The sequence below is a fragment of the Triticum urartu genome, chromosome 5 (assembly GCF_003073215.2).
Source record: "Triticum urartu cultivar G1812 chromosome 5, Tu2.1, whole genome shotgun sequence".
Taxonomy (NCBI): domain Eukaryota; kingdom Viridiplantae; phylum Streptophyta; class Magnoliopsida; order Poales; family Poaceae; genus Triticum; species Triticum urartu.
Genome location: NC_053026.1, coordinates 426,832,032 through 426,904,120, shown reverse-complemented (window position 1 = coordinate 426,904,120; position 72,089 = coordinate 426,832,032). Strand labels below are relative to the sequence as shown.

The following is a 72,089-nucleotide window of genomic DNA, read 5'->3' as shown; positions in this document are numbered from 1 at the left end:
CTGCCGACTTAACCATCTTAAACGTCTGCCGACTTAACCATCTTAAACATCTGGCTTAAACATCTGCCGACTTAACCATCTTAAACATCTGGCTTAAACATCTTCCGACTTAACCATCTTAAACATCTGGCTTAAACATCTTCCGACTTAACCAATGAAATACCAAGTCCCAGCCGGGTCATATCTCCGGCTGGGTCATACCGCGGGGTATATCCCCGACATTAGCCCCCAGTTTAATTTGGATTTATCCATGTTAAACTGATCCTATAAACAAAACACAAGAACAATTTTAACAGGTTATCCTCTGGGTTAAATATTCTTGTAAGGCGGCACCTAAACATCCTTAAGTCCCTGTCATTTCGTTCTTCTAGGAAATCCGGGTCAATAAGCCAACTTCATAATCAATTTGCTGACATTGGTTTCTTCTACAGAAAAATTGTGAAGAATAATTCATTTGACTCAGCTGGCAGTGACATGGGACTTCCATATTTGATGTAATCATGATTTGAGTAATGTAGCCCCCAAGTGTGGGGTCGTAAGCTTGCAGCGACTCGGGACTATTCCTTTCATTGTAGAATAAATCATATCCATTGATAAAATAATAGCCATTGCTCTAAAACGACTTTGAAAACCTCAATTATAATACTGGTTATTAATAACCATAATAAAAATCCAACCATGTTGGCTATTGAAGATTTGAATAATATAACCCAGTATGAAAACCTCAATCATTCAATATCATCATGAAAATCCAGCCAAGTTGGGCTATTATCATATACTGACGACTTAAAGTCTGCCATCCGGCGGGTTGTAGAAACCCAAAAGATGCTTCAAATATGAGCCAGAAGTAGGGCAGCTGGGCCCGATTTGTAAAAAACCAGAAGTCAAAGGAGAAATCTTCGAATATAAATGAAAAATCAAAAGAAATTCGAGGCTTTTGTGGGCTGCCAAGCCAAAGTGTCTTCTTCAATGAAACTAGCCTGAGCCACTGGATTGTTCGTGCGTTCCGTGAGCCTGACTCACAGTGTTCCCTGATACGTCTCCATCGTATCTACTTTTCCAAACACTTTTGCCCTTGTTTTAGACTCTAACTTGCATGATTTGAATGGAACTAACCCGGACTGACGCTGTTTTCAGCAGAATTGCCATGGTGTTATTTATGTGCAGAAACAAAAGTTCTCGGAATGACCTAAAACTCCACGGAGCTTATTTTTGGAAATAATAAAAAATATTGGCAAAAGATCAAGACCAGGGGCCCACACCCTAGCCACGAGGGTGGGGGCGTGCCCCCCTACCTCGTGGGCCCCCTGGAGCTCCTTCGACCTCAACTCCAACTCTATATATTTTCTTTCGGGGAGAAAAAATCAGAGAGAAGGATTCATCGCGTTTTACGATACGGAGCCGCCGCCAAGCCCTAAAACCTCTCGGGAGGGCTGATCTGGAGTCTGTTCGGGGCTCCGGAGAGGGGAATCCGTCGCCATCGTCATCATCAACCATCCTCCATCACCAATTTCATGATGCTCACCGCCGTGCGTGAGTAATTCCATCGTAGGCTTGCTGGACGGTGATGGGTTGGATGAGATTTATCATGTAATCGAGTTAGTTTTGTTAGGGTTTGATCCCTAGTATCCACTATGTTCTGAGATTGATGTTGCTATGACTTTGATATGCTTAATGCTTGTCACCAGGGCCCGAGTGCCATGATTTCAGATCTGAACTATTATGTTTTCATGAATATATGTGAGTTCTTGATCCTATCTTGCAAGTCTACAGTCACCTACTATTTGTTATGATCCGGCAACCCCGAAGTGACAATAATCGGGACCACTCCCGGTGATGGCCGTAGTTTGAGGAGTTCATGTATTCACTATGTGTTAATGCTTTGGTCCGGTACTCTATTAAAAGATGTCATGCAAGTTATTTTCCATAAGCACGTATGACTATATTTGGAATACATGCCTACATTACATTGATGAATGGGAGCTAGTTCTGTGTCACCCTAGGTTATGACTGTTACATGATGAACCACATCCGGCATAATTCTCTATCACCAATCCATTGCCTACGAGCTTTCCATATATTGTTCTCCGCTTATTTACTTTTCCATTGCTATTGTTACAATCACTACAAAATACCGAACAAATTACTTTTGCTATCATTACCTTTTGCTACTGTTACCACTACTATCATATTACTTTGCTACTAAATACTTTGCTGCAGATATTAAGTTTCCAGGTGTGGTTGAATTGACAACTCAGCTGCTAATACTTGAGAATATTCTTTGGCTCCCCTTGTGTCGAATCAATAAATTTGGGTTGAATACTCTACCCTCGAAAACTGTTGTGATCCCCTATACTTGTGGGTTATCAAGACTATTTTCTGGCGCTGTTGCCGGGGAGCATAGCTCTATTCTTTGAGTCACTTGGGATTTATATTTGCTTATCATTATGAAGAACTTGAGAGATCCAAAAACCAAGATTTATCCCTCAACTATGAGGGGAGGTAAGGAACTGCCATCTAGCTCTGCACTTGATTCACCTTCTGTTTTGAGTAATTTTGCGACACCTAAACCTGCTTCTGCTATTGATTCTGATATGTCACATATTATTGATGATGCCACTTCTGCTATGCATGATACTTATGATGAAACTACTTCTATGCTTGATACTACTATGCCACTTGGTGAATTTCTTGATGAACAACTTGCTAGGGCTAGAGAGAATGAAATTATTGAAACTAATAATATTGATGAAAGTGATGATGAAGACTCTCCCCCTAATAAATATGAATTGCATGTTGTTCGTGAGGGTTATGTTATGGATGAAGAAGCTACTAGAGCTATTTTAGCTTGCAATGATAGATATGATCTAAAGAGGTTATTAGCTAAATGCAAGCAGCAATCCCTTAATGCTAGAATGAAACCCGATCCTGCTTTTGCTACTTCACCTATTTGTGTTACTGATAAGGATTATGAATTCTATGTTGATCCTGATATAATTACTTTGGTTGAATCTAATCCTTTTTATGACTATGAATCTGAAACTGTTGTGGCACATCTTACTAAATTAAATGATATAGCCACCATGTTCACTAATGATGAGAGAACTCGCTACTTTTATATCCTTAAAATATTTCCGTTCTCATTAAGAAGGTGATGCTAAGATATGGTTTAATTCCCTTGATCCTGGTTGTGTGCGTAGTCCCTAGGATATGATTTATTACTTCTCTGCTAAATATTTCCCTCTCATAAGAAACAAGCTGCCTTAAGGGATATATATAATTTTGTGCAAATTGAAGAAGAGAGTCTCCCACAAGCTTGCGGGAGGCTTCTCCAATTACTTAATGCTTTGCCTGATCATCCTCTTAAGAAAAATGAAATATTTGATATCTTCTATAATAGACTAACCGATGCTTTCAGAGATTACCTGGATAGTTGTGCTGGTTGTGTTTTCAGGGAAAGAACACCGGATGAAGCTGAAATTCTATTAAACAATATGTTGACTAATGAAAATAATTGGACACTTCCTGAGCCTATTCCTAAACCAACTCCGAAGAAGAGAGGTGTTCTATTTCTGAGTCCTGAAGATATGCAAGAGGCAAAGAAATCCATGAAAGAAAAGGATATTAAAGCTGAAAATGTTAAGAATTTACCTCCTATTGAAGAAATACATGGTATTAATTTACCTCCTATTGAAGAAATATATGGTTTTAATCCATCACCTATTGAAGAAACACATAGTCTTGATAACCTGACACGGGTAGTAAAGGTAAATTCTCTCTATAGATATGATAAAGCTGAAATCCCATTTACTAAGTTTGCTAGCCCATGCTTAGATGAGTTTGATAAATTTATGGTTAAGCAAGAAGACTTCGATGCTTATTTTGGTAGAGAATTAAAACGCAGTGCTGATATGCTTGAACACTTGGGTGATTATATGGCTAATGTCAAAGGTGAACTTAAACTTATTATTAAACATGCTTCTATGGTTACCACTCAAGTAGAACAAGTACTTAAAGCTCAAAATGATTTTCTCAATGAATTGAATAGTAAGGATAATGATTATGCTGTTAGAGTGGCTACTAGAACTGGTAAAATGACTCAGGAACCTTTGTATCCTGAAGGCCACCCTAAGAGAATTGAGCAAGATTCTCAGAGAAATAATATAGTTGCACCTAGTCCTTCTAAAAGGAAGAAAAATAAAAATGATAGGACTCTGCATGCTTCTAGTGAACATATTGCTGAAACACCCGAGAATCCAAATGATATTTCTATTTCTGATGCCAAAACACAATCTGGTAATGAACCTGAAACTAGTGATAATGTTAATGATAATGTTCATGTTAATGCTCAACCTAGTAATGATAATGATATAGAAATTGAACCTGTTGTTGATCTTGATAAACCACAACCAAAGAGTCAATGTTATGATAAGAAAGACTTTGTTGCTAGGAAGCACGGCAAAGAAAGAGAACCATGTGTTCAGAAACCCATGCCTTTTCCTCCCAAACCATCCAAGAAAAAGGATGATGAGGATTTTGTGCGCTTTGCTGAAATGATTAGACCTATCTTTTTGCGTATGCGATTAACTGATATGCTTAAAATGAATCCTTATGCTAAGTGCATGAAAGAAATTGTTACTAATAAAAGAAAGATACCAGAAGCTGAAATTTCCACCATGCTTGCTAATTATACTTTTAAGGGTGGAATACCAAAGAAACTTGGAGATCCAGGAGTGCCCACTATACCATGCTCCATTAAAAGAAACTATGTTAAAATTGCTTTATGTGATCTTGGAGCCGGTGTTAGTGTTATGCCTCTCTCTTTATATCGTAGACTTGATTTGAATAAGTTGACACCTACTGAAATATCTTTGCAAATGGTTGATAAATCAACTGCTATACCTGTCGGTATTTGTGAGGATGTGCCTGTTGTGGTTGCAAACATTACTATTTTAACGGACTTTGTTATTCTTGATATTCCCGAGGACGATAGTATGTCTATTATTCTTGGAAGACCCTTTTTGAATACTGCAGGGGCTATTATTGATTGCAACAAAGGCAATGTCACCTTTCATGTTAATGGTAATGAGCATACGGTACACTTTCCGGGGAAACAACCTCAAGTCCACAGTATCAATTCTATTGGAAAAATTCCATCGATTATTTTTGGAAGTTTTGAATTTCCTCTTCCTACTGTTAAGAAGAAATGTGATATTCTTATTGTTGGAGATGTGCATATACCCGTTCAGGTAACCTAGTGTTATTCGAAAATTCTCCGGTTCCATGTTATTCGGAATGAGTTTGTTAACAAGACTTGATCAACCTTGTTAATGGATTCCTTTTGATGATCATGAGATGGATGAAGTTAGAAAACACAACTCTCTGTACCCTTATTTTACTTTCTGTTATTTATATTAAATAAAATAAAATAGTATTTCCTGTCTGTTATCTGAATTATTCATGCAATATAAAAATACCCCGAAAATAAAAGTTCTCCAAATTCCCCGAAATTTAAATATGATTTTTTCTGGAATATTTGAGAATATTTGGCACTGAAAACACAACAGAGGGGGCATCCACCTGGCCACGAGGGTGGAGGGCGCGCCCCCTGCCTCGTGGTCCCACGGTGGCCCTCCTCCACTTATTCCTGCACCCACACACTCCTTCTTCCTCCCACAAACACCATTATCCAGATCGAGCACGAGTTCTAGCTCATTTTGCTGCGATTTTCGATCTCCTTGCTCAAAGCACCTCTCACAAAACTGCTTGGGGGGGATTGTTCCTTGGTATGTGACTCCTTCATTGGTCCAATTAGTTTTTGTTCTAGTGCTTTATTCATTACAATTTTGTGTTGCCTAGTGACCATGTTCTTGAGCTTGCATGTCAAATTTATGTGGTTCCAAGTAGTTTTGATGCATGATATAGGCTCTAGGCACTTGTAGGAGTAGTTGCTATCAATTTTGTTGAGTTGGGCTCACTTTTATTTGAAGTTACTAAAAATTTGAGATCTTTTAGAAAATAATGAAGAGATTTTTTAGGGGCTCATCGAGCCGAAGCTCGAAGGAAAAGCAAAATGAAGAAGCAAAGAAGCCCAAATATAATTTGCCTCGCATCGCGGAGGTTCGGCCGTGTGAATGGCCTTGTGATGATTTCTTGAGAGCAGCCAGGATTTATGATGATTTCTATGAATTGGCTGAGAATGCAGGCCTCACCGCCTTCCTCCACGACCAACGCGAACAGTATCTCTTACTCACCAATATCTTTGTGCAAAACTTTCATTTCCATGCTAGGAGCACACCACCTACGATGGAGTTTTATTTATATGATGAGCATAAGGAGATGTCACTTCGTGATTTTTGTCTGGTTTGTTTGATCCCTTTCGAGGGCATCATAGAGGAACCACATCGTGACGATGTGGATGGGTTTATTGATACCATCACTGTAGGGGAAAGGAGGAAGGTTTCTGATGCACGAACTACTAGCATACACTTTTCTGTTCTGCGTTACTTTGCTATATTTGCTAGTAGATGCTTAACTGGGCACGGAAACTGTGGAAACCTGAGTGCCCCTGATATTGTTATTTTGTGCCACGCCTTATTTTGTGATGATACATTCAGCATGGGTGCTATTATTGCAAAGCGGTTAAATCTTAACCGTACTAAGGCCCCGTCTTTGGAGGCAACTTCGCCTCGCGCCTAGCTGCACATTTTAACATACCTATTAGGCATTACGAGAAGGAAGAAAAATTGTTGCCTCCTATTTATTTAGATTATAAGAGTATGGTAGCACACGATTTTATTGTTAAGAATAGGGGAAATGAGCTCAAATACAAATTGTTCTTTGATAAACATCATCCTGAGACTATTATCCTGCCTGCTCCTTCGTTGTTTGATTTATCTGCAGGCAAGTACCTTGTTCCGTTGGAGGCTATTCACGCCTACCGGAACCCTACATCAGCCACAGAGCCAGAGTCGGAACCACAAGTTGATCCTCCACGCCAGTATAATTACCAGTGGGATCCCAAGATGATTGCCAACCAGTGGCAATCAGAGTCTTCTTCTTCGCAGTACGACCCCAACTATTTCTATGGATATTCGCCAGGCCAACTGTGGCCATAGACCAACTTAGGCCAAAAGCCTAAGCTTGGGGGAGTACGTATTTCCCACCGACAATACATTCATGTCCACACACTCATTGCTAGATGTCGGTGCTCATACTTTTTCATTGTATCATCCATACTAGTTTATTTCCTTTTTATGCTTTCTTCTTGTGTGTTTGATAAACCTTAAGAAAAAAATTAGTTGTAGTTTTTAGCTAGTCTACTTTCCTTGTAGTAGTAATTAAAAAGAAAACCCAAAAAGATTTCATGTTCTTATTTTGCTTGTTGGGAGTTTTCCCGTGTATATAGTTTTATTTATTTTCTGTTCTTTAGGGGTCGATAGGAGAAGACCATGATTAAATTGTTAAAGTGGCTCTTATATGCATTATTGTTGATCTGAGAAAAGAGCCCATATTGCCTTGTCTTCTCCTATTTATTGAATGCTTGCAGATTCCAGCTTAGTCCAATGCACGTCCACTATTATTATTATCCACATCATTCGTTCGTGCAAGTGAAAGGCAATTATGATGATATATGATGGACTGATTAAGATGAGAAAAGCTGGTATGAACTCGACCTCTCTTGTTTTTGTAAATATGATTAGTTCATCGTTCCTGATTCAGCCTATTATGAATAAACATGTTTGCAATGATAATTAGAGATTATAGTTGCTTATGCCATGCTTAATTAGCTAGGAGCTTATAATGGTTTACCTTGCCTGCCAACATGCTATTAAAATGGTTGTGATGTGATAGGGTGCTATCCTCTTTTGAACGATTCGAGTGGCTTGACTTGGCACATGTTCACGCATGTAGTTGAAACAAAATCAACATAGCCTATACGATATTTATGTTCATGGTGCATTATATCCTACTCATGCTTGCATTCGGTGTTGATTAATTTTAATGCATGTTCATGACTGTTGTAGCTCTCTAGATGGTCGCTTCCCAGTCTTTTGCTAGCCTTCACTTGTACTAAGCGGGAATACTGCTTGTGCATCCAATTCCATAAACCCCAAAGTTATTCCATATGAGTCCACCATACCTACCTATATACAGTATCTACCTGCCGTTCCAAGTAAATTTGTATGTGCCAAACTCTAAACCGTCGAATAAACATTATGTTTTGTATGCTCGAATAGCTCATGCATCAACTAGGGCTGTCCGTATATTCCATGTTAGGCGGGTTATTCTCAAGAGGAGTGGACTTCGCTCCTCACTCACGAGAAAATGGCTGGTCACCGGGATGACCAGTCCCATGCTTTATGCAAATCAAATCAAAATAATTGCAAACAAAACTCCCCCGGGACTGTTGTTAGTTGGAGGCACTCGTTGTTTCGAGCAAGCCATGGATTAATGCTTGTTGGTGGAGGGGGAGTATAAAATTTACCATTCTGTTTGGGAACCGCCTATAATGTGTGTAGCATGGAAGATATCGCAATCTCTTGGTTTTTATGTTGACAATGAAAGTATACCGCTCAAAATATTATTCATCTCTATTTCAAAACCGAGCTCTGGCACCTCTACAAATCCCTGCTTCCCTCTGCAAAGGGCCTATCTATTTACTTTCATGTTGAGTCATCATCCTCTTATTAAAAAGCACCAGTTGGAGAGCACCTCTGTCATTTGCATTCATTACTGTTAGTTTACATTGAGTATGACTTGACTGGATCTCTTTTACCATGAATTACAATGTCTAGTTAGTCCTTGATCTTTAAAGGTGCTCTGCATTTATGTTTTGTGGTCTTAGAAAGGGCTAGCGAGATACCATCTTGTTATATCATATTATGATTGTTTTGAGAAAGTGTTGTCACCCGAGATTTATTATTATTGCTCGCTAGTTGATTATGCCATTGATATGAGTAAACATGAGACCTAAGAGTTATTGTGAATATGGTTAGTTTATAATCTTTGCTGAAAACTTGAATGCTGGCTTTACATATTTACAACAACAAGAGCAAACAGAGTTTGTAAAAGTTTTTCTTTACCACTTTCAGTTTGTCAACTGAATTGCTTGAGGACAAGCAAAGGTTTAAGCTTGGGGGAGTTGATACGTCTCCGTCGTATCTAATTTTCCAAACACTTTTGCCCTTGTTTTGGACTCTAACTTGCATGATTTGAATGGAACTAACCCGGACTGACGTTGTTTTCAGCAGAATTGCCATGGTGTTATTTATGTGTAGAAACAAAAGTTCTCGGAATGACCTGAAACTCCACGGAGCGTATTTTTGTAAATAAAAAAAATACTGGCAAAAGATCAAGACCAGGGGGCCCACACCCTAGCCACGAGGGTGGGGGAGCGCGCCTGCCCCCCTAGGCACGCCCCCTACCTTATGGCCCCCCTGGAGCTCCTCCGACCTCAACTCCGACTCTATATATTTGCTTTTGGGGAGAAAAAAATCAGAGAGAAGGATTCATCACGTTTTACGATACGGAGCCGCTGCCAAGCCCTAAAACCTCTTGGGAGGGCTGATCTGGAGTCCGTTTGGGGCTCCGGAGAGGGGAATCCGTCGCCATCGTCGTCATCAACCATCCTCCATCACCAATTTCATGATGCTCACTGCCGTGCGTGAGTAATTCCATCGTAGGCTTGCTGGACAGTGATGGGTTGGATGAGATTTATCATGTAATAAAGTTAGTTTTGTTAGGGTTTGATTCCTAGTATCCACTATGTTCTGAGATTGATGTTGCTATGACTTTGCTATGCTTAATGCTTGTCACTAGGGCTCGAGTGCCATGATTTCAGATCTGAACCGATTATGTTTCCATGAATATATGTGAGTTCTTGATCCTATCTTGCAAGTCTACAGTCACCTACTATGTGTTATGATCCGGCAACCCCGAAGTGACAATAATCGGGACCACTCCCGGTGATGACCGTAGTTTGAGGAGTTCATGTATTCACTATGTGTTAATGCTTTGGTCCGGTACTCTATTAAAAGGAGGCCTTAATATCCCTTAGTTTCCGCTAGGACCCCACTGCCACGGGAGGGTAGGACGAAAGATGTCATGCAAGTTCTTTTCCATAAGCATGTATGACTATATTCGGAATACATGCCTACATTACATTGATGAATTGGAGCTAGTTCTGTGTCACCCTAGGTTATGACTGTTACATGATGAACCACATCCGGCATAATTCTCTATCACCGATCCATTGCCTACGAGCTTTCCATATATTGTTCTCCGCTTATTTACTTTTCTGTTGCTATTGTTACAATCACTAAAAATACCAAAAACATTACTTTTGCTACCGTTACCACTACTATCATATTACTTTGCTACTAAATACTTTGCTGCAGATATTAAGTTTCCAGGTGTGGTTGAATTGACAACTCAGCTGCTAATACTTGAGAATATTCTTTGGCTCCCCTTGTGTCGAATCAATAAATTTGGGTTGAATACTCTACCCTCGAAAACGGTTGCGATCCCCTATACTTGTGGGTTATCATGCCCAATCGACATTTGAACCCTAGATAAAGTCTGGTCTTGCTCAAAGACTTATCAGGAGTACGCGGGGCTAGAGTAATAGCATACATCACGGGCTTATTTATCCAAGTTCCAAGGAAGGCGGCTTATGAAGCATAGATTCATCCGAACTATCTATAAACCGTGCTCTCGCACGACAAGCCGCCGTTTGAACCTTAATCGAGCTCAGATCTTGGTCGAATACGCCGTAAAGACTGGTCATTAAGAGTTCGGTGGGTCAATCAGGATGACCTGATGGAGTTGAAGCAGCTAGTGTACAAGTACGATGACCCGGTCAGAGTTTGTTCCCTTTGGTCAAATACGCCTATGTTTGAACAAACCTAGTCAAGAGGATAGTAATGCTATGTTCTCTTTGGTCGAAAACGCCTATGTTTGAACAGGAAGCCCCTAAGTGACATGCTTACAAGTGTGGTGTTGAGCCGATCAAGAGGTACCGACAGCTATGATTCGAATACGACCAGGAAGCTCCCAAGTGACCATAAGTTTTGGCATTGTGCCGATCAAGAGAGTACCGACAACTATGTTCTCTTTGGTGAATACACCTATGTTTGAACAGGAATCCCCCAAGTGACATATTCAGTCAAGAGGGTAGTAACGCTATGCTTCGAATACGAGCAGGAAGGCCCCAAGTGACCATAATATAAGCCAATAAGGTAGAATACCCATGTTTGAACCACACATCATGGCAGCAAGCTCTCTTTGGCAACCTTTAATTTTTCCTGAGAACTCAACTTTGCAAGAGATAATTCTTCTTGAGCCGGAATTTTAAACTGGATTTGAGAGTTTCAGAGCTTTGTGGGAGACAGATTTCCCTTGAACCGGAATCCTTCTTTTTAATCCGGAAATTTTCTGACGGCCTTTTAACTTTTCATTAATAGGGCAGTAGCCTCTGGGCCGGGATATTTTTCCCTCCAATGACCTGGGCTTCTTGAATTCACTGAGACCAGCAAGATTTGCTGAGTCATACCATTGTAGCCCTTGAGTCTTAAGACGACTCAAGGAGTTGGCTTGAGATTCTCCATATTTGACCATAGCATAGGGTGTATATCATTGGTGTTGATAGCGCAATGTGAATTCACAGAAGGTTGAGGTGACTGCGGCAGGTTATAAATGATCCCGTATGAGCCGTGTCAGCAACTCGGCCAATGGTTCCTTCCAACTGGTTGTTTGAAGTTAACCAAACTGTAGTGGCGGCGACTTGTGCGCCTGCCCATTGAGCCATCTAGTGTAGACGGCGGCTGATAATACCTGATACTTTGCCTCCAATTTGTTGGAAGAAAACCGGGCTACCCAAGCAGTGATTCGCTCATACTCAATAAACAGCTCATGCAGACAGGTGCAGACGGCGGCTGATAATATAGATCGGATCACATGGTGGTGGTTTGCACATGTCCATTGAACAACTTGCATGGGCGGGTGTAACCCTGTGTTGGGGAACGTAGTAATTTCAAAAAATTTCCTACGCACACGCAAGATCATGGTGATGCATAGCAACGAGAAGGGGAGAGTGTGATCTACGTACCCTTGTAGATCGACAACGGAAGCGTTAACTTTGGTTGATTTAGTCGTACGTCTCCACGGCCCGACCGATCAAGCACCGAAACTACGGCACCTCCGAGTTTTAGCACACGTTCAGCTTGATGACGATCCCCGGACTCCGATCCAGCAAAGTGTCAGGGAAGAGTTCCGTCAGCACGACGGCGTGGTGACGATCTTGATGTACTACCGTCACAGGGCTTCGCCTAAGCACCGCTACAATATTATCGAGGACTATGGTGGAAGGGGGCGCCGCACACGGCTAAGAATATGATCACGTGGCTCAACTCGTGTGTCAAGGGGTGCCCCCTGCCCCCGTATATAAAGGATCAAGGGGAGGAGGCTGGCCGGCCCTCTATGGCGTGCCAAGGAGGAGTCCTCCTCCTAGTAGGAGTAGGACTCCTACTAGGAGGGGGAAAGAAGTGGGGAGGGAGAGGGAAAGGGGGGCGCCGCTCCCCTCTCCTAGTCCAATTCGGACCAGGGGGGAGGAGGCGCGCGGCCCACCTTTGGCTGCCCCTCTCTCTCTCCACTAAGGCCCATATGGCCCATTATTTCTCCCGGGGGGGTTCCGGTAACCCTCCGGCTCTCCGGTTTTCTCCGAAATCACCCGGAACACTTCCGGTGTCCGAATATAGCCGTCCAATATATCAATCTTTATGTCTCGACAATTTCGAGACTCCTCGTCATGTCCGTGATCACATCCGGGACTCCGAACTAACTTCGGTACATCAAAACTCATAAACTCATAATATAACTGTCATCGAAACCTTAAGCGTGCGGACCCTACGGGTTCGAGAACAATGTAGACATGACCGAGACACATCTCCGGTCAATAACCAATAGCGGAACCTAGATGCTCATATTGGCTCCCACGTATTCTACGAAGATCTTTATCGGTCAGACCGCATAACAACATACGTTGTTCCCTTTGTCATCGGTATGTTACTTGCCCGAGATTCGATCGTCGGTATCTTAATACCTAGTTCAATCTCGTTATCGGCAAGTCTCTTTACTCGTTCCGTAATACATCATCTCACAACTAACTCATTAGTTGCAATGCTTGCAAGGCTTATGTGATGTGCATTACCGAGAGGGCCCAGAGATACCTCTCCGACAATCGGAGTGACAAATCCTAATCTCGAAATACGCCAACCCAACATGTACCTTTGGAGACACCTGTAGAGCTCCTTTATAATCACCCAGTTACGTTGTGACGTTTGGTAGCACACAAAGTGTTCCTCCGGCAAACGGGAGTTGCATAATCTCATAGTCATAGGAACATGTATAAGTCATGAAGAAAGCAATAGCAACATACTAAACGATCGGGTGCTAAGCTAATGGAATGGGTCATGTCAATCACATCATTCTCCTAATGATGTGATCCCGTTAATCAAATAACAACTCTTTTGTTTATGGTTAGGAAACATAACCATCTTTCGATTAACGAGCTAGTCAAGTAGAGGCATACTAGTGACACTTTGTTTGTCTATGTATTCACACAGTATTATGTTTCCGGTTAATACAATTCTAGCATGAATAATAAACATTTATCATGATATAAGGAAATAAATAATAACTTTATTATTGCCTCTAGGGCATATTTCCTTCAGTCTCCCACTTGCACTAGAGTCAATAATCTAGTTCACATCGCCATGTGATTTAACAGCAATAGTTCACATCACCATGTGATTAACACCCATAGTTCACATCGATATGTGATCCAACACCCAAAGGGTTTACTAGAGTCAGTAATCTAGTTCACATCGCTATGTGATTAACACCCAAAGAGTACTAAGGTGTGATCATGTTTTGCTTGTGAGATAATTTTAGTCAACGGGTCTGTCACATTCAGATCCGTAAGTATTTTGCGAATTTCTATGTCAACAATGCTCTGCACGGAGCTACTCTAGCTTATTGCTCCCACTTTCAATATGTATCTAGATCGAGACTTAGAGTCATCCAGATCTGTGTCAAAACTTGCATCGACGTAACTTTTTACGACGAACCTTTTTGTCACCTCCATAATTGAGAAATATTTCCTTATTCCACTAAGGATAATTTTGACCGCTGTCCAGTGATCTACTCTTAGATCACTATTGTACTCCCTTGCTTAACACAGTGTAGGGTATACAATAGATCTGGTACACAGCATGGCATACTTTATAGAACCTATGGCTGAGGCATAGGGAATGACTGTCATTCTATTTCTATCTTCTGCCGTGGTCGGGCTTTGAGTCTTACTCAATTTCACACCTTGCAACACAGGCAAGAACTCTTTCTTTGACTGTTCCATTTTGAACTACTTCAAAATCTTGTCAAGGTATGTACTCATTGAAAAAACTTATCAAGCGTCTTGATCTATCTCTATAGATCTTGATGCTCAATATGTAAGCAGCTTTACCGAGGTCTTTCTTTGAAAAACTCCTTTCAAATATTCCTTTATGCTTTCCAGAAAATTATACATTATTTCTGATCAACAATATGTTGTTCACATATACTTATCAGAAATGTTGTAGTGCTCCCACTCACTTTCTTGTAAATACAGGCTTCACCGTAAGTCTGTATAAAACTATATGCTTTGATCAACTTATCAAAGCGTATATTCCAACTCCGAGATGCTTGCACCAGTCCATAGATGGATCGTTGGAGCTTGCATATTTTGTTAACACCTTTAGGATTGACAAAACCTTCTGGTTGCATCATATACAACTCTTCTTTAAGAAATCCATTAAGGAATGCAGTTTTGTTTATCCATTTGCCAAATTTCATAATCATAAAATGCGGCAATTGCTAACATGATTCGGACAGACTTAAGCATCGCTACGGGTGAGAAGGTCTCATCGTAGTCAATCCCTTGAACTTGTCGAAAACCTTTTTGCGACAATTCTAGCTTTGTAGATAGTAACACTACTATCAGCATCCGTCTTCCTCTTGAAGATCCATTTATTTTCTATGACTTGCCGATCATCGGGCAAATCCATCAAAGTCCATACTTTGTTCTCATACATGGATCATATCTCAGATTTTATGGCCTCAAACCATTTTGCGGAATCTGGGCTCATCATCGCTTCCTCATAGTTCGCAAGTTCGTCATGGTCTAGTAACATGACTTCCAGAATAGGATTACTGTACCACTCTGGTGCGGATCTCACTCTGGTTTACCTACGAGATTCGGTAGTAACTTGATCTGAAGTTACATGATCATCATCATTAGCTTCCTCACTAATTGGTGTAGTAGTCACAGGAACAGATTTCTGTGATGAACTACTTTCCAATAAGGGAGCAGGTACAGTTACCTCATCAAGTTCTACTTTCCTCCCACTCACTTCTTTCGAGAGAAACTCCTTCTCTAGAAAAACTCCGAATTTAGCAACAAAAGTCTTGCCTTCGGATTTGTGATAGAAGGTGTACCCAACAGTCTCCTTTGGGTATCCTATGAAGACATATTTCTCCGATTTGGGTTTGAGCTTATCAGGATGAAACTTTTTCATATAAGCATCATAATCCCAAACTTTTAAGAAACGACAACTTTGGTTTCTTGCCAAACCACAGTTCAGATTGTGTCGTCTCAACGGACTTTAGATGGTGCCCTTTTAAACATGAATGCAGCTGTCTTTAATGCATAACCCCAAAACGATAGTGGTAGATCGATAAGAGACATCATAGATCGCACCATATCTAATAAAGTACGGTTATAATGTTCGGACACACCATTATGCTGTGGTGTTCCAGGTGGCGTGAGTAGTAAAACTATTTCACATCGTTTTAACTGAAGGCCAAACTCGTAACTCAAATATTTTACCTCTGCGATCATATCGCAGAAACTTTTATTTTCTTGTTACGATGATTCTCTACTTCCCTCTAAAATTCTTTGAACTTTTCAAATATTTCATACTTGTGTTTCATTAAATAGATATACCCATATCTGCTCAAATCATCTGTGAAGGTCAGAAAATAATGATACCCGCCGCGAGCCTTAACACTCATCGGATCTCATACATCAGTATGTATTATTTCCAATAAGTCAGTTGCTCGCTCCATAGTTCCGGAGAACGGCGTTTTAGTCATCTTGCCCATGAGGCATGGTTCACAAGCATCAACTGATTCATAATCAAGTGATTCCAAAAACCCATTAGCATGGAGTTTCTTCATGCGCTTTACACCAATATGACCTAAACGGCAGTGCCACAAATAAGTTGCACTATCATTATTAACTTTGCATCTTTTGGTTTCAATATTATGATTATGTGTATCACTACGATCGAGATCCAACGAACTATTTTCATTGGGTGTGTAACCATATAAGGTTTTATTCATGTAAACAGAACAACAATTTATTCTCTTACTTAAATGAATAACCGTATTACAATAAACATGATCAAATCATATTCATGCTCAACGCAAACACCAAATAACACTTATTCAGGTTCAACACTAATCCCGAAAGTATAGGGAGTGTGCGATGATGATCATATCAATCTTGGAACCACTTGCAACACACATCGTCACTTCACCCTTAACTAGTCTCTGTTTATTCTGCAACTCCCGTTTCGAGTTACTAATATTAGCAAGTGAACTAGTATCAAATACTGAGGGGTTGCTATAAACACTAGTAAAGTACACATCAATAACATGTATATCAAATATACTTATGTTCACTTTGCCATCCTTCTTATCTGCCAATCACTTGGGGTAGTTCCGCTTCCAGTGACCAGTCCCTTTGCAGTAGAAACACTTAGTCTCAGGCTTAGGACCAGACTTGGGCTTCTTCACTTGAGCAGCAACTTGCTTGCTGTTCTTCTTGAAGTTCCCCTTCTTCCCTCTGCCCTTTTCTTGAAACTAGTGGTCTTGTCTACCATCAACACTTGATGTTTTTCTCGATTTCTACCTTCGTCAATTTCCGCATTACGAAGAGCTTGGGAATCGTTTCCGTTATCCCTTGCATATCATAGTTCATCACGAAGTTCTACTAACTTGGTGATGATGACTAGAGAATTCTGTCAATCACTATCTTATCTGGAAGATTAACTCCCACTTGATTCAAGCGATTGTAGTACTCAGACAATCTGAGCACATGCTCACTAGTTGAGCGATTCTCCTCCATCTTTTAGCTATAGAACTTGTTGGAGACTTCATATCTCTCAACTCGGGTATTTGCTTGAAATATTAACTTCAACTCCTAGAACATCTCATATGCTCCATGACGTTCAAAACGTCTTTGAAGTCCCGATTCTAAGACATTAAGCATGGTGCACTAAACTATCAAGTAGTCATCATATTGAGCTAGCCAAACGTTCATAACGTCTGCATCTGCTCCTGCAATAGGTCCGTCACCTAGCGGTGCATCAAGGACATAATTCTTCTGTGCAGCAATGAGGATAAACCTCAGATCACGGATCCAATCCGCATCATTGCTACTAACATCTTTCAACACAATTTTCTCTAGGAACATATCAAAATAAACACAGGGAAGCAACAACGCGAGCTATTGATCTACAACATAATTTGCAAAATACTACCAGGACTAAGTTCATGATAAATTTAAGTTCAATTAATCATATTACTTAAGAACTCCTACTTAGATAGACATCCCTCTAATCCTCTAAGTGATTACGTGATCCAAATCAACTAAACCATGTCCGATCATCACGTGAGATGGAGTAGTTTCATTGGTGAACATCGCTATGTTGATCATATCTGCTATATGATTCACGCTCGACCTTTCGGTCTCCGTGTTCCGAGGCCATATCTGTATATGCTTGGCTCGTCAAGTATAACCTGAGTATTCTGCGTGTGCAACTATTTTGCACCCGTTGTATTTGAACGTAGAGCCTATCACACCCGATCATCACGTGGTGTCTCGGCACGAAGAACTTTCGCAACGGTGCATACTCAGGGAGAACACTTCTTGATAATTAGTGAGAGATCATCTTATAATGCTACCGTCAATCAAAGCAAGATAAGATGCATAAAAGATAAACATCACATGCAATCAATATAAGTGATATGATATGGCCATCATCATCTTGTGCTTGTGATCTCCATCTTCGAAGCACCGTCGTGATCACCATCGTCACCGGCGCGACACCTTGATCTCCATCGTAGCATCGTTGTCGTCTCGCCAATCTTATGCTTCCACGACTATCGCTACCGCTTAGTGATAAAGTAAAGCATTACAGCGCAATTGCATTGCATACAATAAAGCGACAACCATATGGCTCCTGCCAGTTGCCGATAACTCGGTTACAAAACATGATCATCTCATACAATAAAATTTAGCATCATGTATTGACCATATCACATCACAACATGCCCTGCAAAAACAAGTTAGACGTCCTCTACTTTGTTGTTGCAAGTTTTACGTGGCTGCTACGGGCTTAAGCAAGAACCAATCTTACCTACGCATCAAAACCACAACGATAGTTTGTCAAGTTGGTGCTGTTTTAACCTTCGCAAGGACCGGGCGTAGCCACACTCGGTTCAACTAAAGTTGGAGAAGCTGTCACCCGCAAGCCACCTATGTGCAAAGCACGTCGGGAGAATCGGTCTAGCGTAAGCGTACGCGTAATGTCGGTCCGGGCCGCTTCGTCCAACAATACCGCCGAACCAAAGTATGACATGCTGGTAAGCAGTATGACTTATATCGTCCACAACTCACTTGTGTTCTACTCGTGCAAATAACATCAACATATAAAACCTAGGCTCTGGTGCCACTGTTGGGGAACGTAGTAATTTCAAAAAAATTCCTACGCTCACGCAAGATCATGGTGATGCATAGCAACGAGAGGGGGAGAGTGTGATCTACGTACCCTTGTAGATCGACAACGGAAGCGTTAACTTTGGTTGATGTAGTCGTACGTCTCCACGGCCCGACCGATCAAGCACCGAAACTACGGCACCTCCGAGTTTTAGCACTCGTTCAGCTCGATGACGATCCCCGGACTCCGATCCAGCAAAGTGTCAGGGAAGAGTTCCGTCAGCACGACGGCGTGGTAACGGTCTTGATGTACTACCATCGCAGGGCTTCGCCTAAGCACCGCTACAATATTATCGAGGACTATGGTGGAAGGGGGCTGAAAGTGCGTTATATCAACTAGAGGGGGGAGTGAATAGGCGATTTTTATGAAAGTCTTCAGAACATAGAAGTTTTGAAGACAACCGATAAAATTAAACCTATTACCATGCAGCGGAAGGTAGACTACACTAGGCAAACCATAGTCAAGTATTCAATGAAGTGAAAGCACAAAGACTAATAGCAGCTAGGAAGTAAGGATCAGGTAGGAAGATATTGTGAAGCCAAACAGAACACGCAGTCACTCAGTGAAGACAAATGATAGTGCAAACATACAATGACTTCATAAGGAGTAACAGTAAGTAAAGGGAAGTGAAGATGAAACTAGTGACTCGTTGAAGACAATGATTTGTTGGACCAGTTCCAGTTGCTGTGACAACTGTACGTCTGGTTGGAGTGGCTAGGTATTTAAACCTTAGGACACACAGTCCCGGACACCCAGTCCTGAACACGCAGCTCAGGACACCCAGTCCTCACCGTATTCTCCTTGAGCTAAGGTCACATAGACCTCGCCCAATCACTCTGGTAAGTCTTCAAGGTAGACTCCCAAACCTTCACAGACTTCGTTCACCGGTAATCCACAATGTCTCTTGGATGCTCAGAACGCGACGCCTAACCGGCTGGAGGATGCACAGTCCTCAAGTGAAAAAGTCTTCAGATCACACAGACAAGAAGACTTAAGTGATGCCCAATTCTCTCTGGCTCTGGTGGTTAGGGCTTTATCCTCGCAAGGAATTCTCTCTCAAAGGCTTCGAGGTGGGTTGCTCTTAAACGACAAAAGCCGTACTTTCAATCTAAGCAGCCAACCGTTTATGGTTGTAGGGGGTGGGCTATTTATAGCCACTTGGCAACCCGACCTGATTTGTCCGAAATGACCCTGGGTCACTAAGGAACTGACACGTGTTCCAACGGTCAGATTTCAAACTCACACGGCAACTTTACTTGGGCTACAAGCAAAGCTGACTTGTCCGACTCTGGACAAGATTCGCTCTCATAGTCTTCACTCAAAGACATAGGTTTTTGGTTTAGGCATCACTTCAGTCATTCTGACTGGTTCTCTTGGACCCCACTTAACAGTACGGTGGTTCCTATGACTCAACACAAAAGAAAAAGAACTACGAAAGATCTAAGTCTTCGAGCTCCATAGGCTTCATATCGTGTCTTCTCTTGTCATAGTCTTCAATGTGAATATCTTCATATACCACCTTTGACTTCAATGTCTTCATACATTTTTAGGGGTCATCTCTGGTAGTAAAACCGAATCAATGAGGGACTTCTACCTGTGTTATCCTGCAATTCTCACAAACACATTAGTCCCTCAACTAGGTTTGTCGTCAATACTCCAAAACCAACTAGGGTTGGCACTAGATGCACTTACAATCTCCCCCTTTTTGGTGATTGATGACAAACTAGTTGAAGTTTTCAACGGGGAATATAATCTGTGAAATTGTAAAGAATAAGGAATTGTCTTCATAAGTTGCAAGGGCTCCCCCTGAAGATGTGCATATGAGTTAATTTGCTTTTGGAATGCAAATGCACATGGCAGGTTGTACTTGTGGAGATCCACTTCAACTTATGATGACAATCCACTATGCATGTGAAAGTATATGAAGATAATGACATGCATAATGGAAAATGGACGTCTGCAGAATGAGCTAAGTGTGGAATTTATCGTCGCACATGCGGAATTTATCTTCGCAAAACAAGGTGGCAAATAAGTAGCAGACGACCATCTAGTTTAAGTGTTACAACTCATAAGAACCAAATGTAGCAAAAATGAGAGTTGTAAGCACGAAGCAAAATATAGAGCACCCGTCCATATGGACCCTCTTGAAGACTATCAATCTCATATGCTTCTCCCCCTTTTGTCAGTAATGAACAAAAAGGTTTGAAGACATAGAGCCTCTACTCGTTCCCATGAGGAGTAGGTGAAGTAGCAGGGTTGTTGGTGTTGTTTGGCAGTGCAGAAGAGCTTGGAGGTGCTGAAGGAGGTGGCGATGAAGTAGCATCGTCTTCTTCCTCAATAATTCTGGCAGTCACTATGGCAGCAGAGGAAGAGAACTCAGAGTCTTCAAGGGATGGAGTTCCTAGCAGCACAGCCCTTCGAGGAGGTGTGGAGTCAAACTTGAATCTCTCAGTGAAGCCATCCTCTTGAAGATCAGCTTCAGAACACATCATCGTGAGCCCTTTCCATGTGTGGCGACAGGTTTCATGGGCAACGAAAGCATTCTTGGTGGCAAGATTTCGAGTGCGATTAACATCCACCAAGAGGCTTTTCATCTGACGCTTCAGCCAGTCATGATGCCTATCCTGTTTCTGATGTAGAGCCACAAGAAGCTCTTGGTTGTTGAGAACACGAGTGCGCTTCTTGGGTCTTGGAGCAGTGGCACTGTCAGTGGCTTCAGTGGAAGCAGGGTGTGGTGCACGTGTAGTGCCAGCCAAAGGATACACCCGAGAAACTGCTTCAACTCCTTCAACGTTCTGAGTAAAACTCTGATGTTCTGCATTCTGAAGACTTAGAGGTTGCTTGGCAGGCTCAGAATATATGGCTTCAGTAGACATGTCCACGTCAGGCAAGAAGATTCGATGGTTGTGGGCTGAGGGCTGATATGAGATGGCGGAGTGTAGCTTGATCAGCCGCATGACCCAAGGGGCGTAGAACTTCAAACCAAACAGATCAATGCCTGATGCAGCAAGTTGGCGTATGAAGAAGTCCTGTGCATTGAAGCATTTTCCATGAAGTATATAGAAGACCAAAGTCTTCATTTCACCCTGAAGCTTGGCATTTGGAGAGTGCCCTTTGATAGGCCAGAGAGTTCGCCTAATGATGTGATAGATGGTTCTTGGTAGGTACTCAAGGTCTTCAACGAAAAACTCTGTGGGATAAGCAGCATCTTGGGGCAATGGCTTCAACATGCTGAGCATCTGACTCATATCAGGTTCTGGCCGCTGAAAGATGCTCTCAATAGCTTCAGCATGCAGCTGACAGCCTTGCTCGAAGAGATCGCCAGGAGTGGGCAAGCCACTGAGCTCAATGATGTCAAATGCATTGGCTTCGTGATGAACGTTGCCAGTCATCCACTCCAGGACCCAAGTCTTCGGATCTCTGCTGTACCCTCTGATGTGAAGTGTGGCATAGAATTGAAGCAGCAACTCTTCATTCCAATGCTCTTCGTCAGTAATGAACGGCAGCAGTCCAACTTCCTTGAAGCAATCTAAAGCTTCTTCCAGACAGGGCAGACCAGCTATAGCTTCAACGTCAAGGCGCTTGTGTGGGAAGATGTGACCTTGGTTGTAAAGAATGCACGAGTAATAGCTTCGCTGAGGATAGCTCCAGAACCAATCAGATGATATCCTTTCCCTTGAGTAGGGGTTCCTGGAGCTATTGAAGAACGTGTTGTCTGCCCTGAAGCCATTGATGTTGAAGGAGCCAGGTGCTGATGCAGGACCTGGAAACCTTGGCAGTCTTGGGATTGGCTTCTGGACCTGAGGCCTGTGCTCAACATGATAGTTGAACTGGGGACCGGCAGCAGACTCAGGAACAGAAGTGGCGGGATCAGTGGCTTCGCTGTCTTCTGAAGCTTTTGCTGGGGAGGGCTCCACATTAGCTTCATTGGTGGTTGTGGCAGCCTCACGATTTTCATCCTCCACTTGACTAGATGGAGGGTCCGTCACAAGCACATTCTCCTGGAGAACTGCTTCTTGGTGGGACAGGGGAATGGGATCTTGTGGGACTCCTTCTTCTGCGGCTGATGCAGCCGGAATGTCTTCAGCAGAGACTTGAGGCCTTGGACCTTTGCGAAGCCTGCAGAACGCAGACGACGCCTGTGGAGTTGGAGTGGGCTGGGCCTCATAGTCTTCTTCCTCTTGTGGGCGATCCGCCCATGAAGCATCCTGTGCAATTGGCGTCAGTGGACGACCAATGCTGATGAGTTCGCTGTTTTCATGCTGAGGAAGGACTGCACCAGCTTCTACATTGTCATGTTGACCAATGTCTTCAGCAGCGATGGGATCAGCTGCTGGAATGTCTTCAGCTTCATGAGCCTCTGTGGAAGCAGGCTCATGAATTGTCAGTTGTCGTTCAGCTTCAGGATAGACCATAGAAATGGGTTCAACTATCAAGGGCTCTGTGGAAGCAGCCCGAGCTTTCTTGGTCTTCCTCTTCTTCTTGGAGGGGGCAGTAGGAGAGGCTTCAGAGTGTTTCCTCTTCCTGGCTTCAGCCTCAGCAGTCCTTGTCTTCTTGAGCTCTGAAGCTGTTGACCGGCTTTTCGAGCCAGTCAGTCTAGTTGGGAAGACAATCGGAACTGCTTCTTGCCTTGGTGCATCAGATTCAGCCGTAGCAGGCTTCTTCTTCTTCTTCTTTGCGGCCATCCTGGGGTCGATGCCAGGACGCCCAAGTGCCTTGCGCTTCTCAGCCTCATTATAGGCTTGCACACATCTGTCAGCCAGAGTCTTCATGCGCTCACGCGAACCCTGAGCTTCTGCACGCTTCTTCACAAAGGCTTCCTTGAGCTCGTGCATCATTGTCTTGAAGTTCTTCACTTCTTGCATGCTGAGCTTGGCCATATGCTTCTTGAACTGAGCCTTTTCATAGTCAATCTTCTGCTTCAGTTCAACAATGCGTTGGGCAATAGCAAGTTCTGAAGCAATGGCGCCTTGGAAGGCGACACTGAGGCCAATGGGTAGCTACAGATCTTCAAAGCTGATGTTTGGCGTGTCAAACCACTCGTCAATGAAGTTGTGGATGATGGTGACATCAAAGAGAGGCAGATCATTGAAGATTTCTGCTTCTTCTTTGCTCTTGATGAGTTGCTCAAGAGTGTCATCTGCAAGATCTTCATCACTTGACAGATCAATGTCGTCATTGCGCAGAATGGCAGCAGCTGTTAGCTCTTTGCCAGTGTGAGACAGAGGCATCTTGGCCTTCTGGGGCTTGGAGACGCGTGATAAGTCTTCAGACTGCACACTGTCTTCAAGAGGTGCAGTTGCCAATGGCTCCGCCCTTGAGATTTTTGGTGAAGGGGCCGGCTTTGAAGCTTTTGGCTTCTTCAACTGCTTTGGCTTCGGCACTGCAGGCGCGTCATCAGACTCAGTGTCAGCTGCAGGCTCATTCACTGCAGTCCCTTGAACCAAGATGTAGGTGATGAGGCCTTCAAGGTTGGCGAAAGGACCGATGACATTGGGTTCTACATGTCGTGTGCCATCTGCCCTTGGAGATGAGGGACCAGGGTTGAAGTCTAACCCAAAAGTCTTCTTGTTCTGCTTCGCTGAGTTCTGAGCAAACTGGAAGTTGCGCTTGAACAGATTGTCGTCACGACACCATAGCAGTGACGACGAGTGTGCATCAGCAGGCTGTGGTCCACGGACCATGCATGGATAGAAGCCTTGAGCAATGGCTTCATCTCTGGACCTGGGTAGAAGATTCTTGAATAGGATGTCTCCCCACGGTCTCTTGAAGGCGTTTTTCTCAGCATACTCCTGGGTCACAAATCTGTATTTGAACCATTGTTCTGCCCAATATCTTCGAATCCATTGGATTCAGGTGTTGCGCTGACTGTAATCCTCTTCAGGATCTGTCTTGTACATTTCTGAGAGTTCATCTGGCAGATCTCTGGAGGTCTCACCACGACACTTTCTGCCACCCTTCCTTGCTTCTTTCTCTAAAGCCATAAACTTTAACTTGAAAGGCTTCAAGACGTTCAAAGGCTTCAAAGGTTTTCGTTTGCTAGACCAACAGGAACCGGCTTTGGGAGAATTTATGTGATGCTGTAAGAATTCTGCAAATGAATGCAGACTATGAGAACCAAAGGATTCTCCCACGGACATGTACCTGTGACAGCATTAAGGTGCGAGGGAAGGGGAAGAGGTCATATGCATTCTCAGAAGATTTTGAAGATAAATCAGTTTAGAAGACATTGACCTCATCGTGTGAAGACATTCACTCATAGATAAGAAGTTGGTTCCAGATTTGTACGAATCCACAGATCAGTACAAGTAAGGAACCTAACTACTTTGTGAAGCACAAGTGAATATACTAGGCATGTTATGAGATGCAGTATGAGAGAGATCTAGCTTGTGTGAACAGAAACTGCTTGTGGTAGAAAGTGACAAATCCATAGGATCAATGGTGCTGTAAAAAGAGGAAGTTTTATTTACCACACTAAGAACTGCTAGACGGAGTGTAAGATGAGGCCGAGCAGTTCGATCTTCCATGCCCTAACTTGGCGACGGAGGACACCTACGGCGACGGCGGAGAGGACAATGTCCGCGGTCAGCGTGAAGACGGCGTCGGAGAGGTTGCGGCAGCAAAGCGCTCGTCGCCAGCGTCGTCGAGGGCTAGTGGTGGCGCTAGGGTTCGTGCGAGGGTGGAAGAAGAGATAATGACCGCTATGAGTGTGTATTTATAGGTACAGGGGCGGCACTGTGCTATTACTCAGGTGCCCCTGGCGATTCGCATCTGAGGAACACGTGGCCATTATGCGGAATTTTGGGGTTTGTTCCACGTCCCACGCATGCCTGGATTGTCGGGTGGTCGTTCCTACTTCTCCGGATTTCATGTGGAGGAATGAGCATTGAAAACGGACTTAATGGTTGTCTCTGTATCTTCTGCTGACAAGGACATAGAGAAGACATTCGACAGTTTCAATAGAATGCATATGACTTGGAGAGATAGAGTTTGAGATAGAAAGCATAGAGAGGTTAGGGTCCGATCACATTCACTTAGTTCAAAAGATTCAACACGAAGACATAGCTATAAGTGAATGCTGTAGAGGACAGAACACTAGTATATATATATATAATCAACATAGTGATGATAATCATGAAAATATGTTGAGATCGAAGCCAAACCAAATGTGAAGACATTGCAAGGTAACGCCATGAGTGAAACACTTCAAAATAGAACGTTTGGTGGTGGCGTTACCCACCGTATAGGAAGTATTAGACCCAGACACGGCGCACAATTATCGTGGCGCTCCGAAGTCAAATTCCACATTAATGTATTCACACTTAGAATGTATGTCTTCATTGATTGAAGATATACTTCACTTCGTGTGTTGCACATCTAAGTCATCAATATGCATAAGGGTTAGGATGTGTGCCTGATCACAGGACATTTGAGGATTCTAGGATATTTAGCTCACACCGTAACTTGCAAAACCTCTTCTCATCCAAGGGCTTGGTGAAGATATCTGCCAATTGCTCTTCAGTGTTGACGTGTATGATATCAATGTCTTCCTTCACAACATGATCTCTGAGAAAGTGATGACGAATTTCAATGTGCTTTGTCTTCGAGTGCTGAACTGGGTTGTTGGCAATCTTGATGGCGCTTTCGTTGTCGCAGTAAAGTGGCACTTGCTTCAGATGAATGCCATAGTCCTTGAGTGTTTGCTTCATCCACAAAAGCTGAGCGCAGCAAGATCCAGCAGCAATGTATTCAGATTCAGCAGTGGAGAGAGATACACAGTTCTGCTTCTTTGAAGACCAACATACAAGTGATCGTCCCAGAAAGTGACATGTGCCTGATGTAGACTTGCGATCAACTTTGTCACCAGCATAATCAGCATCCGAGAATCCAACCAAATCAAACTCTGAGCCCTTTGGATACCATAATCCTAGAGTTGGGGTGTGAGCCAAATATCGAAGGATTCGCTTCACAGCTAAGTGATGTGACTCCTTTGGTGCCACTTGAAATCGAGCACACATGCAAACACTAAGCATGATATCTGGCCTAGATGCACATAGATAAAGTAAAGAACCAATCATGGAGTGGTATACCTTTTGATCGAACTCTTTACCATTGTCGACAGGACCCAGATGATGTTTGGCTGGCATTGGTGTTGTGAAGCCCTTGCAGTCTTGCATACCGAACTTCTTCAGGCAATCTTTGAGATACTTCTCTTGAGATATGAAAATGCCATTGCGTTGTTGTCGTATTTGAAGAGCAAGGAAGAACTTCAGCTCCCCCATCATGGACATCTGATATTGCTCTTGCATCATATATCCAAACTCTTCACTGTACTTCTGATTTGTGCAGCCGAAGATAATGTCATCCACATATATTTGGCACACAAACAGTTCACCATCATATGTCTTCGTGAAAAGAGTGGGATCTAGGGAACCAGGTATGAAGCCTTTGCTCTTCAGGAAATATTTGAGTGTGTCATACCAGGCCCTAGGGGCTTGTTTGAGGCCATACAGTGCCTTGTTGAGCTTGTATACCATGTCAGGATGTTTTGGATTTTCAAAGCCAGGCGGTTGTGCAACATACACTTCTTCTTCAATCTTGCCATTGAGAAAGGCACTCTTCACATCCATTTGATATAGAAGAATGTTATGATGATTTGCATATGCCAGCAGTATGTGTGTGGCTTCAAGCCTAGCCACAGGAGCAAATGTTTCATCGAAGTCACTGCCTTCCACTTGAGTATATCCTTGAGCAATGAGACGAGCTTTGTTTCTGACAACTTGACCATGCTCATCTTGCTTGTTGCGGTATATCCATTTGGTGCCTATTATATTGTGCTTCCGTGGATCAGGATGCTTAACCAGTTCCTATACATTATTCAGCTCAAACTGTTGAAGCTCTTCTTCCATAGCTTGAATCCATTCAGGTTCCATGAAGGCTTCTTCAACTTTCTTGGGTTCTGATATTGAGACGAATGCGAAGTGCCCACAGAAATTTGCTAGCTGAGTTGCCCTTGAACGAGTGAGTGGACCAGGTGCATTGATGCTGTCAATTATTCTGTCAATTTGCACTTCATTAGCAACACGAGGATGTACAAGGCGAAGACTTTGCTCTTGCTGATTTGTGTTGTTGTTGGGAGGAATGTCTTCAGGCTGAGCATTGTCTTCATGTTGATCACGTGCTGAGATGATAAGTTCTTCTTCAAAATGAGCTTCAGAAGGTATAATCTCTCCAGTTCCCATAAGCTTGATTGATTCACTAGCTGGAACTTCATCTAGCACATTTGGCAGTTGCTCTCTTTGTGAACCATTTGTCTCATCGAACCGCACATCCACTGTTTCAACCACTTTGTAATGAAAGAGATTGAAGACTCTGTAGGAGTGCGAATCCTTTCCATATCCAAGCATAAAACCCTCATGTGCTTTTGGTGCAAATTTTGAAGTGTGATGTGGGTCCTTGATCCAGCACCTTGCGCCAAATACTCTGAAGTAACTGACATTTGGCTTTTTTCCAGTAAGGAGCTCATAAGATGTCTTGTTCAGAAGCTTGTGAAGATAAACACGATTGATTGTGTGGCATGCAGTGTCAATGGCTTCAGTCCAGAATTTTCTTGGATTCTTGTATTCATCTAGCATCGTTCTGGCCATCTCAATGAGTGTTCTGTTCTTGCGTTCGACGACGCCATTCTGCTGTGGCGTGTACGGAGCTAAGAATTCATGTGTGATGCCCAAGGTATCAAGATATGTATCAAGGCCAGTGTTCTTGAATTCAGTGCCATTGTCACTTCTGATGTGCTTTATATTGGCGCCAAAATTGTTCATAGCACGATTGGCGAAGCGTCTGAAGACATCCTGCACTTCAGTCTTGTAAAGGATTATGTGCACGCAAGTATATCTAGAGTAATAATCAACAATGACGAAGCCATAGAGGCAAGCAGTAGTAGTAAAAGTTGAGTAGTGAGTGGGACCGAAAAGATCCATGTGAAGCAGTTCGAAGGGTTGAGTAGTGGACATGATTGTCTTCGAGGGATGTTTTGCCCTCGTCATCTTCCCTGCTTCACAGGCACCGCATAAGTGATCTTTCTTGAACTTGACGCCCTCGATGCCTATGACATGCTTCTTCTTCGCAAGGGTGTGGAGGTTCCTCATGCCAGCATGCCCAAGCCTCCGATGCCAAAGCCAGCATTCTGAAGCTTTTGCAAGAAGACATACTGCAAGTTGTGGCCCTGCTGAGAAATCTACCACATACAGATCATCTTTTCGATACCCTTCAAACACTAGAGACTTGTCAGATTCCATTAGTACAAGACAACGATATTTTCCAAACATTACGATCATGTTCAAATCGCAGAGCATTGAGACAGACATTAAGTTGAAGCCAAGGGATTCAACAAGCATGACTTTATCCATGTGTTGATCCTTTGAGATTGCAACTCTACCTAGACCCAATACCTTACTTTTACCAGTGTCAGCAAATGTGATGTGGCTCTTGTCGGATGGACGTAAGGTTGAGTCCATAAGAAGGCTTCTTTTGCCAGTCATGTGATTTGTACATCCACTGTCAATAATCCATTCTGAAGACTTTGAAGACGCTGGTGTCGTACCCTACAGTGCAGTTAGGGGGATAGGCTTCACGAAGAGAATTGTGAAGCAAAAACATTTGACGAACCAGTGGGTTATGAAAACTTAGATCCAGATTAGGACTAATAGGGAGAATAGCATGCGATTCAGGAACGAAGTACATAATGATGCCATTCGGGCATTTTATCTTGCGCCCTACAAGATTTTTAAGGTCCCCAGCAATAGCGTCAGAAGATTTTGGTTTTCTGCTGGAGACCTTTCCCTGCAAAAGAGAGTTAAGCCTTCTTAACCACCCACATCTTCAAGGGTGGCTTAGAAGCAATAAGTCTAAGTGCAGCATCTGAGAATTTTGGCTTTGAAGCCTTAGCAAACAGTCTTGCAGGTGGACAATAGTACTCATAAGAATAAGCAGAATAATTTTTGGTCATATGAACATGACGGTTTGATGAATCGCTCTCATATTCATATGCCTGAGTATGGTTTCCCTGCAAAACATTTGCGTTAGTGTGACTCAGGTGAGTCCTCTGTTTGTAGGAAGCCTTTGGACCGTATGAAGCCTTTGGTATGAGGTTTGTCTTCTTCAAGTGAGGTGTCATGAAGACATTCACAGGAAGATTTTCCAGACACTTTTTCGGAACCCAAATCTTCTTCGTAGGCGGTCCATTCCTGCAGTTAGTACCAATGTACCTGGCAAACACTTCACCATTCTGATTCTTAAACAGTATATAGTTTGCATCAAAGGATTCATCAATGATAATGGGGTTAGCACAAGTGAAGCCAGATAAATTGGATGGATCTGCTGAAGATTCCTTTGCAGCAACCCACTTGGTTTTGGGGTACTGCTCAGGTTTCCAGTAAGAGCCATCTGCATTTATTTTCCTTACGAACCCAACACCCTCTTTCCTAGGGTTTCGGTTCAGAATCTGCTTCTTGAGGACATCACATAATGTCTGATGTCCTTTAAGACTTTTGTACATCCCTGTTTCAAGCAATGTCTTCAACCTAGCATTCTCATTAGCAATAGCAGTGGTATCCTCAGCAGAGGGGTTAGTTACCACATCAACAGTTGAAGATATTGCAACAGCAGTAGCAGTGGAACATTCAGCAACAGAAGTAGCATTATCACGCTCAATGCATTTAAGACATGGTGGTTCAAATCCTTCCTGAGCGGAACTGATCTATTCGGCGCGAAGTGACTCGTTTTCCTTTTGAAGATCTTCATGAGCCGCTCTCAATTTCTCAAGTTCTTGCTTCCTTTGAAGATAATCATAGGAAAGCTTTTCATGAGTTGTTGAGAGAGTATCAAGACGATCTTCAAGTTCCTGATACTTAACGTGAAGATTTTTTATGTCTTCAATTAAGGATTCAGATCGAGTCATTTCAGCACCCAACAGATCATCGCTTCTGTCTAACAGTTTTTGAATATGTTCCATGGCCTTTTGTTGTTCAGTTGCAATTTTAGCAAGTGTTTTGTAACTGGGTTTTGAATCACAATCAGAGTCGTCGTCACTGGATGTTTGATAGCGAGTAGTGCGTGTGTTTACCTTGGCACCGCGTGCCATGAAGCAGTAGGTAGGAGTGGAGTCGTCCTTGTCATTTGCATCGGTGTCGGTGATGAAGTCATTGTCTTCAGTGTTGAAGATGGACTTGGCGACGTATGCTGTAGCCAGAGTTGCAATGCCAGAATCAGACTCCTCCTCAGACTCCACCTCTGCCTCCTCAGAAGCGGACTCCTCCTCAGAATCCATTTCCTTGCCAACAAACGCACGTGCCTTGCCAGATGAGCTCTTCTTGTGTGATGAAGACTTTGAGGAAGACTTGGAAGAAGACTTTGAGTATTTCTTCTTCTTCTTGTCGTCAGAGTCATATTCCTTGCTCTTCTTCTTCCTTCTGTTCTCATTGTCCCACTGTGGACACTCAGAGATGAAGTGTCCAGTTTTCTTGCACTTGTGGCATGTTTTATTCTTTTAGTCATGAGCAGAAGCTTCATCATTCCTTGAGCTTGATCGTGAAGACTTTCTGAAGCCTTTCTTCTTGGTGAACTTTTGGAACTTCTTCACAAGCATTGCAAGTTCCCTTCCAATGTCTTCAGGATCATCAGAACTGCTGTCAGATTCTTCTTCAGATGAGGAAACAGCTTTTGCCTTCAAGGCACGAGTTCGCCCATAGTTTGGACCGTAGATATCTCTTTTCTCAGAAAGCTGAAACTCATGTGTGTTGAGCCTCTCAAGTATGTCAGATGGATCGAGTGTCTTGAAATCAGGACGTTCTTGAATCATCAGGGCTAGGATGTCAAACGAACTATCAAGTGATCTCAGCAGCGTTTTGACGACTTCGTGTTTGGTAATCTCAGTGGCGCCGAGGGCTTGAAGCTCATTTGTGATGTCAGTGAGTCTGTCAAATGTGTGCTGGACATTCTCATTGTCATTTCGCTTGAAGCGGTTGAAAAGATTGCGAAGGACACTGATTCTTTGATCTCTTTGGGTTGAGATGGCTTCATTGACCTTGGAGAGCCAGTCCCAGACCAGCTTGGATGTCTTCAAAGCACTCACACGGCCATACTGTCCTTTGGTCAGATGACCACAGATGATATTCTTGGCAGTAGAGTCCAGTTGAACGAATTTCTTGACATCAACAGCAGTGACACCTTCTCCAGCCTTGGGAACGCCGTTCTCGACGACAGACCATAGGTCGACGTCAATGGCTTCAAGATGCATACGCATCTTATTCTTCCAGTAGGGATATTCAGTTCCATCAAAGAATGGGCACGCAGCGGAGACTTTGATTATCCCTGCAGTCGACATAGCTAAAACTCCTGGTGGTTAAACCGAATCACACAGAACAAGGGAGCACCTTGCTCTGATACCAATTGAAAGTGCGTTATATCGACTAGAGGGAGGGTGAATAGGCGATTTTTATGGAAGTCTTCAAAACGTGGAAGTTATGAAGACAAACAGTAGAGATATGCCTATTTACTATGCAGCGGAAGTTAGACTACACTAGGCTAGCTATGGTCAAGTATCAACAGAGTGAAAGCACAGTGACAAATAGCTGTAATGTAATAAGGATCAGGTAGGAAGATACTATGAAGCCAAACAGATCATACACTCACGTTGTGAAGGCAAAATATAGAACAGACACGCAAAGACTTCACAATGAGGGATCAGTAAGTAAAAGGAAGTGAAGATGAAACCAGCGACTCGTTGAAGACAATGATGTGTTGGACCAGTTCCAGTTGCTGTGACAACTGTATGTCTGGTTGGAGCGGCTAGGTATTTAAACCTTAGGACACACAGTCCCGGATACCCAGTCCTGAACACGCAGCTCAGGACACCAAGTCCTCACCGTATTCTCCTTGAGCTAAGGTCACATAGTCCTCGCCCAATCACTCTGGTAAGTCTTCAAGGTAGACTCCCAAACCTTCACAGACTTCGTTCACTGGCAATCCACAATGTCTCTTGGATGCTCTGAATGTGACGCCTAACCGTCTGGGGATGCACAGTCCTCAAGTGTAATAAGTCTTCAGATCACACAGACAAGAAGACTTAAGTGATGCCCAATGTTCTCTGGCTCTGGTGGTTAGGGCTTTATCCTCGCAAGGAATTCTCTCTCTCAAAGGCTTCGAGGTGGGTTGCTCTCAAACGACAAAAGTCGTGCACTAAAATCTGAGCAGCCAATCGTTTATGGTTGAAGGGGGTGGGCTATTTATAGCCACTTGGCAACCCGACCTGATTTGTCCGAAATGACCCTGGGTCACTAAGGAACTGACACGTGTCTCAATGGTCAGATTTCAAACTCTCATGGCAACTTTACTTGGGCCACAAGCAAAGCTGACTTGTCCGTCTTTGGACAAGATTCGCTCTCATTGTCTTCACTCGAAGACATAGGTTTTTGGTTTAGGCATCACTTCAGTCATTCTGACTGGTTCTCCTGGACCCCACTTAACAGTTTGGTGGTTCCTATGACTCAACACGAAAGAAAAGGAACTACGAAAGATCTAAGTCTTCGAGCTCCATAGGCTTCATAACGTGTCTTCTTTTGTCATAGTCTTCAATGTGAATATCTTCATATACCACCTTTGACTTCAATGTCTTCATACATTTTTAGGGATCATCTCTGGTAGTAAAACCGAATCAATGAGGGACTTCTACCTGTGTTATCCTGCAATTCTCACAAACACATTAGTCCCTCAACTAGGTTTGTCGTCAATACTCCAAAACCAACTAGGGGTGGCACTAGATGCACTTACACAATTTGACAGCAGTGACGTAGCGAACGTTTGCGTCCATCTTGGCAGATTGCACAAGAGCCGATCACCGCTGCCTTCGTACGAGTTTGAATCAGTCGCATGAAACATGTCAGTCTTGTCGACTTACGGTGGCTCGGAGGCGGCTCACGGTGAATTAAACAGCGGAGGCAACCCACAATGAAGGTGAGGCCACAGCTGTGAAGGCGATGCCAGCGAGTAGATCCACGGCGACGGAGGAGGCCGGCTTACAGGCGGCGGCGACGGCGGCTCGGAGTAGTCGAGCACGACAGCAGCTCGGATGAGACAGGGCCGCGGCTTGTAAGGTGGCTCGGCGAGTGTCGGCGGGGGCTAGGTGCGGCCAAGGGGCTCGAGGAGGCAACCGACGGATCATCAGCAACAGGGCGGCTCAACGCGTGACACGAGCGGCTCAACGCGGCCATGGCGGTTTTGACGCAGAGTCGACGGTGACTTGATGTAAGGCCATGGCGGGTGAAGCCACACATGCATTTTTAAGGCGGAGATGTGCAGGCGGCTTGGCGCAGGCGCGACGGCGGCTTAGAGCGGCCGGCTGCTCGACGGGCGGAACCCCTGTAGCAAAGCGGTGACTTGTAATGGTGCAAAGTGGCGGCTTACAACATAGGACGGCGGTCCGCGGCTGTAGCGGCTCAGGCCAGCCAAAGCAGAGGCAGGGGCGGGCGGCTCATGGCGCGGTTGCCGGTGGGCGGAGAGCGCGGGACTGGGCCGGCTCACTGTCTGCATAGGCCGTGGGTCGACAGCGGCATCTTGAAGCAGGTAGAAGCGGCTCGGACTCTGGGCGGAGGCGAGGCACGACAGCTCGACAGTGGCGGCTCACCCGCGGCAGATTATAGCAGCGGCGGATGCGGAACCACGGTGGCAGAGGTGAACCGCGTCAGTGGGTTGCCGAGGTCGCGGAAGTGGAGGTGCGGTGGCTCAACAAAGGTGTGGCCAGTGATGATTTGTCCGTTGTTGAATTGGGCGCCGACGACTTGACGTAGTGAGTTGGGCGCCGGTGACTTAATACAGATTGTTGGAGAGCACTAACGGCGAGGCTGTCTGAAGCGGCGGCTTAGCAGAAGCAACAATGATGGTTGAGGCGGCAACTCAAGGCCTTCTTGGGGGTGGCTCGAGTGCAGCAGAAGAGGCATAGTGAGATGGTGGACATCATAACGAAACCCAGCAGGCAGCCGGCACAAGTGGCCAACGGCAGCAGCAAGCCGGCGCTTGCCGGAGCAAACCAAGCGGCGGTAGAAGAGCGACGCGGAGGGTCACGGTGGAGGAGGTGGCGGCTCATAGGCATGTCCCTGACGGTGAAGACCGGCGGCTCGACAGAGGCCGCGGTGGCTTGAGGCGCCGTAAGAGCATCTCCAACAGACGCCCCAAACGACGTGCGCGTGCGGTAAACCCAGCTTTTAGCGCGTGCGGGGTGGTTTGCTGCGCTCCAGCGGCCGCGGGAAACAAGCGCGCGCCGGAACCGTTTGCGCGCGCGCGCGAAAAGGCGCTAGCTCGCGCGCAAGATTTGGCGCGCCGCTTCGCCACATGCTTCTCCACACTTCCTCTTCCCCTCTGCCTCTCCCTCTCTGCCACGCGCCGCTCCAGTGCCCCGCCACCGAGGTGCCGCCATGCCGCCGCACCGCCGAGAAGCGTCCGGCTACCGCGGCGTCCGCCTGCGCCCCAACGGCTGCTACACTGCGGAGATATGCTCCGGCGAACTCCGGCTCGGCCTCGGCACGTACGGGATGGCGCGCGAGGCCGCCCGCGCGTATGACGCGGCGGCGTGGCGCCTAGGCCGGCCGTGCGGCCAGATGAACTTTCAAGATGTGTACACACTCCAGCAAGCGCTCAACCTCGCCCCTCTGCCTTGTCTGAACACGGCGGAAGACCGTGCGGAGCACGCCGAGCGGCAACGCCGCCTCCTCGTCGCCCAGGAGGACGAGCGGGTCATGGAGGAGTGGCGCCAGCGCCACCTGGAGGACGTCGCCTATGAGCAGGCCTACTGGGCAAGGCGCCGCGAGGAGGACACGCGAAGGCGCCGCGAGACGCGGTTGGAAAGGCGTCAGCGGAAGGTGTTGGCGAATGTGCAGTCCGACATTGTTGCAGCAGGTGGGCAGTCGTTCTTCGCGCCGAACGATGATCGGTGGCTGGACATCTGGCTAGACACCTCGGACGACACCGCCGAGGATGATAATGGTGATGATGATAGCGACTTAGAGTAGTTTCTATCTAGTTGCGCCGTAGTTTATCTATGCTTCCGAACTATCTATCTAGTTGCACCGATGTAAAATACCTTTGTATCGTTTTTTATTTATGCAATCTATCTAGTTTTTATTTTATCTATGCGTTCGAAAATTAAAAAAAATGTTGTGTGCGCGCTGCATTTTTTGCGCGCTGCTGGAGCGGCGCGCGCGCTGCATTTTAGCGCGGCTGCTGGAGCGGCGCGCGCGCTGCATTTTAGCGCGGCTGCTGGAGCGGGCGCAGCGCCAAACCAGGCAATGGGCGCGCGCTAAAGCTGTTTTTTGCGCGCGCCACGTTGGGCGTCTATTGGAGATGCTCTAAGGCCGGCTTACAGGTTCGAACGAGCGACGACGGAGCCGGCGGTTCAACGATGCGAGTCGCAGTAGAAGACCGAGCCCGTGGACCATCCGTTTCCGGGTCGTGGTTAGTGGATCCATATTGACCAAGGCTTGCAACATTTAAGCTGACAGCATGTTTGGTTGGGGGTAGTTAGAGCTAGGGAATGGGAATTGAAGGGGTACGAGACTTCAAATCTATTGTTTGATTAGGGGGATTGGGAATTGATAAGGGAATAGTCATGGGACTTGAGACTCCAACTCCCACCGTTTTATTAACAGGGAGGGGTGGGAGTTGGAAGGGAATTATTTTAGTGAGTCAATTTTAACCCTTCATCATAACTTACGTTAATTTTCCTTGTCTATTTCCTTGTCAATTCCCACGAACCAAATACGGGAATACAATTTCTCATCAAACTCTCACACATAATTTTCATCATGCGCCAAACAGAGGATTGGGAATAAAACGACTCATCCCATGTCTAATCTCAATACAACTCCCTACATTAAACTTCCATTCCCCTTCCCATTTTTTGCCAAACACGCTGTGATGGTTTGCCTCTGATCTGATTTCTTTTGTATTCACGTGCTAATCCCACGTAGTAGCTTTTCCTTTCTTAACCCTTGAATTAATCTCCTAGTAGATTCCTTGTAGTAATCAGAGTTGACCAAGGAAAACCGATTTAGCTTCAGATGATTTTGTAGCAAATCAACTTCGCCTTGATGTACATATGCGGCGGTGGCAACTTGGTGGATCTGAAAATACAATTGTTGTTGGTCTTGGTGGCTCTTGAAAATTGATCCGGATCTGACGTATCGTCCGATCGCGGCAGGTTCGCACTACACAACCGCAATTTCTCTTCCGTTCCGGCTGCTTGTCATGGATATGATGCAGATCCTTCAAAACTGATTCTTTCTTCATCCAAAAAAATTGCGAACTCGTCGCACCCTAGAATAGATCCCTCCAAGAACTCAACACCACCGTGCGCAGGCCCCACGGTGGGCGCCAACTGTCGTGAAATTGTCATGGCACATGTCCTAGTGTGAGGACTTAGTCGTGAGGCCAACGCATCTATGTGGTAGCTTGAGAGGGGTTGATCGGGATCGAGAGACGCAACACAAGACAAGGGTTTAGACAGTTTCGGGCCTCAGGAAACATCATCCGGTAACAACCCTACATGCTGTTTGTGGCTATGTCTCATTATCATCACGAGGGAGTCGCCGTATCTCCGACTCTCCTAGTTGTGTCTAGACTTAACGATTATTCAACTTGTTCCTCTTGGGGTGCCCTATCCCTCCTTATATAAGTTGAAGGGGCGGGTTACATGTACAATCCAACTCGGATTAAGACTTAAACTATTCTAACTTCTCATCATGGGCTTCTCTCTATGGGCTTCTTAACATCTTGGGCTTCTTACAATCTGGCTTACCGTCTGGCTTAAAATCTGTCGGTTTAACATCTGCTGGCTTAACATCTTAAACATCTGCCGGCTTAACCATCTTAAACATCTGCCGGCTTAACCATCTTAAACGTCTGCTGACTTAACCATCTTAAACATCTGGCTTAAATGTAACGCCCTCGATGTGGCTATATCTCCCACGTGTCGAAGCACGAATTAGAGGCATAACAGCATTGAAAGCAATGTCGCAAGTGAGGTAATCTTCACAACAACCCATGTAATAAATAAGGGGAAAAGATACATAGTTGGCTTATACTCGCCACGCCACACAAATAGCATAAATAACAATACATTCATCCAGTTACACTCAAGGTCCGACTACGGAACCAAAATAAAGATAAACCCCAAATGCAACATAGTCCCCGATCGCCTCAACTGGGCAACACTACTGATCATCTGGGAAAGACACGTAGTATCGTCCTGAGTCCTCATCTAACTCCCACTTGAGCTCAGTTGAATCTCCTGGAATGGTATCATCGGTCCCTGCATCTGGTTTTGGAAGGAATCTGTGAGTCACGGGGACTCAGCAATCTCACACCCTCGCGATCAAGACTCTTTAAGCTTATAGGAAGGGTAAAAGGTATGATGTGGAGCTGCAGCAAGCGACTAGCATATATGGTGGCTAACATACGCAAATGAGAGCGAGAAGAGAAGGCAAAGGCACGGTCGAACAAGTATGATCAAGAAGTGATCCAAGAACAACCTACGTTCAGGCATAACTCCAACACCGTGTTCACTTCCCGGACCCGCCGAGAAGAGACCATCACGGCTACACACTCTGTTGATTCATTTTAATTAAGTTTAGTTTAAGGTTACCTACAACCAGACATTAACAAATTCCCATCTGCCCATAATCGCGGGCACAGCTTTTGAAAGTTCAAATCCCTGCAGGGGTGTCCCAACTTAGCCCATCACAAGCTCGCATGGTCAACGAATGATATTCCTTCTCCCAAGACAATCCGACCAGACTCGGCATCCCGGTTACAAGACATCTCGACAATGGTAAAACTAAACCAGCAAAGCCACCCGAATGTGCCGACAAATCCCGATAGAAGCTGCACATATCTCATTCTCAGGGAACACCAGATTGTCCAAACTTCTGGTAGGCCAGCCCAGAGTTGCCCCAGGTGGCCACCGGCGGCTGACAGGTTGGACCAATACTCAGAGGAGCAGTGGCCCGGGGGTTTAAATAAAGATGACCCTTGAGTCCGTGGAACCCAAGGGAAAAGAGGCTAGGTGGCAAATGGTAAAACCAAGGTTGGGCATTGCTGGAGGAGTTTTATTCAAGGTGAACTGTCAAGGGGTTCCCATTATAACCCAACCGTGTAAGGAACGTAAAATCAAGGAACATAACACCGGTATGACGGAAACTAGGGCGGCAAGAGTGGAACAAAACACCAGGCATAAGGCCGAGCCTTCCACCCTTTACCAACTATATAGGTGCATTAAGATAAACAAGATAATATGGTGATATCCCAACAATAAACATGTTCCAACAAGGAACGATCTCCAAATCTTCACCTGCAACTAGCAACGCTATAAGAGGAGCTGAGCAAAGCGGTAACATAGCCAAACAACGTTTTGTTAGGGCAAGGTGGGTTAGAGGTTTGACATGGCAATATGGGAGGCATGAAAAGCAAGTGGTGGGTATCGTAGCATAGGCATAGCAAAAGAGCGAGCATCTAGCAAGCAAAGATAGAAGTGATTTCGAGGGTATGGTCATCTTGCCTGCAAAGTTCTCTGAGTTGACTTGATCCTCGTAAGCGTACTCAACGGGCTCCTCGATCACGTACTCGTCTCCTGGCTCTACCCAAAACAAGAACACAAGCAAAGGGAGACACAATCAACCACGTGCAATGCACAAGCAACAATGATGCAAAACAGGTCATGATATGCAGGATGCGGTATGTGATGCATATGCATGATTCGAAAAGGAATGATTGAACCTAGCCTCAACTTGGAAAAATAGGAGTGCCACTGGAAAGGTGAGTTGATTTCGGTTGAAAACGATATAAAGATCACCGGAATCGGATGCACGGTTTGAAAATGACAAGCAAAACAAATATGGCACTGGTTTGCGATTAACAGCACGAGACCATCTAAATGCATCAAGAACAACATGCTACAGCACTCCAACATGACAAAAAAATACATGGCAGGGATCCACTCAAGATGCTTGACAAAATATGAACACTGAGCTACGGCTAATTCACTCAATAGCAGGTCCAAACAAGCATGGCAAAAGTGCAAATGATAACAGTTTTCAGACTTAGTGAAATTAACAACAAGTCAGGAATTTAACATCGGGAAGCAAAGTTTAGAGCAAGGTAACAACATGCTACATGAACATATCATGGCAAAGCAAAGCATGGCATGAAGCTAATCAAAGCATACAACAAAAGTCCCTTACTGACCATAAGCCAAAAGGGATCAGAAAATACAATTGCAACCACGTGAACATAGCAATTAACGTTAACAGATTCAGACTCAGTGAAAAACTGGAACATGGCAAAACAGATAACAAGTAGGCATGTTTACGAGCTCAATGCACTCACTACGAGGCATTGCATGACAAACTAAGCATACACCCAGCAAGTAGACATGGCATAGAAGCTAAACATGGCAAGAACAACAACATAGCATGCATGGATCAACTATAACAAGCTCGCCAAAATTGTTAAACATGTTAACAATCTGCCAGGAACATTTTATAGCAAAAGTAGAGCTCGATTGACTCAAGCTATTGTGCTCCATAATTGCAAACAAAGACATGGATGGATAGAGCACCATAATATCTACAAAACATCCTTACTGATCATGCTCAAAAGAGGCACAGATCACTAGGAAACAACATGAACACATGACATGAAAATTACAACAGGACAAGGACTTAGTGAAATTCTAAGTCCCCGAAATCAGCAACAATAAGTAAGCTACTTTGCATGCTTGTGCTAGTCGCCACAGAGATCACAAAAATACATGGCATACACCCTTGTAAAGATGACCTGGCATACTTCAAAACTCATGTAGGGATCCAGATCATAGCATGCACGCATTAATCATGGCAAAAATGACAAAAGTGCATTTGCTGATAATAATCTGAAACTAACAACACATAGCACTCTTCCAACAGCATTTCGGGCATCAAGATGAGCTCAAATGAAAATGATGCAATGAGATGAAATGTAGTACTCGTCGAGACGAACATTTTGATATGCTACACGCATGAATCGGACCCACGGCGATGAACTTATGACATGTGGAAGAATGCAAAAAATATTAAGGTTTCGGGGAAAAGTCAACCGGATCCAATACTCCATATCTGGATCGGGTCCGACGGGTACTGTAGCAGCTCAAGGACGAGGTCGCTGGAAATGGAGGTCGCGGTGGCCGGAGACGCTGTGGAGCTCACCGGACTTCGCAGATCCGGCCGGAGGAGCGGGGACTTGAGGCTGCCGGAGTTGGGGGCGGTGAGGAGGCGCGCTCGTCCGCGGTTGCCGGCGCGGTTTGGCCGCGCGGGACGCCGGACGACGAGGGGCGCGGCTGGCCGGCAATGGCGGGCGCAGTGGCTGGCGAAGCACCGGCGAGGTGGCGGGGCGGAGCAGGTGACGGCGTCGGGGAAGGAGAAGGCGGTTCGGTGCGGGGACGCGGCCCGGTCGATGGGCTTGGAGGGCCCCGCCTGGGCTGACCTGGGCCGGCGGCGGGTGCGGCGAAGTGGGCACCGCGGGGAACACGTGGCAGCGTCCTATTGGTTGGCATCGGCGGGCGGACGCGTCGGGTTGCGGCCGGACGTGTCCGATGGCGGCGGAGCTGATTTTTAGGGTTAGGGAGAGAGGAGATCCGGGATTTGGAGTGGGGGTTCTATTCATAGAGGTAGAGGGAGCTACGAAGCTCCAAATGAGGTGTGGTTTGTGGCCACGTGATCGTGATCGAACGGCCTAGGTGATGGAGGAGGTTTAGGTGGGTTTTGGGCCACTTTGGAAGGGTGTTGGGCTGCAACACACACGAGGCCTTTTCGGTCCCTCGGTTAACCGTTGGAGTATCAAACGAAGTCCAAATGGTACAAAACTTGACAGGCGGTCTATCGGTGGTAAACCAAGGCCGCATGAAAAGTCTCGGTCCAATCCTAAAACGTTTAACACCCGCACACGAAAAGAGGTAGAAAGGGACACCGGAGGACATAGGAGCGCCGGAATGCAAAACGGACAACGGGGAAAATGCTTGGATGAATGAGACGAACACGTATGCAAATGCAATGCACATGATGACATGATATGGGATGCATGACAAAGACAAAACAACACGAAGGCAAAAACCCGACAACGAAGAAATACCATAACTTAGTGCCGGAAACGGCAAGAGTTGGAATACAAATGTGGCAGGTTACATACGGGGTGTTACAACACTCCACCACTACGAAAGGATCTCATCCCGAGATCTAGGACTGGAAAAACTCTGGATACTCAGAACGGAGGTGATCCTCGCATTCCCAGGTGGCTTCACGGTCGGAATGATGTGACCACTTGACTTTGAGGAATTTGATAGACTTGTTTCGAGTCTTGCGCTCAATTTCTTCAAGAATAGCAACTGGATGCTCATGATAAGACATGTATTCTTGGAGATCAATGTCTTCGAAGTTGATGGTGCGGTCAGGAGTCTTGAAACACTTACGGAGTTGAGAGACATGAAACACGTCGTGCATGTTTGCAAAGTTGGAGGGAAGCTCAAGTTGATAGGCGAGATCGCCTCTTTTGCCAATGATTTTGAAGGGACCCACGTACCTAGGGGCAAGCTTCCCTTTGATACCGAAGCGACGAGTACCCTTCATTGGAGAGACCCGGAAGTAGACATGGTCTCCGATCTCGAAAGCCAAGTCATGATGCTTGCTATCATAGTAACTCTTCTGGCGCGATTGCGCGGCTTTGAGATTATCACGAATGACTTTGCACATTTCTTCTGCCTCTTTGATCAAGTCATTTCCGAGAAGTTGACGTTCACCAGTCTCTGACCAGTTAAGAGCAGTATAGCACTTCCTGCCATAGAGAATCTCGAATGGGGCCTTGCCCGAACTCGCTTGGAAGCTGTTGTTGTAGGAGAACTCGGCATATGGAAGACAATCTTCCCACTTCATACCGAAAGAGATGACACAAGCCCTGAGCATATCTTCAAGAATCTGATTTACTCGCTCGACTTGGCCACTAGTTTGAGGATGAAAAGCTGTGCTGAAGCGAATGTTGGTGCCCATGGCCTTCTGAAAAGAATCCCAGAACTTGGAGGTAAAGATGCTGCCATGATCTGACGATATCAACTGCGGAATGCCGTGCAGAGAGACAATCCTGGAGGTATATAGCTCTGCCAACTGAGCTGCGATGATAGATTCTTTGATAGGAAGGAAATGAGCCACTTTAGTGAGTTTGTCGAGGACAACGAAGATAGCATCATTGCCACGCTTGGACTTTGGAAATCCAGTCACGAAGTCCATCTCAATATGGTCAAACTTCCATTCTGGAATGGCAAGAGGTTGGAGGAGACCAGCTAGTCGTTGGTGTTCTACTTTCACTCTTCTGCAGACATCACATTCGTTCACGAACTGAGCAATCTCACACTTCATTCGAGTCCACCAATATGACTGCTTGAGGTCATGGTACATCTTTGTACTTCGAGGGTGAATAGAGAGGAGTGAATTGTGAGCGTCGTTCATAATGACTTTACGAAGGTCACCTTTACGCACAACAATGCGACCCTCTAAGAATAGAGTATCCTTGTCATCAAGAAGATAGCACTTGTACTTGGGTTGACTCTTTGCAATCCCAATCTTCACCTTCTTCACCATAGCATCATGAAGTTGAGCCTCACGAATCTGATCTTCCAAAGTAGGAGAGACTTGGAGGTTGACGAGGAAACCTTGAGGAACAACTTGAAGGTTGAGTTTGCGGAAAGCTTCACAAATCTCGGGTTGGTAAGGCTTGAGAATCAAACTGTTGCAGTAAGCCTTCCTGCTCAATGCGTCAGCAATTACATTGGCCTTGCCTGGAGTATACTCGATACTCGGATTATACTCTTGAATCATCTCGACCCAATGAGTCTGCCTGAGGTTGAGGTTTGGCTGAGTGAAGATGTACTTGAGACTCTTATGATCAGTGAAGATGTCCACTTTTCGTCCCAATAAGATATGTCTCCATGTTAAAAGAGCATGGACAACTACCGCCAACTCGAGGTCATGAGTGGGGTAGTTCTTTTCGTTCAGCTTCAACTGGCGAGAGGTATAGGCTACAACTTTCTTCTCTTGCATCAACACTGCACCAAGACCTTGAAGAGAAGCATCACAGAAGACCTCAAACGGTTTGGATTCATCAGGAGGACTCAGAACTGGAGCAGTGACTAGCTTCTCTTTCAGGGTGTTGAAGGCGATGTCACATTTAGGAGACCGGGTGTACTTCACATGCTTCTGGAGAAGGTTGGAAAGAGGCTTCGCGATCTTAGAGAAGTTCTCAACGAACCTTCGACAATAGCTTGCGAGCCCAAGGAAGCTGCAGAGTTGCTTCACATTCTCAGGTGGTTTCCAATTCACAATTGCAGACACCTTCTCAGGATTAACCGCTATGCCCTCGGCGGAGATGATATGCCCAAGGTAGAGAACCTCATCGAGCCAAAACTCACACTTTGAAAACTTCGCATAGAACTGATGTTCTCTGAGTTTATCGAGCACCAAACGCAAGTGCTTGGCATGATCCTCCTTGTTCTTGGAAAAGACCAAAATGTCATCGAGGTAGACCAAGACGAAGTCATTTGTGTAGGCATTGAAGATGAAATTCATCATGCGAGAGAAAGTTGGAGGAGCGTTGACAAGGCTGAAAGACATGACCGTGTATTCATATGAACCATAGCTTGTTCTGAATGCTGTCTTGGGGATATCTTCTTCACGAATGCGAATCTGATGATAGCCCATGCGGAGATCAAGCTTGGAGAATACTTGAGCACCATTGAGTTGTTCAAACAGCTCGTTTATGTTGGGAAGTGGGTACTTGTTCTTTATGGTCTTCTTGTTCAATGGACGGTAGTCGACACAAAGTCGGTCCATTCCATCCTTCTTCTTGACAAAAAGAACTCCACAACCCCATGGAGAAGAACTAGGTCGGATGAGACCCATACGCTCTTGAATATCGAGTTGCTTCTTCAGCTCCTTCAACTCTTCACGTCCAAGCTTGTAAGGACGTTTGCAAACAGGTTCCATGCCAGGCTCAAGATCGATGACAAATTCAACTGGCCGGTGCAGAGGCATTTCTGGAAGCTCTTCTGGAAAGACGTCTTGATATTCGCAAACGACCGGAATCTGCGAGATGGCATCCAGCTCGCCCTTCTCGTTGAGAGAAAACAGTCAGATGGTATCATCCCGAGCGGCAAAGACGATTACATACTCAGACGAATGTGTCAATTGAATCTGCCTGGCAGCACAGTCAAGCTGAGCCTTGTGCTTAGAAAGTCAGTCCATTCCAAGAATAAGATCAATATCCGAGTTACCAAGGACCATTGGAGAAGACAGAAACTTATAGTCACCCAACGTGATAGAAACATCCGAAACCACGTAGCTTGCATGCAAGCACTTGCCCGGAGAGACAACTGCTAACGGTCTATGCAAATCTTGGAAAGGGAGGAGGAAGACGCCTCTGATTGAAGCATTTGTTGGCATAGTGACCCTTCTGTTGGCACTTGTTGCACGTGACCTCCGAGAGCGAACGGTGATACGGAGCACTTGATCTTGGAGCTTGAGATGAAGTCTTGTTCTGAAAGTCTGGGTTGGGTGGGTGGGAAGATCCACTGCCACCTTTGCTCTTCTGCTGATAAGGCTGACGGAACGGAGGAGGAGGCAGCCAATACTTTTGCTGCTTAGTTGCCACTTGAGTTGAGGAAGGAGTTGCATCTCTGACTCGCTTCTTGGAAGCATCGCACTTGAGTTGAGCAGTCTCTTGTTTCAGTGCCATGTTGTAAAACTCATCGTACTTCTGAGGCTCGAAAAGCACGAGAGAAAGTTGGAGATCTTCTCTGAGGCCACCTCTGAACTGATATATCATGCTCTTCTCGTCAAGGACGTCTTGCTTAGTGAAACGAGCTAGCTTCTGAAACATGATGTTGTACTGGTAAACAGACAAGTGCCTTGCTTCAGGTTGTGGAATTCCTCACGCTTGCTCTCAACAACACTCTGAGGAATGTGGTGAGCTTTGAAGTCTTGACGGAATTCATCCCAGGTAATCACACGGCCTCCTCTGGAATCTTTGTATTGCTGAAATCATTCTGCAGCTTGGTCTTTGAGTTGGAAGGAGGCAAACTTGACAAAGTCCTCAGGCCTGACGCTGCTGCACTCGAAATGCTTGTAGATATCCACGAGCCAATCATCAGTGTCTGTTGCTTTGGCACAGTTGTTGAAGGTCTTTGGCTGGTTAGCGAGGAACTGGTTGAGTGTAGCAAACTGATTCTGATTGTTGCCATGGCCATGATTCCCTTGGTTGCGCTCTTGCAAGAGTTGGATGATCAGCTGCATGTTTGCATTGGTAGCGGCCATCACAGCTTGCCATGCCTCCGGAGGTGGAGGTGGTGGTGGCGGATCAGGATTCGGAGTCGTGCGTGTTGGAGGAGCCATCCTGAAGAGGGTGACGTCCATTAGCATCTTGAAAAACAAATATTCAAGCTGAATCAAATGGATCGAAATTGCAACTAATAGTCCTCACATCCAAACAAAATGAATGAGTGAATTCCAATTGAAATGGTCACATTTCCATAAATTGAGAAGCCACTTAGATAGAGGTAGAAGAACAAAACAACAAGGTACGGACAAGAACAAATACTTGGTGAGGATTACCCAATCACAAACCAAATATCCGCGGAAGAAGAACTAGAGCTAATGAATTCCCACCTATGAAACTCCCGAACCTTTCCGGTTATGCAATCAGGTGTTGGGGATACAGGGGAAGCATAATATCTCACCCAAAGCTAGAAAATCCTACATCCAGCTGTATCCATCCTTCAACACATAACCAAGAAACCTTCGGAAATCATTTACCTCAACCTTCTAAAAGCATCCGTTATATGAGTTATGGCAATACTCCCGAACTCCCGCCCCAGTACTGGGTGGCGTCGAGGTTATCTCACCAACAACTGCATAAAAGAGATTTTCGATGTCGGCGAAACTCAGGTATTCTAGAATTGCAACGATAAAATTGTGACGACAACACCTCGGAGCTCAACTCCCCGGGACACTGCCACAACCCCTAAATGTCAGGAGGCACCAAGAATAATGTTCTCGACACAAAACCATCGAAATGATTCCAAGATACCCACGTGATCCTAAATTTTTTTTAGTGAAATTTGAGAAGAGAAGAGTCAAAACTCTACGTCAGGATGCCTCACCAGAGCGACGAAGGGACTGAGGAGTAAAAAGAATCCTACTCTCCGATATATATAATCCTAAATGACTCAAAACATTTTTCTAGACTCAACAACGCCAACAATTCGATCAAGCAGGGGGCTCCTAAGGTCGGGGAAGGCTCTGATTACCAACTTGTAACGCCCTCGATGCGGCTATATCTCCCACGTGTCGAAGCACGACTTAGAGGCATAACCGCATTGAAAGCAATGTCGCAAGTGAGGTAATCTTCACAACAACCCATGTAATAAATAAGGGGAAAAGATACATAGTTGGCTTACACTCACCACGCCACACAAATAGCATAAATAACAATACATTCATCCAGTTGCACTCAAGGTCCGACTACGGCACCAAAATAAAGATAAACCCCAAATGCAACATAGTCCCCGATCGCCCCAACAGGGCACCACTACTGATCATCTGGGAAAGACACGTAGTATCGTCCTGAGTCCTCATCGAACTCCCACTTGAGCTTAGTTGAATCTCCTGGAATGGTATCATCGGTCCCTGCATCTGGTTTTGGAAGGAATCTGTGAGTCACGGGGACTCAGCAATCTCACACCCTCGCGATCAAGGCTATTTAAGCTTATAGGAAGGGTAAAAGGTATGATGTGGAGCTGCAGCAAGCGACTAGCATATATGGTAGCTAACATACGCAAATGAGAGCGAGAAGAGAAGGCAAAGGCACGGTCGAACAACTATGATCAAGAAGTGATCCTAGAACAACCTACGTTCAGGCATAACACTCCAACACCGTGTTCACTTCCCAGACCCCGCCGAGAAGAGACCATCACGGCTACACACTCTGTTGATTCATTTTAATTAAGTTTAGTTTAAGGTTATCTACAACCGGACATTAACAAATTCCCATCTGCCCATAACTGCGGGCACAGCTTTCGAAAGTTCAAATCCCTGCAGGGGTGTCCCAACTTAGCCCATCACAAGCTCTCACGGTCAACGAAGGATATTTCTTCTCCCAAGACAATCCGATCAGACTCAGCATCCCGGTTACAAGACATCTCGACAATGGTAAAACTAAACTAGCAAAGCCACCCAAATGTGCCGAAAAATCGCGATTAGAGCTGCACATATCTCGTTCTCAGGGCACACCGGATTGTCCAAACTTCCGGTAGGCCAATCCAGAGTTGCCCCTGGTGGCCACCGGTGGCTGACAGGTTGGACCAACACTCAGAGGAGCACTGGCTCGGGGGTTTAAATAAAGATGACCCTTGAGTCCACGGAACCCAAGGGAAAAGAGGCTAGGTGGAAAATGGTAAAACCAAGGTTGGGCATTGCTGGAGGAGTTTTATTCAAGGCGAACTGTCAAGGGGTTCCCATTATAACCCAACCGTGTAAGGAACGCAAAATCAAGGAACATAACACCGGTATGACGGAAACTAGGGCGGCAAGAGTGGAACAAAACACCAGGCATAAGGCCGAGCCTTCCACCCTTTACCAACTATATAGGTGCATTAAGATAAACAAGATAATATGGTGATATCCCAACAATAAACATGTTCCAACAAGGAACGATCTCCAAATCTTCACCTTCAACTAGCAACGCTATAAGAGGGGCTGAGCAAAGCGGTAACATAGCCAAACAACGGTTTGCTAGGGCAAGGTGGGTTAGAGGTTTGACATGGCAATATGGGAGGCATGAAAATCAAGTGGTGGGTATCGTAGCATAGGCATAGCAAAAGAGCGAGCATCTAGCAAGCAAAGATAGAAGTGATTTCGAGGGTATGGTCATCTTGCCTGCAAAGTTCTCTGAGTTGACTTGATCCTCGTAAGCGTACTCAACGGGCTCCTCGATCACGTACTCATCTCCCGGCTCTACCCAAAATAAGAACACAAGCAAAGGGAGACACAATCAACCACGTGCAATGTACAAGCAACAATGATGCAAAATAGTTCATGATATGCGGGATGTTGTATGTGATGCATATGCATGATTCGGAAAGGAATGATTGAACCTGGCCTCAACTTGGAAAAACAAGAGTGCCACTGGAAAGGTGAGTTGATTTCGGTCGAAAACTATATAAAGATCACCGGAATCGGATGCACGGTTTGGAAATGACAAGCAAAACAAATATGGCACCGGTCTGCGATTAACAGCACGAGACCATCTAAATGCATCAAGAACAACATGCTACAGCACTCCAATGTGACAACAAAATACATGGCAGGGATCCACTCAAGATGCTTGACAAAAGATGAACACTGAGCTACGGCTAATTCACTCAATAGCACGTTCAAACAAGCATTGCAAAAGTGCAAATGATAACAGGTTTCAGACTTAGTGAAATTAACAAGTCAGGAATTTAACATCAGGAAGCAAAGTTTAGAGCAAGGTAACAACATGCTACAGGAACATATCATGGTAAAGCAAAGCATGGCATGAAGCTAATCAAAGCATACAACAAAAGTCCTTTACTGACCATAAGCCAAAAGGGATCAGAAAATACAATTGCAACCACGTGAACATAGCAATTAACATTAATAGATTCAGACTTAGTGAAAAACTGGAACATGGCAAAACAGATAACAAGTAGGCATGTTTACGAGCTCAATGCACTCACTACGAGGCATTGCATGACAAACTAAGCATACACCCAGCAAGTAGACATGGCATAGAAGCTAAACATGGCAAGAACAACAACATAGCATGCATGGATCAACTACAACAAGCTCGGCAAAATTGCTAAACATGTTAACAATCTGCGAGGAACATTTTATAGCAAAAGTAGAGCTCGATTGACTCAAGCTATGGTGCTCCATAATTGCAAACAAAGACATGGATGGACAGAGCACCACAATATCTACAAAACATCCTTACTGATCATGCTCAAAAGAGGCACGGATCACTAGGAAACAACATGAACACATGACATAAAAATTACAGCAGGACAAGGACTTAGTGAAATTCTAAGTCCCTGAAATCAGCAACAATAAGTAAGCTACTTTGCATGCTTGTACTAGTCACCACAGAGATCAAAAAAATACATGGTATACACCCCTGTAAAGATGGCCTGGCATACTTCAAAACTCATGTAGGGCTCAGGATCATAGCATGCACGCATTAATCATGGCAAAAATGACAAAAGTGCATTTGCTGATAATAATCTGAAACTAACAACACATAGCCCTCTTCCAACAGCATTTCGGGCATCAAGATGAGCTCAAATGAAAATGATGCAATGAGATGAAATGTAGTACTCGTCGAGACGAACATTTCGATATGCTACACACACGAATCGGAGCCACGGTGATGAAGTTATGACATGTGGAAGAATGCAAAAAATATTAGGGTTTCGGAGAAAAAGTCAACCGGATCCAATACTCCAGATCTGGATCGGTCTGGCGGGTACTGTAGCAGCTCGAGGACGAGGTCGCCGGAAATGGAGGTCGCAGTGGCCGGAGACGCTGCGGAGCTCACCGGACTTTGCGGATCCGGCCGGAGGAGCGGGAACTTGAGGCCGCCGGAGTTGGGAGCGGTGAGGAGGCGCGCTCGTCCACGGTCACCGGCGCGGTTTGGCGGCGCGGGACGCCGGACGACGAGGGGCGCGACTAGTCGGCAATGGCGGACGCGGTGGCCGGCGAAGCACCGGTGAGGTGGCGGGGCGGAGCAGGCGACAGCGCCAGGAAAGGAGAAGGCAGCTCGGTGCGGGGACGCAGCCCGGTCAATGGGCTTGGAGGGCCCCGCCTGGGCTGACCCGGGCCGGCGGTGGGTGCGGCGAAGTGGGCACCACGGGGAACACGTGGCGGCGTCCTATTGGTCGGCGACGGCGGGCGGACGCGTTCGGTGGCGGCGGAGCTGATTTTTAGGGTTAGGGAGAGAGGAGATCCGGGATTTGGAGTGGGGGTTCTATTTATAGAGGTAGAGGGAGCTAGGAAGCTCCAAATGAGGTGCGATTTGCGGCCACGCGATCGTGATCGAACGGCCTAGGTGATGGAGGAGGTTTAGGTGGGTTTTGGGCCACTTTGGAATGGTGTTGGGCTGCAACACACACAAGGCATTTTCGGTCCCTCGGTTAACCGTTGGAGTATCAAACGAAGTCCAAATGGTACGAAACTTGACAGGCGGTCTACCGGTGGTAAATCAAGGCCGCATGACAAGTCTCGGTCCAATCCGAAAACGTTTAACACCCGCACATGAAAAGAGGTAGAAAGGGACACCGGAGGACATAGGAGCGCCGGAATGCAAAACGGACAACGGGGAAAATGCTTGGATGCATGAGACGAACATGTATGCAAATGCAATGCACATGATGACATGATATGGGATGCATGACAAAGACAAAACAACACGAAGGCAAAAACTCGACAACGAAGAAATAACATAACTTAGTGCCGGAAATGGCAAGAGTTGGAATACAAATGTGGCAGGTTACATACGGGGTGTTACATTAAACACCTGCCGACTTAACCATCTTAAACATCTGGCTTAAACATCTGCTGACTTAACCATCTTAAACATCTGGCTTAAACATCTGCCGACTTAACCATCTTAAACATCTGTCTTAAACATATGCCGACTTAACCAATGAAATACCAAGTCCCATCTGGGTCATATCTCTGGCCGGGTCATACCGTGGGGTATATCCCCGACAGGGTTTCTTTTTTTTAACATCAGTACATACGCAAGCACTCATACATACGCGCATACACTCACCCCTATGAACGCAGACATGCACACCCTACCCCTATGAGCACCTCCGAGAGACTGAGCCTACTTGTCATCTTGAAATTTTCGAAGTCACCGTAGGCACCTTGTCGTCGATGGGAACGTCTCCTCCCACTGAAAGCACATCGCCAGAAATCCTGAAATAAATTCAGGAATAATGCGAGCAACAGGACTTGAACCCTGGTGGGCTGGGGATAGCAATGTCCCTCTAACCATCCAACCAAAGGTTGGTTCGCCACCATAATGACATCTGAAAGGACTGTTCGGTTCTAAAAGTACATGGTGGCGATTCGGGTTTGGTCAAAGTTGTCAGAACACGACCAAACCAACATCATCACCCCTGCACCGACAGACTTCGTTGTTAAGGTAGTTCTGCTCTAAAAGGGGGTCTTCGAATCTGACAAAATAAAAATGCCTTTTGGGAAGCTCAATTGGGGTTCCTCAGGTGACCGAGGTGTGATACTCCTCGAGCAAAACTCTGATCGTTTTGGGGGTAGACACGCGAAGAATTTATTGAACCAGTTTGCAAGTCCGAAGACCAAAGATGAATGACAGTCCTTGGGTTGAAGACCGGTTCGGGGGCTACTGATCGTGTCCTGGATAAGGGAATGCTGACCATGTCAACCTATCGACGTGGGTCGGGCCGAGGCCCCTCAAATGACCAACCAATGGGTCAGATTCGTCAGGCCCCTGAGGAATCAAGATGGAATCTCTCGAAGACTTGGCGCATACTCCAAGGCACAAACGCAATCTTCAACACATTTATCTTTAGATAGACCTATGTGTAACCCTAAGTACGCCAGTATATATATAATCAGTGTTGTAGACCGTAGATTCCAACTCATTCATACTCAATCTCAAGCTAGATCAACTTGTATTATGTACCCCGTCCACAATCAATATAAACAAAGCATTGTAAGGTTTTACTTCTTCAAGAGGCCTGAACCTGAGTGTATTCGACTCCGTTACTGTTCGGATAGATGAAACGGCTCGTGTAGCCCCTGAGTTGCCCTCGTGGCAACCCACCACGGGACAGACGGCTGGGAGACGCCCTTCGCCCACAAAGAGCTCAGGGAGACTGATACTCCACCATCCTTTATACAGGAGTAATGATGCACGAAAGGCCCTCCGCTGTAAAAGAACAACAAGTAGGTACAGGTATACATACAGATATACTGTGATGGTATCTTGCTTGCACGTGGGCCCGAGAGTGCGGCGAGACCCGCTTATGCATCCGGATTTGTACTGTACTCCCTCCGGTCCTTTTTACTTCGCGTATTAGATTTTTGTCAAGTCAAACTCAACCAAGTTTTTTTTGGAATTTTCACCGGGGGGGCAACTCCCCCACCTGAATTATATTCATTTGCCTATAAGGCTTTGCAACCTTTTGCAAGATGGGTTGAAATGAACCAGAATTACAGGGGGACACAAAAGAATAGATAAAGCAAAAAACAACATACGCCCAACATGCAGACTAAGGCATAGCCTAGTGGTGGGAAGGGTCTGATGCCTTCCCACCCACCCAGGTTCAAGGCATGGTACTTGCAATTTGGGTTTGTTGCACCAATTATACTGTAGGGGGTTCCCTTACAGTCTTTCTGTCAAAAAAACATAAGCCCAACATACAAACATGGGAGAACTAAGAGGGAAGACACACCCCAGCACAACACAATGCACCACCAATGTGATCGAACAGCATTGGCCAGCCGAACCAAGCCAAGACACTGCACCATCGATGCAATCGAAAGGCATCACACATCCGAGAGTGCACAACACCACGACACCACCTGTGCCGGGGGTGCATTCGAAAGGTCACGGTAGGCCGAGATGACGCCACGGCGCCTGTGTGCCACAGGCGAAGTCAGCATCGCCAAGCAAACAAGACCATGACATTGCACCGTCGACGCAATCGAAAGGCTCCGCGCATCCGAGACTGCACAACGCCACGGTACCACATGTGTCGTGGGGCGCATTCGAAAGGTCACACAAGACCGAGACAGCGCCACGACACATGTGTGCCACCGCCGCAGTCGCTTGGCATCACCTAGCAGAGAACACACCCAGGAGTGCAGGAGCAAGAACACGAGAAGAACACCACCGAAGAAGAGCTCAAACCACCGTCGACCCCAACCAGGCCGCACTACCAGCACCCGACCGCCATCCCAAACTCATCAACGCAGCCAAAGGCATGGCTGAGCCAAGATCACGAAGACAGAGCACCACCACTCCGCTGCCATCGCCCACACGGACCACCAATGGAACCACTGGTCACCCTAACCAAGGCAAGCTCAAAGACGAAGCCCAAAGTGGGAGTGTGATGTTGAGCGCCACCATCGTCCGATCCGGAAGACCCGAGATCCAAAGTTTCCTGCGGAGCAATTTAGGAGGAAAGACGAACATCAACAGCAAGTTTGACCAAATTTAACTTAAAAAATATAAACATCCACAATATCGATTATATATACTATGAAACTACATTTCATAATGAATCTAACAATATTGATTTGGTATTGTGAATGTTGATACTTTTTTCTATAAGTTTGCTCAAAGTAAAGATATTTTAACTTTGGATAAATCTTATATGCAAAAAAAAAGAACCGGAGTGAGTACCTGAAAGATATCGCGAAATGAAAAGAAAAAGTGTGGGGAGCTCAGGATTGGGAGCGGCGTCCTTCCACCCTACTCCGGCGGCAGCAGCAGCCGCGGCCACGTCCACGCTAGGTTCTTATTTCTCCACCCGATTCCGCTCAGATCCCCCTTTGATCCATTAATTCCTCCGATTTGGGATCGCAGACTGATCTGAGGAGGCCGAGTTGCAGACTGATAGGAGCCGGAGGAGGCCTATTTAGCCCCGGTCGATGAGTGAGGGGCCCCCGAGAGCAACGCATCCGAACAAGCCAGAGGTGCGGGATGGGGAGAAAGGCGCCTTCTTTTGCTCCGGCCGGCCGGAAGCGTAAAGGCCCGTCGTTTCCCCTTCTCCCCCCTGCAAATGTCGGATTTCCCCCGCTCCGGCGCAGGTGACCGGCTGGGCATCCCTCCCGGATGACATAGACCACCAACTCGCCGCGCTGGTGCTGGAATTCGACGTGGTGGACTACATTGCCTTCCGCGTGGTCTGCTCGGGGTGGTGCGCCTGCGCGCCCAGCCCGCGAGACCCCACCCTGCGGATACGATCTCTCCGCCCGGTCCACTGGGTCGCGCTCTGCGACAGCGACGCCGTCCGCCCGGATGACGCCTGCCAGATAACCTTCTTCCAGAACCGAACGGCCAGGTGCCTCCGCATCCGCCTGCCCGAGCTCCAGCGCCACAGGATCGTTGGCTTCACTGATGGGCTTGTCATCCTGCTCCACAAGCAGAAAACCACGATCCGCGTGCTCCACCGCTTCACACGGGTCGTGGTCGACTTCCCATCCCTCGTCCCCGTCTACCAAAAGCTGATCAGGAACTGCAACTGCGTGCTCCGCATGAACGCTGCCGTTTGTAGCAGTGTGTCATCCACCACTTCCATTGTCGTTGTGGCCTGGTTCCCTTGGTCACCTGTGGTGCTCAGTGCTGATGCGGGCCACTCAAGCTGGGAGGTCATTCACAAGGACATGTATCTTTCCAATACCTTGCCCTTCCAAGGCCAGCTTTACGGTTTCCTGCAGACTTCAAGGCAGATTGTGCAAGTCTACGCTCCAAAACCACTCGGCCCTGGCCCTGTCGTTGCTCATGTTCCAATTAAGTTTGGCAACCCATTTTTATGCAGCTACTACCTTGTGGAGTCCGATGGCCACATGCTACTTGTTGTCAAGTCTATGAACTTGGTGGGTCATGATGTGGAGGAGTGGCGACGTTATGTCATTGTGATCTTCAAGGTTGATGTAAGCCTTGGCCACTGGGAACTGATTCCAGTAAGCAGTCTTGGCGACCGGGCATTGTTTGTATCCATGGACAAGTGCCTGTCCGTGAAGGCAAAGAACCTTCCTTCCATCAGCAGCAACTCAATTTACCTCACTGTGCCACTCCTGGATCCGGTTGTCATGCATTCCCTGAGCAGCCAGTCATTTGAGTGGCCAACGACGTTGTGTCAGGTCCATGACGTGAAGGAGAAGATTCGCCCATCCGTCCGGACCTTCACCATCGCTGATCATCTTCTCACCTACTGCAATCATCGTGAATTGTACAACTTCTTAATTAACTTCTACTACTACTACCTTCTCTCTAGCAACAACATGCATTCAGCGTGATAACTCTAATTAATGATCTAATAATTTGCATTTCTCCTCCTGTAGGGCAACTAGACTAATGTTTCATGAGTATTACACTATACCCAAGTCTTATGAAGAGTTGTGGAAGAAAATAAGAGCTCAGGATTCTGAAGTGAGGATTTCGCGCATGCAAGATTCAATCAGGAAAGGGAAAAGGAGTGTCAAACTGAAGAAGGAATAACTCCACCGTAATTTAGACTGCTCTTTGGAAATGAGAATATTATTTAACAATATTCTTATTCCTAATGCTTTCAATGTAATCATGCATCAACGCTGATGATGTAACTAAAATCTGTTCTCACTTCGCGATGAAGTGAGCTTATATATGAACTGAAAAATTACTGGCGGGGTTATATGTTGAGCTTTTCTGTGTAGTGTTATGCCAGTTAGGATCTGCTCATGCAAGGTGATTGACGCCCATTTGCTTGTCAGGTGTTCAGGTTCATTCAGTGTACTCGCTGTTGAGTCTGATTCCCGATTTGTTTGTTATAGTTCTGTCTTATCATAGAGAAAGGTCGGGATACTCCCTACTGTGCCTTGATGAATCATGGCAGAATGTAACTGAATAACATCAAGTAGACCAGCACCAAGTAATGCTCATTCTTGTCATTGGCCCTGTTTGGATGCTGCAGTTAGAGTTAGAGTTGGTTAGTTCAGGCTAAACTAACCTTAGAGGATCCAAACAGGTGGAGTTAGATAGCAGTTAGTTGCTCTAACCTGGCAAAAAAATCCAACCCGGTGGGGAGGTGCTAATTGGAGTTAGATGTGGTTGGTCCCATTAAAAAAATACCCTCTCCTGCACTAGTACCTCATCCTCCCGCACCAGCCAGCCGCCCCAATCGCCCCGCCCCGTCGCCCTAATCCCGCCGCCGCTCCCGCAGCCCCCGCAGCCCCCGTCCCACAGCTCCCCGCCACGCCCGCCCGTCGCCCCCATCCCGCAACCGCTTCCCCCGCCCCCATCCTGCTCCTTCCGGCACGGCGGCATCCCTCCCCGTTCATCCACTCGAGCCACGGCGTCGTCTCTTGCGCCCCAGTCGCTGTTAAGCCACTCGACCAGCGCCCCTCGTTGCGGCTAGGCTTCACTTATTTGTGGAGTCTTCATTGATTGCACCTAGGCTTCTTTAAGAGCGATGTGAAGTGAGTATTTGTTGTTCGTCAACCTTTTATGATTCAAGGCCACACCAAATCCGGCTAGAAAGTGAGAAAAAATGCATTTACTGTCAATCTAACCCTGTGATCCAAACAACCATCTTGGTTAGAGTTAGTTCAGGGTTAGTCTAGAGTTAGAAACTAACTCTAACTCTAACCTTGGTTAGAGTATCCAAACAGGGCCATTATTGTTTCATCGCTGCTCATGCATTTTGCCTTCTGGCTTCCATTCTGATTATGTGCAAAGAGTATCATATGAGGCATTTCTCCTTTACTGTCTCAAGTATGTTCCTCCTTTGCTATATGTTTTTGTATTGTTTTATTTTGTGGCACGGCAATAATCTCTTATTTCACAACAAAAGAGATTGTTCTTGAAATCCAATCATTGCTCTCTTGCTCAGTAAATTTTATGTCCACCTATTGCTAAATATTCATTTTGTAAAGCGCCGGTTAAGAAGCTTGTAAAAAATCTGACCATTTCGCGAACTGAATATAACTCAGATGGTTAGGTTCTTTGTGGTCGAACCAACCCACTCATTGTTCAAGTCCCAGGTTGCCGGGTGACCTCCTGCTAGTGCTGAAAGAGTAGGGGTGCCGCTGCCTGAGGGATTGCCGGATGGAGCCCCCCCTAGACCAATAACGGGGGCCTCCAGGGCCTGGGTGTTTGGGACGGCGGCACTCCCCGGGGCATCATCACCCGACGGGGTCCAGGAGCCCCCCATAGACCCAATAACGGGGGCCTTTCGTGTCAAGGTGCTCTTGGAGGAACTCTTCTCCTTGGCTCAAGCGGCACCATCGTCCTCTCCAACAGAGCCATCGGGGGCCGTCGCCGCCTCAGAGCCATCTTCTTGCACGGGGTTCTCTGCTGTAAAGGGATCTGCCCCGCTCCAGGCGTCTCGGCAGCCTCCCTGGAAGACTCCACATCCTCAGCCCTACGGCCTGCCTCTGGGTCACCGGCCTCGGCCCCTGCTACCACGATGATGTTTGGATCTGGGATGGATGATGGGGAAGCACGCGAGGAGACATCCGCGTTCCCCACCTCCGACTGCAATCCTCTCGCGGCAAGGTAGCTCGCCACCTCCGCGCCTAGTGACGAGGCCAAATCATCCTCACCGGTCGTCCTTTTCGTCAGCACCCGCTCCACCTTCTTCGGCGGGCGACAGGGGCGAGATGGGCTACACGCATGGCGAAGCAACAGTTAAAAACAACTTGAGGGATACAAAGCCTACACCCGTAAGGAATAATCTACATACTTGTCCTTGGCGGTCCATCCTCTTGAGCCGGTCATGGCGGAAGGAAAAGCTCAGGTCCGGCCCTCCAACAGGACCACTGGCATGGTCCCGTAAAACACGAGCCTTTCCAGGATCGGGGGCTGCCGGAACCTCCACAACATCCCCCGAGGATGTGTTGGTGGCTGAAGGAGGAATCACCTTCGGCACGTCATCGTCCCCGGTCGAAGAACTAAAGACAAAGACCAACAGTGAGCAAGAGTGTCCCAATAACCAAAAAGCAAACTCAACATTTACCTGGTGCTGGCAGCGCAGTGTCATCCTTGGGCTCGGGTAGTAGAGCCGGGGGCTACGGGAGATAAGGCACGTTTCCGGCTGGGTGGTGGAGGTGCGCCCCCCCCCCCTGTCTGGGGTGCTGAAAGAGCCCTCAGAGTCATTTCCGTCCTCCTTCTCCTCTGCTACCCCCTCAGAGTTGGGCCCGATCAAGGCCGCTTGCGGTGAGAAGGGATTCGACCTCTCGGGGTCCACCGAACCCACGAGAACAAGACCCCACCTGTCACACATCGGCATCCTGTTTAGGATGACATCATGGGTCTAGCTGTTATGAAGCATCCCAACCGAAGGTGGCAGGCCCGAGGCCCCGTCGAAATTGAACCCACCCATGATAGATTCTCACCCGGGAGGGCATCTCAGTGTAAGCGTTGGCCGTCCACCTTCCCCGCGAGCATCCAGGTCGGCTCCTTCCGGAACTGAAGAGAGGAAATCCAATGGCGAGCGAAACTGCTCGCCACCATACGACCATCCAAACCCCACACCGCAAACAACTTAACGCATTGGTGAACTGGGTCGAAGGCCTTGCCAACACAACTTGTCCGTCCAGGGCGCTTAATCACAGGCGGGGGAGACTCTAGTTCACGTAGCAAAGGGGAGCCACGCAGAGTCTTGACCGGCAGCCAGTTCCGGTGCCACTCTCTCACATGAGAGTACAAATTCACCGGGATATAACTCATATCCGCCTTCTTCACTGCGAGGCGGAAGGTCACACATCCAGAGATCTGTCTGTTCATGGAGTTCAGGCGGGAGGAGTAGAAATGCCGGAAAAGCTCCAGCGACGGTCGCACTCCGACAAAGCCCTCACAAAAATGGGCGAAGATGGCCAAGACCGACACCGCGTTTGGATGGAGATGCAGCATATGAAGCCCACGGTGCTCCAGAACCGCAAAGAAGAAGTCAGAGTAATGAGGCACCAGACCGGCGACAAGGAAATTGACAAAGATGGGAACCACCTTCGCATCTACTCCTTGGTTGCCTGCCGACATCGGCTTCATGCGCCCCCACTCACGCCTATGACCACCGACCAAGAAGTGAAGATCCTTCGCTATCGGCATCCGCATACGCCGACTCGTGCAGGGGCGGCTCCAGCGGTTGCGGCACCATCGCCTCCTTGCTCTTCTTCCCCTTATCCACGGTGGGCTTGGATCTATGAGACTCCATGGAAAAAGATCCTGGATGGGGGCAGATGCGAGAAAAAGTAGAAGAGTTGTGGCGATGGCGAAGATAATGGTTGGGGGCAAGGACGACAAAACAAGCTAATAATGCTCTAGCACCTCACCTTTATAAACCAAGGGGCAAACGGAAGGGAAACCACCTGCCTCTCGGCAATTACTGCCCACATTCTTCGCTTCCCAAGGACGCGCCGCGAGCGTGGGTGGTAATCAAGGCGCTCCTATGGTCTGACAAAAACGCACGTCAAGCCATCCTTCAGTGCAATATAGAAAAAGTCTTCAACACCCGGTCTCTTCATGAGTGGCCGGCCGCCATGCGTCAAGGCTTTGGAGCGGCAGGGCCCCATCCCCCGTCTCGGGCCGAGCAGCCGCTAAGACGGGTAACGGGCCCGGGGGCTACTGTCGGCATAAGTAAAACCAGGGTATTACTAATCTGGTAAGAGGAACCTTGACGATGAAGGCATGGATATTTCTCCATCGAGGGGAATATCTTTTGAAGACCCTGATGCACCCGTTGGACCATGACCTGGGTCATCGGGGGACAGTATGAGACATGGAAATAGACTAACCCAGGGGAGCCTTTCGCGATATCTTCCCGGGAGGCCGCATTGACACACCACATGCCCGTTCGGGAGAAGTGGGCCTTGACTTTGGAGGCCGCGCAATGGCCCGTACCAAGGAACATTGCTGCCTGCGTCAGAGAAGGGACAAAGGTTGAATGACTAGCCCTTGCGCATGGGCTCCGGCAGGACCCATGTGGACGAAGTCATCCTCAACGGCTACAGTAAGATTCACCCACTGCCAAAATTGTTACAGTGGCAGTACCTCGCTGCCACCCAACGTATACCCAAGGAGGCGGGTAAGTATCGGGGGGTAACACACTACCCCGGGAGGACGTCATCATCATTCGTACAAGCGTGCCATGGGCAACCATGCCACCAGTACAAGCTAGACCAGCCTATTCCAATGTATATTCGACCAATAGAGGCCTTGGGCAGGTCGTCCATTGACAATATATATAGGGGAGGCCGAAGCCTCACCGAGAGTCGACCTTTTCATCTTGTAACAAACACACATTGTAGCTTTCTACCATTGCAATAAGAAACAAGGCAGGAGTAGGGTATTACACTAAGAAGGTGGCCCAAATCTGGGTAGTTTTTTGTGTTCATCTGTAGTTCATAGTTCATCCTACCACCGTTCATTCATGACTTAGGATTGGTAGACGTGCTCAGTCACTGGCCGAATTCTCAAATGGTTGTAGCAAACAGATGTACATGGACCAAGTAGGTCGGCGCGTTGGAGTTAGCCTTAGAGCATCCACAATGTAATGGCTTTCAGCCTCTATAGCTGCCTCTAAAGGCTTGAAGCCCGCCTCTACACACCGCAGACATTGCCTCTAAGTTTTTTAAGCTTGGCATCGACACAAGCCTTGGAGGCTACCTCCAAGGATTAAACAACGACATGGTCCTACTAGTCAGTGTATGGCCGTGGCTAGGCCATACAAACTGATCAACGCATTCTTCATTGTTTATTCTATTTTGGGTCCATTCCTTAGAGTCAACATGTGATGCTACACACTACGTGGTTTTTAGATCTGATTAGAGGCTGGAAGTGGGGCCCAGGATAAAAAATGCTACACCTACGTATGAATCCTAGTTAATCTTACGTACTTTTCTTTCTCCACCAATCAAAACTTCCCCCTGATTTCAAGGTGAGCCCGCGCGCCCCTAATGACTAACGATAGTCCTCCAAATCAGCCTCAATGTAACATTACGTAAATAAATTACGCAGATGTAGCATTGCTGGGCCCAGGATAGAGGCAGCACAGCCTCTATACACTGCTGATGCCCTTAGATGAAACAACGAAGTGCCTCGGCCTCCATGTCATTAAAATTTGACGCAAGGCAAAAGTTGGATTACAACAATAGAACCATGGCTAAAGATAGAACCCGTCAAAGGAAAATGATTTAGTGTAAAGATTCTACATATTTGCTCCATCTCATCATATAGTGCTAAAAAGCATATATCGTACTATAAAGAATTGGATTGAATACGCACGAGATTGTGCGCACGGTGCACCACTCGGCTCCATTCGGGCCGGAAAAAGGACAAGCAAGCAAAATGAACGAACAAACGAGTTGAGCAAATCATCGGTCATCGGACGCCGGCCGCCACTTCACGAGCTGCTCCTCTCCATGAAGTTGAGGAACTCCTGGAAGTCCATCCGGCCGTCCTTGTTTTCTTCAATTTCTCACTCAAGGTCTCAAGCAAACAAAGAGAAATACAAGGCTGTTGCTAATTGTATGACGTGGCTCCAATCTTTCTTCGGAGAATTGAGTATACCGCAACCTCAACAGCAAGTTCTAGTGCTTTACAGTGTGACAACCTCGTTGCAACTTACTTCTTTTTCCGAGGAATCGTTGCAACTTACTTCACTGCTAATCCTAAGTTCCATTTGTCTGAGAGAAGGTTTGTACTTGGAGATTGGAGCACCTGATGTTTAAATTTGTATCTTAAATTATAGCCTTGTGTCCATGAACAGGGATTGAGGGACAATGTGTATGGTATGCCATATCCCGCGTAGCATGCTTCAATAGATATTGTGGGATAAAGTTTTAGTCCAAACTCATTTCAATTATGTGCGATGTAAATAGAGCGGCAAAGACAATTCATTTGTTGAGTGGGATGTTGTTGAAGGAAATACGTTGGGTTGTTGGAATTTTCACCATTACCAAAAGGTAGTACATATATGTTCTGCATAAGCCAACAAAAAGAAGGCAACAACTTTAGTCATACGATGAAAAAGGAGACCAGAATTTTATAAACAAAAAAAGGTGCCGTGGTGGACGAGTTCTATTTTCATGGGAACGAGTTATTGTATATAACTCAATTTCAAAACTAATATTTGAATATTTTCCTCGATTTACCTCCATTTTTAATTGGGCTTTCCCATTTCCATTACCTTACATGACAGAAATATAAAAAGTTTGTACATGGGGCAGGAAATGGAAAGAAGTGAGTTCGAGGCACCATCAAGAAATCCATTGCGCACATCCACAATTGGCCTGTGCATTATGGGGCGAAAACATGTTATCACTCAACCTAGACTAAGAATCCAGAAGGACAAGCAAAAGACAACCCCGGATTTTCACAAAGACCGCCAGACACAATATCGAGTAACAAAATAGAATCATCAACAAAACAATCGGCTTCATCTCCATCTTGGGAGCCTCAATCGGTCGGCGACCCCACTAGCAAGATGTGCCTTGAATAGATCCTTGGTAGAGGCATAAAAAGTGGATGGCGTTGATCTTGAGCATCTCTGCGATCTCCTTCAATTTCGACGCGTTGTTAGCTTTCTAGAGACCCACACAGTAAAATAAAAAAAGAGCATGCGGGAAAGACAAATTCAAATGGAGACTTGATCAATGTTTTCACATAGATTGCATTATTGCGCGAGAGCCAGATGGCCCAACAAATATTAACCAAACCCACAATATAGAATTTCTCTCCGGCGGGAAAAACAAATGACACCATGCATAGAATTGCCAAATACTATTGGGACAACACTCAGTGCTAAATATCAAACCTATTGTTCGCCAGACAACTCTAGCAACAGAACAAATAAAGAACAAGTGTTGTGCAGTTTGAATCTGATCACAAAACAAACAAATGGATTACCAGACCATTTTCCTTCCTCATAACTTCTCTAGTTTCTTTTAGCTGGGAACATAACTTCTCTAGTTAGCACAACCTTTTGAAGAAACTATCATAAGAAAACCTGATCTTTAGCACCAGAAACATAATTTCCCAGCCGCTGGTACATCGACTTGGTGGTGAACTCACCTTTCTTGTTCATGAACTAGGAAATCTTACCAGGATCATCATTTCTAGGTATGGATGCAACTTCATCTGTCATCCCGGCCTCCCTCCACACCGCGTAAGTAAATCAGGTGACAAGACAATATGCGACGAAAAGCTAAAGTACGGTTATATTTTCCAAATCACCGACAGTACATTTCTATTCCTGGTTGTGACAAATATTATAAAGATCAGGATAATGTTCATTCAAATTATTTTTATTGTGAATGATAACATATTTCCATGACCCGCAAAAAAAGATAACATATTCCCATAATATAGCAATATCGCCTTTCTGCAAGAGAAGTCTACGCCTAATAATCGTACAAAAATCTTTAATTTCGTGATACAAGCGGGAATCAACAACCTAGTTTTTATCGATGTGATAATTTTTTATGTCTACAATATTTGGCTTTACTAATACGCAGCCAGATCGCCGGTCGAGCCTCAAGCTTTCACCACCATTTCAAAAGGAGAACAATATTTTATTTTCCAATATTCTTCGCACCCGAGCCTCCTTTTTTAGTAGAATCTATACACACCCTCGTCCATCAAACCATGCGATTCTTATTCCACATAAACTTTCTTCTATGTTTATCCCCTTTTTCCACAAGAGAGTAATTCATCACGAACATGGACATGTCATAGGACGTTAAGCGAGTCAAAACAGAATTAAACAAGCGAGCCAAAACGGAATTAAACAAGATGGTTCTAGGCTTCCAGCCATGTAGATAGTGTCAACGCTACGTGGTGATACATCATTTGCAGTTGACTGTTGACATATTCCTGTTTCAAGCAGAGACTATTCACATCGTGATACGATGAAGAACACATGACATTCGTCAAGAAATTAGTTGCTGAAATGACGAGCCGGCCCGGCCTTTGTGTCATTATAAAGTTGATGTAATGCAAAAGTTGAACGCAATGGTAGAACCGTGCCGATATATGATTCATCCAAGAAATATAATTTGGTGAAAAGATTCTATATTATTATTTTTTGCATGATAATATGCATCCTTCTCATGCAGAGGACAGGGATGTCCTCCTTTTCCAAAAGAAATATGTGTCTCACTCATATCATAAAGATTATAGTACAAGTTAAGTAAAGACCATCTCGTAAAAGACCGATATGCCAAAAATAATTTGATAAAAATATTCTAAATATTTGCTCCATGGCTAATATACATAATCCCATCAAAAGCATATGTATTGTATAAAGAATCGGATTAAAATACACACGAGATTGTGTGCACGGTGCACCATTCGGCTCCATTCGGGCCGGAAAAAGGACAAGTAAGCAGAACGAACGAACAAACAAACGAATTGAGCAAATCATCGGTGATCGGACGCCGGCGGCCACTTCACGAGCTGCTCCTCTCCATGAAGGTGAGGAACTCCTGGAAGTCCATCCGGCCGTCCTTGTTCTCGTCATAGGCGTCGATCATGCGCTGGCATTCGGCGGCCGCGACGCCGGCGGTGAACCCGAGCGACCTCAGCACGCTCCGGAGCTCTCCGGCGTCGACGAACCCGTCGCCGTTGCGGTCGAAGACGCGGAACGCCCCCGCGGCCTCCTCCACGGTGGCCTCCTCCTCCTCGAACAGCGCCGCCGCGTCCTCGAACCCGACCGAGGCGGCGCCGCCCGCGCCCATCACCCCGAGAACCACGTCCAGGTCGACCTCCGAGGCGCCACTCGCCGGCGCAGGCTGCGCTGGCTCCGGCTCCGGCGCGGGGGCGGCCGAGCGGCGGCTGGCGGAGGAGGAGGAGGAGGTGGAGGACTTGACGAGGGCGGAGAGCCAGACGAGGACGACGTTGATGGAGATGGTCACCACGGCCTGCGCCACGGAGAAGTTGAAGTAGGACGCTGCCGGCGCCGAGGAAGATGTCATCTCCATGTCCATGTCACTCTGTCTGTGCCTGTTTCCTCCGCTCTGGTTGCCTTGGTGCTTGCTTCTTGCTCGCCTCCGAGATGAGAATTGTCGCTGCGTGCTGGATGCTATTTGCCGAGCCGGAAGGCTTGCATATATAGTCCCGGGTAGCCTCGCGAGAAGGCGGGAAAGAAGTTGGAAGGGGGGACGGACGACGGCCGGGACTTGGGAAGAAAGCCGGGAGCGAGGAAGGTTCCCGGAAGCAGGGAGGCGTGGTGGAAACGCCGGACCGACCGAGCGGTCGCCGGTTCGTGCCTTGTTGTCGTGCGCGCGCGCGGGGGGGTTCGAGGGAGCTTCGCGGCGTGGAAACATGGGCGGGTCGACGTCGTCTGGTCATGGCGCACCGGCGACCCGACCGCATTCTCGGTTGGGGTTGGCGTTGGAATTCCACGCAGCCTCTCTCCTCTTTCCCTAGCACGTCGCTTTCGTCTCGTCTCTGGTGGATCCGCTCGTCTGCTACTCTTTCCGTTGTCGGGTTCCTCCTGGTTGATTTTTCTTTTTGCGACTGATTTTTGATTTGATTTCGATAGATATATGACCTGGTGGTATACGGCGACCGGCGTGAAGGAAGGTTGGTGAGTTGGCTGGCGAGCTCTTGACCCGATTTCGTGGTGGACTCGACCAACGGCGGAGCTTCGTGGGGGCGAACCTGGGCCCATTTTTTACAGCCCACAAGGCCCATTTTCTTATCTACTCGTTGCACCCAGCGAAGCGAGCGAGAGCAATTAAGGGAGTGTTTGGATCTCTCGCCCGCTCACCTTGTCGGGCAAGGCTAGCCTTGCCAACGGAGGCTAGCCAAATCGGCTCGCTCACACAAACGTAGAAAAATCTGGAAACTGCGGGTAAGGAGACCAGTTGCCGAGGAACCAAATGCTTAGCTTCTTTGCTTTGCGAGGCAAGGCAAGAGCTTGCCCAGGAACCAAACGTGCTATAAGATTTCACGTTTGACCTGTGACAGCTGACGCCTGAGAGTGGGGATGGGGCACCGTACCGGCGGACTGGCCGGCGGCCGCTGTGGCTTGTCGGCGTGGAGGTTGGCCGCTGGCAGGCGAACGCCGAACGGCTAGGGATTGGTCGTTGCTGGTCAGAGACATCTCCGCTCCTATCTGCTGAGTCCTGACTTCTCATTGCTGCCGCACGGACGCAAACAGAATCAGGCAACACCGGCGCCGCGCGCAGTTCCGAAGTGAGCTGGTGAACAAATTGCTCTCGCTGGCTCTCTCTGTCTCCCCCCTCTACAAACTGTGGAAATTTAGAGTATTTTAATTCTGCATTTTCTTTCTTAGTTGGGGAAAATTCTAATTAGGTCATGGATTTTGTGCTGAATAGAAAATGTCCTTCACAGAAAAACGGTGAATACAATTCTTGAGGGAAAACAATTTATGTATTTTTCAAAAAAAAAGTGAGGCGATTCAGTTGAATGTAAAGTTGACAAACCAACACAAACAGAAGCAATACATGTTCAGCCTCCTCTGTTGTTGCTGGAATTTGAGCAACACGGACCACATCCTCCGATGCCGCAACAATAAGGCCATCAGACAAATGAAGTCCTACTTTGAGGGATTGAATTTTTGCAGCGGGGTCCAACACTACGTGTCTACGTCCACAAATTTGACAATATCCAGGTAATCCAAGAGATGACTTGGGGCGAGCATATTTGAAGCTTTGTGCTATGCAGCCCGTTTGAGATTTCTTCGCCCCTCCTGAAATTTCTTTCAAGCTCCGCCACTGGACTCGACCAAACCAAGCAGTAGTGTAGGTCTTTGCGCCAGCAGACGTGAGAGAATGTTTTTTCTTAACACAATACAGACGCAAGCGCTCATACATACACGCATACACACATGTCTTATCCCTATGAGCATCTTCGAGAGACTGAGTTGGCATATCATCTTGAGACTTACGAAGTCATCGTAGGTGCCTCATAGTCGACGGAAACGTCTCCTCCCACTGAAAGCACATCGCCAAAAATTCTGAAATAAATCCAGAAATAATATGAGCACCGGGATTTGAACCCTGATCGGCTGGGAATACCATCCAACCACAAATTGATTCACAGACACGAGAGAATGCTTGATCGTGCTTCCACCACCGCCCACTATGACTGAGGTGTTTACACGCGACTGACGTGCTAATTATGTGTGCTAGCGGGTGCATATAGATCGATAGGCTAGATGAAAACATGGCAACAAAGGTTAGTTCGCACAAACCTTCCGGGACGGCATGTTTGTCTCACGCTCCTTTTCAGCATTTGTGTTTTAGAAATTTGAAATATGAAGTTATATTTATTTATTTTAAAACAAATAAAGGCCTCTACGTCGATTAATGCACAAACATTGTCAAATACTACTACTATTATTTGTTAAAAATAACGGCCCAAATCAAAGCCGAGCAAACAGGCCAAAAAAATCACAATGGACAATAGATTAGCTGGCGGTAAAATCTATGCATTCTATGAAAAGTCGGAAAACCTATGACAATGGACTATAGTCCAATGATTAAGGTAACAAATGGCATAAGATTCCAAGGCAATGTCTTTGAGAAGGAATCATCGCTCGCCCGACTGGTTAACCAAATCCAAAGCACCGACCCCAAAGCAAAATTTTAAGCCAACACATTCAACAAATAATACAGCGTGAGCACATCTATCTATTGTGCCTAATCTAAGAAAAAGACTAAATCATGGTTCTTACCAAGAGAGAAATACAGCCTCGATCTCAATTGCCAACATTATAATCTACCTCTTCTCACACAAAACTGGCTAGCTAAAGGAGATTTCATCGGAAGAGAAGATGTCATCATATCGCTTTCTGTCACTGTCGCACCACCGTCTCATTGGTGGTATCCATGAGTGCCATGGTAACACCTTGCAGCCCACGCCACTATATTGTCGCGCGTACGCCGCGACCAGCTTGAGTCTAGATCTGCACTCGCGATGGAGTCACATCTGGCCAACCGCCACAGTCAACACTTGTCAACATGCAGGTTTGTGGTTCCACGTGCAGCTGACCACCGTATCCACGCCATCATACCACCGAGCATTCAATGCTAGTGCGCAGTCGATAAAGCCCGCGTCCATGCCTATGTGATAATTGGCATCATGTGGCGCACCCGCACCTCCGTGATAATTGGCACCACGCGACACACATGCACCTCCTTGATAGTTGGCACCATGCTTCGGTGCCGCCTCTGCACCAATTAATTCTCAGGATTGAACCCTCACCTCTGTCGACGCCTAGTGGCCCCGCAAGACTCCGCATCTTCTGAGGAAAAAAGGGCCACCACAGCAAATGTCGCTTCAGCTTTTCCCAGAGGTGCCTCCAGATGACGGGGAGGAGAGAAGGGAGAAAGATGGGGTGATGGGGGCCGGCCCTAGTGTCGGTGTTCTAAGACCGGCAGTACCGTCAAGTGCCGACATATTTTTCCGGATGGGTGAGAGTGGCGGATCGAGATTGTGGCAGAGGAGACAAGCAGCTTACACAGGTTCGGTCCCCTCCCCCGGTAGGTAACACCCTAATTTTGCCTATGATGGTTGTATTGCTCGAGTGCTCGTCGTTAATAGGGAAGATCGTCGAAGAGAGTTGTTTCTTGGATTACAAGTTCCTAGCCGCAGTGGCAGCTAAGGAAGAAGGTGTAGGTGCAAAACCCTATCACTTGAAGGCTCTCGGATGTGTTAGAACGCCTCCTGCCAGAAATGTCCCTGTCGCTTTATATAGCTGGTCGAGATAGGGTTACATGGCTCGGGTCGGCTAATAAGGTGGGCTTGTGTCATCGGATTGGCCCGGGCCATGTTGTACGCCGATGGACGTCTATTATCATGGCCCGTTGGATGGTGGGCCGGCCGATTGGAGCCCTGGCCCGAGTGGTTGATTCGGCCCATCTAGAGATGGTGTGCCCGCCCCTTGCCTAGTTGGCAAGGCTCGGACGCCATATCCTCATCAACTAGGGTTGTTTCACATGTTCTTGTTCTTCAAGAAAGGTGATGTTGAATAACCATTCAACTTTGCCTTTTTAATATCATATTCCTTATTCTTGTTCTTCAGGAAAGTTGAAAGTGAAAAGTGAAAAATGCTAACAGAAGAACGGAAAGAGAAGATGCAAACGAAACATCAATCAACCTGACTAACGTGTGGCTCGTGTGCGGCTTTATCTAGGCTTAAAGCAGGAAGAAAATAATTTCTTTTCAAGCAACGTGCATGGCTTTATCCTTTCATTAAATGAAAAGTGAATTGAGTAGTTAAAAATCGAGGACGTGAGTATCACTGGAAGTTTCTTCAAAAGGGCTATCACCTAAACAATACAAAACCAATTAAATAACAAGGGACTATGCACGTCATGAATAATTCATCTAACATGAATTTGTGTGCTACTGAACAGATCTCTTCAAGAGAGAGAGACCTCCGTCCCTTGGCTCCGCATGGGCGACGCAAAACCTAGCCCATCGTGATGGCTCCCTTCCTCTTCTCCTCTCCCTCGCCGTCACCGGTGGGGGGTGACGGAACGCCGTGTGGCCGCCGGGGATGGTGGCAGGGAGGATCTAGTTGCTTCATCCCCTGTGGAGGACTTCGGGTGGTGGTGGTTGATGTCTACTACACAATCTTCTTCTTGTAGACGTTGTTGGGCCTCCAAGTGCAAAGGTTTGTAGGACAGTAATAAATTTCCCCCAAGTGGATGACCTAAGGTTTTTTCAATCCGTGGGAGGCGTAGGATGAAGATGGTCTCTCTCAAACAACCCTAATTCTTAAGAACTCGTGAGATAAGTTAGTATAAATCAACGCAAAACCTTATCATTCTCTACTGTAGAAAATCACTAAAATGATAATTTGACATTGCGTACTAAATACCTCTGCATATTTAATACTCCTATCCTTAAATAGAATCATTAAATAAGTAAACATATGCAAACATAGCAGCAATCTGTCTAAACAGAACAGTCTGTAAAGAATGCAAGTGGAATCATACTTCACTAACTCCAAAAATTCTTAAAAATAACCACACAGTAGATAATTTGTTTTTACTCATTGTGTAAAAATTTCAAGATTTTATCATGTCCTGACTATTCACAAATATTCAAAACATAACAGCAAACTTTCTATTTTTAAAATAGCAACATATAGACTTGAAAAATAAGCATGGTAAAGGCTATACTTGACCTTTTTATTGAAGTAAAAGATGCAAAATATTACTCTAAATAACATCAAGCAAATCCTAATAAAAGAAAATGACGCTCCAAGCAAAACACATATCATGTGGTGAATAAAAATATAGCTCCAAGTAAAGTCACCGATGAACGAAGACAAAAGAGGGGTGCCTTCCGGGGCATCCCCAAGCTTAGGCTCTTGGTTGTACCTTGGGGTGCCTTGGGCATACCCATTCTTAGGCTCTTTCCACTCCTTATTCCATATTCCATCAAATCTTTACCCAAAACATGAAAACTTCACAACACAAAACTCAACAGAAAACTCGTAAACTCAGTTAGTATAAGGAAATAAAATCACCACTTTTGGTAATGTTGTGAACTCATTATTTATTTATATTGGTGTAATATCTATTGTATTCCAACTTCTATATGGTTCGTACCCTCCGATACTACTCATAGATTCATCAAAATAAGTAAACAACACATAAAAAACATAATCTATCAAAAACAGAACAGTCTATAGTAATATGTAACTCTCGAATACTTCTATAATTCCAAAAATCCTGAGAAATTAGGAATTCCTAGGAAATTTGTTTATTAATCTTCCACAAAAATAATCAGTATTTTATCACACTTCTGTTAGAAATGAGAATTGTTTTCCTGAGCGCAAAAGTTTCTGTTTTTCAGCAAGATCAAATCAACTATCACCATAGATCATCCCAAATGTCTTGTTTGGCACTTTATTGAAACAAAAGCTATAAAACATGATTACTACAGTATCATAATCATGTGAACACACAAAAACAGTAGGTAAAAATGTTGGGCTGTCTCCCAACAAGCGCTTTTCTTTAATGCCTTTATAGCTAGGCATGATGATGTCAATGATGCTCACATAAAAAATAAGAGTTGAAATATAAAGGGAGCATCATGAAGCATATGACTAGCACATTTAAGTCTAATCCACTTCCTATGCATAGGGATTTTGTGAGCAAACAACTTATGAGAACAAGAATCAACTTGCATAGGAAGGTAAAGCAAGCAAAACTTCAAGATTTTCAACACATAGAGAGGAAACTTGATATTATTGCAATTTCTACAAGCATATATTCCTTCCTCATAATAATTTTCAGTAGCATCATGAATAAATTCAACAATATAACCATCACA

General features: G+C 45.9%; 2 protein-coding genes across 2 annotated transcripts; one reads left to right on the top strand and one right to left on the bottom strand.

The window, feature by feature from the left end:
• Positions 1 to 41,132: 41,132 nt before the first annotated feature.
• LOC125507089 lies at positions 41,133 to 56,464 on the top strand. The gene is made up of 3 exons (XM_048671783.1): positions 41,133 to 41,509; positions 54,826 to 56,028; positions 56,141 to 56,464. Exons 1-3 carry the CDS (start codon positions 41,133 to 41,135, stop codon positions 56,295 to 56,297), a joined length of 1,737 nt encoding a protein of 578 aa, XP_048527740.1. The 3' UTR covers positions 56,298 to 56,464.
• Positions 56,465 to 65,040: 8,576 nt separating this feature from the next.
• LOC125509514 (calmodulin-like protein 2) lies at positions 65,041 to 65,941 on the bottom strand. The gene has a single exon (XM_048674496.1). The coding sequence runs from the start codon at positions 65,756 to 65,758 to the stop codon at positions 65,222 to 65,224; it is 537 nt and encodes a 178-aa protein (XP_048530453.1). The 5' UTR covers positions 65,759 to 65,941; the 3' UTR covers positions 65,041 to 65,221.
• Positions 65,942 to 72,089: the final 6,148 nt, after the last annotated feature.

Excerpts from the sequence above, each read along its gene's own strand:
- LOC125507089 (XM_048671783.1), top strand. The coding sequence starts at position 41,133 with ATGGAGGTCGCGGTGGCCGGAGACGCTGTGGAGCTCACCGGACTTCGC. Across the intron at positions 41,510-54,825 it reads CACGTGGCAGCGTCCTATTG|GCCCGTCGTTTCCCCTTCTC; the intron begins GTTGGCATCGGC and ends GGAAGCGTAAAG. Across the intron at positions 56,029-56,140 it reads TACTGCAATCATCGTGAATT|GGCAACTAGACTAATGTTTC; the intron begins GTACAACTTCTT and ends CTCCTCCTGTAG.
- LOC125509514 (XM_048674496.1), bottom strand. The coding sequence starts at position 65,758 with ATGGACATGGAGATGACATCTTCCTCGGCGCCGGCAGCGTCCTACTTC.